The sequence below is a fragment of the Phodopus roborovskii genome, unplaced genomic scaffold (assembly GCF_943737965.1).
Source record: "Phodopus roborovskii unplaced genomic scaffold, PHOROB, whole genome shotgun sequence".
Taxonomy (NCBI): Eukaryota; Metazoa; Chordata; class Mammalia; order Rodentia; family Cricetidae; genus Phodopus; species Phodopus roborovskii.
In genome coordinates, this window is record NW_026126485.1 from 12195547 (window position 1) to 12267635 (window position 72089).

General features: G+C 40.2%; 1 pseudogene; it reads left to right on the forward strand.

Annotated features, from left to right (window-relative positions):
• Positions 1-1586: 1586 nt before the first annotated feature.
• LOC127229738 (ATP synthase subunit gamma, mitochondrial-like) lies at positions 1587-42055 on the forward strand (annotated as a pseudogene).
• Positions 42056-72089: the final 30034 nt, after the last annotated feature.

Sequence of the window (72089 nt, forward strand, 5' to 3'; positions counted from 1 at the left end):
ATCTAAACTACCTCTTGCTTTAGTTCCCAGAACTGAACACATGCTGTCCTTACTATCTGTGTTAGTTACTTGTTTGCTGTGATCAAGCAGCCGGTAAGAAGCAACTAAAGCAGGGGAGGGTTTCTTTCAGCTCCCATTCTGACTGGATACAATTCCTTGTTAGGGAAGGAATGCTGAGGGAGTGAGTGTGAGGCAGCTTGTCACAGTTCCTCTACGGTTTGGAAGCAAAGAGAGATGGATGATGGTGCTAACATTATTTTCTCCCTCTGTTATTCTATGCAAGCCCCCGTTCCATGGGCTGGTGCTCCTCACATCCAGGGTAGGCCTTCCATTCTTAGTGAAACATCTCTGGAAATGCTCTCACAGTTATGCCCAGAGGTGTGTCCTAGGTGAGTCTAAATCTAACCATGTTGAAAATGAAGATTAACTCATCACACCATTTTTTACTAAAAATGCAGTCATTAAGCTGGGCAGTGGTAGCTCACATCATTAATCTCAGCGTTTGGGAGGCAGAGGCAGGCAGATCTCTGGACTCAAGGCCAGCCTGGACTGTAGAGTGAGTTCCAAGAAAGCCAGGTCTACACAGTGAAACCCTGTCTTGAAAACCAGACAAATGAACAACCCCACCCCCCCAACTAAAATGCAGTCATGGGCTATGGTTGATAACCTAGTGATAGAGCCTAACATGATCTAGGTTCAATCTGTGGGTCACATAAATAAGATTTTCAAAATGTAGCCACTTATGAATAATTTATAGATGTGTTTTACCATTTACTTTAACAATTAATAATTATTTTTATGCCTCCCAAATACAGAGAAATCAGAACTGTAGGTACAATGTGCCCCTCTAGTGTGAGTCAGTCCAATTATTCACAGATGGCTTATGTTATCATAAGAAAACACTTTAGGCACCTAGCAAAAATCACTATTATGCATACCAGCATGTGAGACAGAAGTCAACCTCCGGGGCCTTTGATATGCCTTATCACTGGCACTTTCTCTAAAGGGGAGCCTAGGACCAGGGAGAATGATTTAACAGTTGCTTTCTGCATTTCATTGATGAGCAAATTGAAACATGAATAATGTTTTTCCTTAGTTATATCATTAATAGTAGAACTTGGATAGAACCTGGTCTTCTGGGCACAGAATCTGCATACTTTTCTGCAAGACTATTTTGTCCTGAGTTCTAGGTTCTAGATCAGAGTTTGATTAACAATAAGACTAATGGGCCAATGATGTTGTCCAGGGGATAAAGGTGCTTGCTGCCAAGCTAAATGAACAGAGTTCATTTCCTGGAACCCTCACACTGCAAGGAATGAACCAATTCCTGAAGCTGTTCTCTAACATTCACATGTGCAAGTGTGTAGACACATGGATATGCCAGTGTACACACACATAGATAAATACATGTGAAAACAACAACAACACAAGACTAATGAGGAATCGATCAGCTCAACTGTTCTTTCATTTTCTGGCTCTCCTAGCCAGCTGACAACGGTATGTCTGTGGAGCAAAAATGGCCCAGGTCCAGCTCAGGTGTTCACAATGGACACAGTGTGTCCTGGAGATCCACCTAGTATATCGACATGCAGAAACAGGCCCACACCTCCAAGGATGGAAGCACAGCTCACTGTGATGCTTTGCAATCAGAGGAGGCAGTAATACCAAGTGGTTCTAACCTGCATATAGTAGTGGAAATGAGGGTAAGTAAACATTCTGCCAAACTGGCAGCTCATGGTTAGCTTGGCCTTTCAGACAGTAAGCCCCCATGACACAGCCTCGAGAACTGTTAAGGAGTCTACAAAATTGGCCTCCTAATGAGTTGTAAGGCCTATGGTGGCAACAAAACAACAACAAAAAATCAAACACTGACTTTGTGATGTTAAACACATAGCACTTATCACATAGGAGAATACAAGGTTTCAGTAATCAATTGGCCAAGACCCCCATTCTTTTTTTAAAAAAACATATCTTTTTTTTTAAATTGTTAACATTTATTGTTTTCTTGTGGTTTTCACATTATTCATTCCGATCTCATCCATCTCCCCATTCCCCAACCCCCATCCACACTTGCAACATCCCTTCCAAAAACAAAACTGAACAAAGTAAAACAAAGAAGAACAAGAAAGGAGAAGGAGAAGGAGAAGAAAAATAAGGAAGAATCTTGTTGAGGAAGCTGTAGTGTGGTCCGGTGAGTCACACACCCACATTTTACCCTTTAGTCCTCTATCTGTCTTTGCAAATGCTAATTGCCACGAGTCATTGCTCTGATTTTGGTCTCATTTGAGGCCTCTGTCCCCTGTCATACTATCCACAACGGTCTTCCATGTGGCTCCCTCTTGACTTCTGTTGTTGTCTTGTGTCATGAATATCCTGCAGTTTTGGGCCTGTAGGCTCATCCCCTTCTCATGCTCTAGTTCATAGATGAGGTGGATGTTGGGGTGGGTCAACTCACAGCCCTGGTCGTGGGCCTGGGTGTCAGCTGGACTGATCACCCTGCCAGCTTTTCCCCATTGCAAGACCTTGTGGATGGCTGTGGGGTTTGTGAATGTGGTTGTCTGATATTAAGGCCAGCACCAGTGCTCCTAGCCAATGTTTCTCCTCACATTGATTTGTACACACTAGAATAAAACCTAAAGCTCTCAGAAGTGCTCAAACTCCCAGGAATAATTCTAGGCAACAGTGCCTGGGTTGAGTATGAAGGAGGTTCATTACATATGGACCTCAATCCTTTACCCTTACCTATCTACACCACGGGCCTAGTGACTTTATTGCTCCTCCTATGCCTGCTTGAGCTTGGCTGTGTGCTATTTTTTATGGCTTAGTGGATTCAGGTGGTCATCATGTTGTGCCGTATGTGTTTCCCTACACAGATTTGCACATCTGCCATTATAATCAGCAGAACTCACTCTGCCAGTTTGCTGGTCCTACGAAAAAGATGGATGTCACAGAGCACGACATGGAGCAGAGCCCCTTCCAACTGTGCTCAGCTGTGACCATCTGAGCCCAGCCAACTCACATATATATGATAGTAAATCATGTTTGATTCAAACCAGTGTGTTGGGGCACTCCTCCCGTGGTATCTTTGTAGCTAACAGATCCCCATAATGTTTTAGTGCTAAAGATTGAGGTCAAGTTGACTTCTGTGGCTTATTAGCATTTAGCCATGATGAAAACTGTCTTTGCCGTCTTCATTACGAAAGAAAATAAAAGTGCCTGCGCACAGAAGCATATGGGTTTTTGCGCACTGATGCAGGGGGATAGTGCTGACATGGTGCATAGTGCCACACCTGGCACAGATCAGATTCTCTTCCCTCTTGTGCTGGCAACTCCAAGCCCAGCTAAGGGCCCTGCAGATCCCTGTATCTATCAAGTTCTGCCTGCTTCAAGATAGATAGGAACACACTGATGGATTCTGCAGTTTTAGATTTTACAAGTTAAGTGATCTGTGTGTGCCCAAGTAGCAGAATGGATTTCCACATGTCCAGTGATTTTCATGTGATGATAGAATTATTCAGGTCATGGATGTATCTATACATGCACACCTGTATTTATGTTAACTAAATGTGAGCAAAAGCAAGAACTATTTCCCCTTTCCCAAAATTCTACATAGCACCTTCATCTATGGTCCCAATACTGCATTTTTGTTTCATTTTATTTTATTATTTTTTGGTCAATGACATTTGAAGGGAAGAAAACAGCCCCGGAAATGCTACTCTATTCCCTAGCCTTTATTTGAATATGATCCTTCTATGCTGGTGTGAAAGTGACCCTGAAGCTATCAAATGCATGGTAGCAATTGCTTTCCAGGTCATTTTAACTCATTTGGGCAGCGCCTTCAGCGATCCTCATCTAGCGGGCCACAGAACAGCTGCTTCTCATTGCGTAAGACCCCAGCATACAAACAGCACAGAGAATGGAGGCAGAGACCCCTGGCATTTACTGTGGCCCATAACCCTGCCAGCAGTGCAGCGCCGTACCTTGGCTGTGGTCCGCAGTCCTGGAGACAGCTCCTTTATCCAGCCTACATAAATAACCTCCTGTGGTCCCCGAGGCCTGGGTGGGAGAGGGGGGAGAGAGTCGCCAGCCCTGACTTCCAAACTACCTCAGTAAGGATCAGGTTAATGCTAATTTTCCTAAATGACATCTAAATCCTACTGCCCATGTCATGCATGTCATTGGTCCCTCCTGAGGGTTAGTCCATAGGCAGAAGTATTTTAAATTGGATTGTTTTTCCTCCTCACATTTTTAGCTCCAACACCACTGTTTTTAAATTATAATTTCTTTTTGTTTTTCCTCAGTCCCTCACCAAATCAGACATCTGGTTTTCAAGTCTAATAATCCTTTCATATCTTTAGTTATGCCTTAAAATGTTCCCACTTTCCCCTTCTTTTGTTTGAACCTAAGCTGTTTGTTTGAGGAAGAATTTGCTGAGGTAAAGCCAAACAGCAGGGCCTATGTGTCCCTCTGTCCCTCTGCCTTTGTACTGTGCTCATCTCCAGACCCAGGCTGGATGCAATAAGGGAAAGTTCCCTTTCATACTAGAATGGTGAGGTATGGGCAGGACCAAGGGAGGTTGTTGTCCTCTTAGATGAAGAAGAAAGAGCTTGATTAGTAACCAGTATGAGAGACATACAAATCAGATCCTGTTCTGGCTCCACTCTGCTATACTGTCTTGCAGAACTATGATAATCAATCCAAAGTTCTCATAGAGAAAACTACATATGCTATAGCATAAAAACCTAGGTCAATGTCAGCGGGTAATGTCAAAGGCTCAATCTATTTCCTCATTGTTGATGGAACACTGGCTGCATGAAAGATCCTGAATTCTGGTAGGACCAATTGTGCACTAACCTCGCCCCTTAAAAAGCACAGCTCAGTCTGATGAATGCAGCATGGAATGTGTAAGAAGTTTCTGTAGGAATATTGTTGACATTTGCTCCTAGAATTAATTCACACTAAGGCTCTGCTACTAATTTGGTCCAGCTTGTTTTAGCCACAGTGTTTTCTTCCATTGGTCTCCATCACTCACTTGGCATTCTGTCTTAAGTTAATCACGACCTTTGCCTGCATGAGATATGATTACTATTGTTTTCTTCTACTCTATCCAGACAATATTAGAACCAGTAATCCAGACAAGGGGAGAGTAAATGGGGATAGAGGTCAAACAAGATATCTGGGAGGACTAGCAAGAAAAAAACATACACATATAAAAAACTGTCTAGAAATCCCTCCATGTAAGTTATAAACAAATGCAAAGACAAATGTTTTTTGCCTTTGCCTGCCATCCTCACACTTGGGAGACCAGCCTTGGCAACATAGGGAGTTTGATGCTATCCTGGTTTACATAATACACTATCACAAAACAAAACAAAAACAAAAAAGCTAACCCAATCCAAAACAAAATAACAATTTAATATGAAAAGAATACAATCAATACAATAATCCTGGCTCTAAACAAGAATACTTCTTAAACATTCTAATGCCACAAATTCAAAACTAAAAACTCTCATAATTAGAAATTATTATTATCCCAAAGGTTTAAGTTCAGTGTCTATTTCCCTATTGTTTAATAAATGAAAATGATAAATAATGAAAAGAATTTCCTTTGCGATGTTTTCATTATAAATTCCCATGTCTAATGAAAATGTATTTTCAAGTCAGGGGGATAAGCACATCTCTGAATCATGAAGCTCAATTAGAAAAACATATTTCTTATTCTATTCCGAGGGTCAGCTGGCACCATTTAGTGAAGTCCATATCGTACTATATTTTCAAAGCAATATATTTTCCACATGGGAGATTTTCTACACATGAATTAGGCATCAGAATTCTGGTGAAGGCTGAGGGAGTTAGTTTCAACTCAGCTGGCAAGCAAGCATCCCAAGGAAACATGTCTTGGATAAAGCTCATAGCGTCACCTACCTTAGCCTTGCTTAGTGTAGTGTGAATATAATGTATTTTCAAGACAGCATGTTACTATAGGAAATTACCTTGTAATTGTGTTGATGATTGCTCAGAAAAAAGAAAACAAAGATTCCTGGAATTTGTTCAATTAAAAGTCCTATCCCTTGGGGCTGGAGAGATGGCTGGATTTGTAAAGTGCCATATGTGCCTGAGGGCCTGAATTAGATTCCTAGCAAGCATGTAAAAAGCTCACTGCAGTGGTTTACACTTGTAATTCTAGTGAGCACCCTTAAGCAAGCGTATGTACTCGTGTGCATGCACACACACACAGACACATAGACAGATACACACTGAGACACACACACACACACATACACATATAGACACATACACAGACACACAGACAGACAGACACACACACACATACACACGCACACACAGACACACATACACACGCACACACAGACACACACACAGACACACACCGAGACACACACACACACACACATACACATATAGACACACACAGACACACAGACAGACAGACACACACACACACATACACAGACACATGCACACACAGACACACACACAGACACACACCGAGACACACACACACACATACACATATAGACACACACAGACACACAGACAGACAGACAGACACACACACACACACAGACACAGAAACACACACACATACAGACACATACCGAGACACACACACACACACACACACACACACACACACACCAGACACACACAGACATACACATACACACACACACAGAGATACACACACAGAGACACACACACAGACACACATACACATAGAGACACACACATGCACACACAGACACACACATACACATACACACACAGAGATACACACACAGAGACACACACACAGACACACATACATACACACACATACACATAGAGACACACACATGCACACACAGACACACACAGACACACACCAAGACACACACACACACACACATGCACACACAGACATACACACACACACACACACACACACACACACTAGAAATAAATCCCTTCTTAAAGGCAGCAGTGTTCTGCTTCTTTAATGGAACACATTTTGAGCAAAATAATACTAACTCATTTCTGTTTTCCTTTCCAGATTTAAAAATATTTAAAATCACCTGTTCTGTGCTAAGCCAGAAAAAAACAAACATCTTGGCAAACAACTTTCCTGTTATATTTCCTATAATCCTAAAATCTTACAATTTTAGTAATATCTAAGTAGAGAGATAGGATCAGCGATACAAATTGGTACCAGGTAGTGGGGTGGAAAAAGCATTCAATGCTGATCACCCCGCACTCCACTTCATGTAATTTTCACATAGCTATTTACAGTTCACTTGACTTTTGCAAGTACCAAGTTCATGGTTACTGCGGAGTTCCAGGGCACTTACCCTTCCACACCCTGACAGTTTTATTTTATGAAGTCTGCAGCATGGAGAGAAAGCATCACATTCATGTAGGATTCTTTGCCTGGATTTCAGTATCATCAAAACATACTGCTTTTAATCTGCATTTCAAATTGCTTTGGAATTGGGCCATGTTTTCCAATTACATTGCTAAAAACTTCACAAGCTTTCTCTGCAGTTCCTAGTCTAAATATTTTCGTCACGGGATGGATCCTGCATGCAATACACTTGTTCCAGTTTTAAAATATGGTGCTTCACAGAGCACACATGGAAAAGCAGGCAGTGACCTCTCTGGTGTAAATCTTTTTCTATGTCAAAGACCAGAGACACTAACTGAAGGCCGTGTGCATTGAACACTGCTGGACAGCACCTAATTTAGGCACATGGAAGTCATTAGCCTGATGGAGCTGACATTCTCTGAGTGCCCCTGGTGTAATATTTTTCCATATATTTTGTTTAATTTGGTGTTCTCAATTCTAACAAAGTAGGCATTGTTATGTCTATTTAAAAAGCAAAGCCGCTGACCTGAAGTTAAGTGGCTTATTCAAGATCACACAGCTGAGAAGAGACGGATCTGGGCTCAAGCCCTGGTTCTGCAATATCAAACACATTTTATTATCAATGGCCACATTGAAATGACAGCCCAACAAGAAACCTTTCGGTAGAGATCTTGATCCTGGAATCAGGGATGAAACATCAGCAAGCCTTTCAGCAGAGCTGTCCTAGGTCCACCTTAGCTAATGTACACTTGTGTTTGCACTCATTTAGAATCAACAATTCCCATTTAAAATGTCTTTACTTGTTCATAGCATGTATCATTTATGTCATAATATATTATCAGGCCCATGTTTGCCTATCCAACATTATTATTATTATCATCATTATTGATTCTTATGTCTTTAGTTTCTTCATTCCTAGCCCATATTCTTCTGTAAACCAGTGTCTTTGGCTTTCTTCTTTCTGTTAGTGCTTACATTTTCCTGAGACTTTCTCCCTTCATTTCTTTTTTCCCCCTCCCCTTCCTTCTTTTTTCCCTTCAATACCACATAAACCTCATGGCTCTATACTGGTCCTGTGGAAGAAAGTAGAGCTTGCTTTGTTTAGTATTAAACAGTATGAAAACAGGCAAGCATGATTTTTTTTTCAACACCCAAACATTGGTCTTCTTATGGCCAATTGCTCTTCCTCATTCTGCTATAAAAAATTGTTAATGAATTTTTCACTTGGGTAGATGCTGAATTAATACAGTTTATGCTAAAATTATAGTGCTCAGGGCGGGAAGTAAGATACTGGAGAGACAAAAATCCCCTCTAGATTTTTAGAAAGCACAGGTACTGGCAGATAAAACAAGAATTAGGGCTTCTTTTCTGACTTACTGCCTCCACTCCCACCCTTTAAAGTTTGGTGTGTATGGATGTTCAACTATGTGAATATCTGTGTACCATGTGTGTACCTGTTGCCCTCAGAGGCCAAAATGGGAAATTGGATCCCTTGAGATTTAATTATAGATGGTTGTGAACCACCAATAGTTGCTGGAAATTGAACCTCTGGAAGAGCTGAGTCATTTCTCCAGGCCACACCCTTTGTGTTTTAATTCAGAAATGTATAGGGATACAGAGAAAAAGAAAAAGAGGAACTCATATGCAATTCCAAGGCTTGGGCATGATGCTGGTAGGAAAAGTTCTTAACCATGGGCTGAAGGATGGCTGCCACCTTTCACATATGCCCTAACAGACTGTATAGTGGGACCTTCTTGGGAAGTTCTGAGAGGGATACAGGTGGAAATTGTCATGCTCTAGAAATGTAGTTTAAACTTTATAACACTGTTAGTTAGGCATGTCTCCAAGGGACAAAGATTCCTGGTTCAGGTTTCACCATGAAGCTCAATTCTTTATATGCTTCTGCATACTGGAGTCTAATACCCAATCAAAATATGATGCTCATACTTGCAAACTCTTTTGAAAATCTACTAACCTGTGCATTAACACCCAACACAAAGCATTTACATGGTGAACATGACACAAAGTATAAACTAAAATTTTCAGAAACAGTCAGCACATCCTGCACGTTCTGAGGTCCACACTCTAGCCAGATCCTTATTTATTAGCTGCTGACTTCTGCATGTTTCTTATTTTCCAGTCTTTCCTTGTCTGTGCAAAGGGTATGAGAAGTGCAAAGGGTATGAGAATTGTTCCTCTAGATGGAGCTGTCCTTGTTATTAAATGTGAAACTCTACAGAGAGTATAAGGGGACACACACTAAACCATAAGGAATGCTCACTCCTGTTAGCAGGGAATCATCCGTGAGTTTTAATGCCTTGATCAATAAGCATTTGCTTCTTCGCCTCTTGCTTTTAGTCATTTGCCTTTTGCCCAGTGTAATCTATCACTAGTGCCCAAGAGGGAAGTGGCTTGGCTGATTAAGCTTCTCTCTGGATAAAACCTAGGGAGTGAAGATCAATAAAGAACAATTTTCAGATGGCAGTACATTTACTTCTGGTCTTGTGTTACTTTGTTCTGAGGTGGAGCTCATTTGGAATAAGATGCTATGGACTTCCAACTTCTGGAAAGGGGTGTAGGCATGAGGATAGAAGTTCAAAAGGAAGAACAAATCAGTGTTTTTTTCAGGATCAAATCCATGCCCACATCCATTTCATACTTCTGTATTCTCCATTGCTCCCCTCCTTTAGAGATATTAGAAGTAGACAAGGGCTGATGAGACCCTGTTTTTCCCTAAGGAGCTGTAGGCAGTTGTTTGTTGTTGAGGGAAAGAGAACTATTCTTGAGTGGTGTAGCCACTACTAATTTACTGTTACTCAAATAAATAACCAAATACCTATGTTCATGTAGGCAGTCTTAATTAAATGTGTACATGCATACGCGCATGCACACACACACAGAATGAAAGTAGGAGGGGGACTGGATTTCTTGTTGGAAAGAAGAGGTTTGGTGGGAGGAAGAGGAGAGAGGGGATAAGCAAGAGAGGACAATAAAGGGTGAATATTATCAAAGTACCTTTCATATATGAAATATATACATATAGTGTATTTATAACTTTTTCATTGCAGAGACAAAATATCATGACCCAAAGCAACTTATAGAAGACAGTTTATTTTGGCTTATGGTTGCAGACAGAGTCCATAATGGCTGGAAGGCATCAGGTAGCTGGAGTCAGAAGCTGTAATATCACATCTCTATGTATGTGCATGAAGCAGAGAGAGGGAACTTTAAGTGAGGCTAGGCTACAAACCTTCAAAGCCTTTCCCTTGTGACATACTCCTTTTAAGAAAGTTCCATGTCCAAGATGTCCCATGATGTCCTCAAACAGTGTCACCCACAGAGGACCAAGCATTAAAATACACAAACCTGTGAGAGTCATTTCTTATTCAAACCTGTGTGTGTGTGTGTGTGTGTGTGTACATGCGTGTGCATGCATGTGTAAAATTGTGTCAGAATAAATATATAAAATACTAGATGTGTTAGAAGCAAGTTATTCCTGGGGAAAGGGAAAGAAGTATGAGTTGGTTTTTTGTTTTTTTTTTTTTTTTATCACATGTCAGTTCTCTTCCCTTCCCTTCCCTATTTTCTTTCTCCCCTTCCCTTCTTTTCCCCTTCCCTTCCTCTCCTGTATCTTTTTAAAAAATCTTTTTATTATGATAAAATACACACTGACATGATTTTTAACTATTTGGAAAACTACATTTCAGTGACATTAAGAATATCCAGGAGAACAAGAAAAGAGATACTATAATAGAGGGAGTCATTATAGATTTAAGGAGAAATATGGCACCAGGGAAATGCCCAGAGATCTACAAGGATGAACCCAACTAACAAAGTAGAGGAGAGGCTACATAAATGCTCTTCCACAATAATGAGATTGATGACTACCTTATATGCCATCCAAGAGCCTTCATCTAGTAGCTGATGGAAGCAGAAGCAGACACCCAAAGCTAAATACTAGCGGAACTGCTGGAATCCAGTTACAGAGAGGGAGGAGTAATGAGCAAATGGGTCAAAAATAGGCTGGAGAAACCTACAGAATCAGCTGACCTGAACAAGGGGGAGCTTATGTATCCCAGTCTGATAGCTGGGAAACCAGCATAGAATCGACCTAGAACCCTTGAATGTGGGTGTTAGTCAGGAGGACTGGGCAGTCTATAGGGCCTCTAATAATGGATCAGTATTTATCCCTAGTATATGAATGGACTTTGCGAGCCCATCCCACATGGAGGGATACTCTCTCAGCTTAGACACATGGGGGAGGTACTAGGCCATGCCCCATATGATATGACAAACTTTGAAAACTCCTCATGGAAGGCTTTACCCTCCTTGGGACACAGAAAGGGGGTAGGCTAGGGTTTGGTGGGGGTGATAGGGGAGGATAGGAGGGTGAGGGAACTGGGATTGACATGTAAAGCAAGCTTGTTTCAAATTTAAATAAAAAGGGGGAAAACCAAATAATGCTGCTATGAAAAAATATAAAGTATTTTCATATTTCTGTGTGTCCATCACCATTACCCACTTCCATAACTCTTGCATCATCACAAACCGAAATTTTCCGTATCCCAAGCAGAAATTTCAAATATACCAAACAGTAGGTCCTCATCTCTCTTCTCCCAACTCAGGACAATCACAATTTTACTTAAGATATCTATGAATTTGATTATTCTACCTACTTCATGTAACAGGAATCATGTTTGCCCTTTGGTGATTAAGTTATTTATTACAGCCTAAAATACTAAAGTTGCATGGATGTTGTAATGGGTGCTGAGGATTCCTTATTTTTAAAAATTGGATAATGTGATGGTTTGAAAGAAGATGGCCCCCAAAGGGAGTATTAGGAGCTGTGGCTTTGTTGGAGTGTGAGGAAGTGTATCACTGTGGAGGTGGGATTTGAGGTCTCATATATGATCAAGCCTCACCCAGTATCTCAGACCACTTCCTGTTGTCTGTGAGTCAAGATGCAGAACTCTCAGCTCCTTCTTAGCACCATGTCTGCCTGCATGCTGTCTTGCTTCCTGCTATGATGAAAATGGACTAACCCACTGACCTGTACTCAAGCCATCACAATTTAATGTTTTATTTTATAAGTTGCCATGGTCATGGTGTCCCCTCACAGCAACAGACACCCTAACTAAGATGGCTCATATTCCATTGGTTCCTACATCATCCTCTTCTAACTCCTTACTCTATCTCTGTCCTCATACTCAGAATAGCCTGTGCAAATACTTCTTGTCCATTGAGTTGATGCTTCATCACCTTAGTGACATAGACCAGATTGAACTTGCTCTCCTTACTTGGGATCTGATCCATTTTTTCCCCACCAGTGGCTCTCCACCCTTCCAGACACTCATCTGTAAACACTGCTCCTCTATGTCTAGTGTTAGGGAGTAAGGTAATATAAGACACTAATTTCTTCAAGTTATAGTCCAGAGTGAGAGAAACAAACTTTAGAGTTATGGGGAAAGTGGTATACTTGTGTATACTCTTTCTGATTGCAAAAACAAATACATTTTAAAAATGGAAAAACAGAAAACCTGAACAGATTGCCTGGCTCATCAGTAAGAACACATCTTGCCGAAGCAAAAATGCCACAAAAACAGAATGAGTAAGGCTGAAGGTCCTGGCTGGCTCTGGGCAGCAAGCAGGCAATAGGAGGAGTCGTGAGCTTCCGTGAATTAATGGAATAAAATGAGCTGTGGATTAGGGCTAAGCTCCCTGCTTGCAGAAAGTGCACTCCCTCAACCTTTAACATCTGCTTAGTGAGTGCTGAAGGATGCCTTAGCGTCACTGCTAATGGACACAGCAGCCTCAGCAACAGAGCCACCTCCCCCAGCCACTTGGCTGCTTGTTTGGGGGATGAAAGGATGGGATGTAACAATCCTAGGCATCGTTTTCTTCTATCTGAGAACCTAGGCAGGGACCTCATTAGAGAAATGGAGGATGAAGGTTCCATCAAACATCCAAACTCAAAGATGTCCAGGTAGTGGGAGCAACTGGGGCAATGTTCGCTCTTCACTCTTCATTCACACTAAAACTACCCTTGATATGTGACTTCACCCTATACCCTGACAATCACTTACAGCTTGTCTACCTTAAAGAAAAGCTAATCAATGTTCAACAAAAGAACACAGAAAGAAAAGTTCCAGGGAAGAATTTCTCTACAAAGTATAACTTAAAATTGATTAAATATATCTTTAAGTAAATGTGGAGAAGCCTGGACAAAGCAGGTGAAGTGGACAAGTCCCCAAGAGAACCTCTTGTGTTCACCATCCATAGGGAAGCCATTTTCATCTTGCACCTTCAGCCCCTCTCTCTCTCTCTCTCTCTCTCTCTCTCTCTCTCTCTCTCTCTCTCTCACTCTCTCTCTCTCTCTCTCTCTCTCTCTCTCTCTGTGTGTGTGTGTGTAGAGGGAGAAGGAGGTTGAATGTGAATGTGTATTGTGTCTGATTATTGGGATTGTCTCTGTCAATTTAAGGAAATATTCACTGAGAATCAAGTGCCAGGGCCTAAGGAAACAGAACAAAGGGATTAATGGCAATGTCTACATTTCACTAATTGGCACACTTGGCCTCATCTCTACATTGCTTTCCTGGCCCGGCTCTCAATAGGAGGGCAGAATTTCACCCTCCTTTCACTAGCACAAACCTTCGTGAAAGCCCAATAAAAGAGCAGTAGGAAGGAAAGGCTGTTATTAAATTTTCTTGACAGTCACAAACTCATTTCTTGTAAGCTGGTTTCATATATTGAAAACCTTGCAGTGAGCTAAATGCAGGAGTCAAGGGTCATTTGACCTGGTGTCTAGGGATAGATTGTATCCTGGGGCTAGACCTTGCCTTCCCAAAGCTCCTTGCAAAGAGACATGCTTGTGTCCTTCCTAATATTTCAGTTCTTCATCCCCAGAACTTCACTCTCATCCTGAAAATTAAATCTCCCAAGTTTTAAAAACACTAGCCTCAGCAATAATCCCCTGTGCATTTGACCCACAGCCACAGCCTACTTTCTTGGGAGAGTTCTGGTTATAGACACACACACACACACACACACACACACACACACGCGACATTGTAGGGAAATCAGAGTGTGGTAAGCCAAAACGCTGGTTTTAGTCTTCACTTTGACACTTGCCAACAGAAAGTTCCCAGAAAAAAAAAAAAAATCTCACCGTCTTTCTGCTCTTAGTTTCTTTCACAATAAAATAGAGGATTTACACAGAATGCTCAAAGACACCATGTTTTATGTCATTTTTCTCCTTGCAGAATGTCTTTCAGTCATTAGGTAGCATAGCCATGTGTTTGCAGTATTATGGGAGAAATGAATGACTGAACAATGCTAGAGATAGTTGGCTTTCTCACAGCTGAGGTCTCAAGCTGGTAGCCACTGTATATACTATTGATAAGCCAAACATAAGACACAGTGGAAGGTGGCTTTACGCTATCAATGTGAGTGTAGGGCCCTGCATGGACCCCCCCCACACACACACACAGGCACCTTGAGCAAGTCTGAAGCTGTTGGCTGGAACTCCTTGTCCCAAGGCTGTTGTTATTACTCTTTCCATTTTGACATCACGCCTCATGACAACACACACCTCATAGGGAGGAGCTAAGCCTAAAATTCCTGTAATTTCCCACTGTGCTGTGAGTCAGTATTTAAGCCCATTCTTTCTTCTCAATAAATGGCATTTGGCATTTGGCGTTCCGACATTACCATTGAACAAATGACCCACTGTCTTCTCTTTATTTCAATCTCTAGGCCTTCACCTGATTCGTGAAACAGATCATAGCATGGCACTACATGTGGGGAGGTCTTTCTTTGGGCTAAAGGCATAGAATGGGCTGCCTCGAGGGGCTACACTGAGAGAAAGGGACTTTCTTTCCTTCTGTCTGTCGGTCTGTCTGTCTTTCTTCTGCCTTCCTTCCTTCCTTCTTTCTTTCCTTCCTTTCTTGGCATGGCCTCATGTAGTACAGCCTCAAACTTGCTGTGTAGCTGAGAATGACCACGATCTATTGCTCCCCATGTTTTCATATCCTGAGAACCAGGATCACAGATACATGTTACTGTGCCTGCTTTATTTTTTTGGGTGTGTGTGTGTGTGTGTGTGTGTGTGTGTGTGTGTGTGTGTGTGTAACCAAGGCTTCATGCATCTAAGCATGTTCTCTACTAACTGAGCTACATCCTCAGTGTAAAGACTGTGCACTTAATTCTACTTAGAAGCAGAGTTGTGCAAGCCAGGGAAGGACTGTTAATGACTCCACATCTGCCAACCCAGCTTCATACCACATGGCCTGGTCCCTTTTGTTCCCGAAGTGACGTTCCTAGGATGGATTTAAAAAAAAATATTTTAGAGAGTATGTAATTAATACATAAATTAATAATAACTTCCCTGCTCAGTCCTGTTCCCACGCTGGTGCAAATAAATGTGTGACATATTTAGCTAAAGACAACAGACTGTTTTCCTATTTTAGCTAATCTTGGAGAAAGGCATTTTAAGAATATGTGATGGATTTATAAAAGATGTATTTATTTAATGACACCGAGGAACTGATCCTGGAATTTCACAAATACTGAGAAAACACTCTACCATTACATTGCCTTTTTAACTTTTTATTTGGAGTCAGATTCTTACTAAATTTCTCAGGCTGGATTCAAACTCAGTTTCTAATCCAGACTGAACTTCAATTTGGGATCCTCTTGCCCCTACCACTGAGTAGCAGAGTTGCAAGCCAGTGTCATCAGGCTAGGCTACTGTAACTTTGTATTTATAAACAAAACTATTTTCCCTCCATCCTTCCTTTCCTCTCCTTCTTTCTTGTCTTTTCCCTTCTTCCTTCTCTCTCCCCCTTCCTTCCTCCCTCCATCCCTCTTTCCCTTCCATCCCCTTAGTTTCCTCTCTTTCCGTCACCCACTTTCTTCCTTTCCCTCTTCTTCATTTCTTTCCTCTTTCTCTACCCCCTTCCCTCTTTCTTTCTCCTTTTGCTCCCCTCCTTTCTTTTTTCCCTCCTGCCCTCCTCGTACTTCCTTCCTTCCCTTTAATTCTCCCCTCTTTCCCTCCCCACCTTTCCTTCCCTTTAATTCTTTCTCTCTTTGCTTCCTCTGTTCTAAAAATCATGTCGTCCCCGATAGCTTCCCAACGTCTTTGTCACTGTTACTCCGGCACTTGTCTGAACACATTTCTTTTAGGAAAATTGATAGGAAAGCAAGCCCTCCCTGACAGCTTGTCACATGGCAAAGCCAGGATCAGCCAGAGGAGAGGCTTTTAGCAGGCCAGGGTTGCTACCGGAGTGGAGTTGCTGTCCTCAGGAAGCTGGCTGCCTGTTTCCCTTATCCCATTTGCTCAGTGTTGTTAAGGTGACATGGTGCGAACCGCTTAGAGGAGGAGGCTTCTCGTTGGATGATCTCCTGAGAGGGAAATGTGGTATTGTTCTCCCAAACCCTTTCCCAGTGTGTCAGGTTTCTGTAGACCTTGTTCTTCCTTTCCACATAGGAACTGTCTAATCCACCAGGCTGGGGAAGAACTCATTTTCTGTAAGGAACCAATATACTCACGCTCACCCACGTGTACTATTGATTTACTCTGTTTTTCTGGAAAACTCTGCTAATACAGGAGCCTGGAAAGCAATAAGGCACACATGCGATGTGTTGCATTCTAATGCAGGACGCTGTGTCTGTATTTAAAGAAAAAGGATAACGGCTTCCGGAGATTGGGGATTTTTTTCTGACCGGCAGTATAGATGCTGGTAGGTCACCGAGGCTCCAGCAGATAAGCCTCCAGCCATGTTCATTCCTGCAGCTCTGATTAAACCTAGGAGGTCACAGGAAATAAAATAAATAAATAAAAATAAAAATGAAAGCAGGAGCCCTTAGGAAGAAGGGAGTCTGAGAGTGGGAGGGTAAGAAGAGAGAGGAACGGAAGAGAATGTGTTGAAAATGTATTATATACATGTATAAAGTCACCAAAAATAAGTAAAATATAAAAAGAAAGCGATATACATAGGCAAACTCAAAGATTCAAATGTATGTTTTCTGTCATATATGTAAGTCGGTTTTTTTTTTTTTTTTAAGACACAAAACCAAATGGGGACAATTTGGGGCTAAAGGGGCACAAGTGAAAGGAGACAGGGGACAAGAGAAGGTGATAGGGGTGAATATATGAAAAAGGTGCTATATATACATATATGTGTATATATATATATATATATATATATATATATATATATGTAAAAATATCACAGTAAACTCCATTGTTTTGTGTAGGTAATACATACAATAAAATGTGAGAGAATACTAATAAAAAGTGCCTATTAGAAGGAATAGGCTGTCATGGACATGGAGATCAATGATTTCCAAGGTCTGCAGTGGGTAATCTGGAGGCTAGTGTTCCTGGTAGGTAGTCTGTCCTCCTATCTACAGTCCAGAAAAATGAAGACATGAGAAGACCTTGAAAACGCGATTGTTCCAGACCATAAGTAGAGGCGGGGGGGGGGGGGGGGTCTTGGCCTTTTTTTCTTTTCCCAGACAGGGTTTCTCAGTGTAGCCTTGGCTGTCCTGGAATTCACTTTGTAGACCAGGCTGGCCTCAAATTCACAGAGATCCTACTACCTCTGCCTCTTGATTGCTGGGATTAAAGGCGTGTGTCACCACTCCCCAGTGAGGGGCAGTTCTTAGTATTTTAGGTCTGTTCAGCTCTTCAGGGGCTTGGATGTGGCTCTCTCACAGTAGGGAGGGAATCCATTTTGCTTTGTCAATTAAAGTGAATCTTAATTTCACTCCAAATATTCTCACAGACAAACCCAAAGTTGCACTGGGCCAAATATATGGCCCAAGTTGATACATTAATATTGATAAGAAGACAGGGCATCATATTTGCCCAAGTAGACCTGAAAAATCAGCAACCACAGAAACATGTCTAAGTGACAAATCATGGGCCCAGGCAAGGCATCTCGTATTTTTTTCCAGGACACTTGCCATTGGAGCATGTTTTAGTATAAAATCTAAGTGGAAGATTATAAAATTTTAAGTCAGAACCTTCATCAGATTTGATAGGGGCTGCTTAGAAAAAAAGTAGATGATTTGGGGTTACCTGGATGCAGAGGAAGAAGCCTATGCATTTTAGGGGTATTACTGAAAAAAAATCTCTTTGCTACTATGCTTACATAGTATGCTTACTGCATACTATGCTTACTGCACCCCTGCCCTTAGTGGGAGACAAAATCTTGTGCAGGACTCCATAGCAACTCATATACTCAATGGCTGGATAAAACACCCAGGAGTTAAATTCTCTCTCTCTCTCTCTCTCTCTCTCTCTCTCTCTCTCTCTCTCTCTCTCCTTCTCCCTCCCTCCCTTCCTTCTTTCTTTCCTTCCTTTCTTCTTTCTCTCCTATCTCTGTCTGTTGGTCTGTGTTATATATGGTGTATGTGAGTGCATATTTACATGTATGAACAGTATGCATTGAGGTGCAGTTCCAGGTCAGGTATCTCCTTCAAATGCTTCTCACCTTCTTTGAGACAGGGGTTCTCATTGAACCTGGGACTCACCAATTTGGCAAGATTGGCTGGCCAATGAACTCCAGGATTCTTCCTGTATTATGATCAGTTTCCCTCCAGCCTTGTCCCACAACTGTGTTAGCCCCCAAATAATACACAGAGACACTGTATTAGAAAAAAAGCTGTTGGCCTGTTACTAGCATTTCTTATTGGCTACCTCTGTCTTAACTATTAACCCATTTCTATCAATCTAAGTGTTTACACGTGGTCTTATCTTATCAGAGAGAGGGTCTGGACCTTCTTTAGAGAGAGGGCCCCGACCTTCTTCCCTAAAGTCTCTACATCTTGAATCTCCTTCTACTTCTCCCCAAACCCTCCTTATCTTGCCTATCTTGCCTTCCTATTTGCCAACAGAGCTTTATTCATTAACCACTAAGAGAAACATACTTACAGAATGATAGCTCCTATCACTCCTGTCACAGCATTGAGATTATAGATCTACTGAGTATATGAACCCAGGTCTTCATACTTGCAACACAAGTTCTTTACAAACTGATGTGTCTCCCCAGATCCTGTTTATGTTTCAGAGGAATAAACACATTTTAAAAATACTTCCTATTTGAGATTTTAAACAGAAGAGGCAAGATTTGATACTAAATTCCACTTCAAATAAGATCTGTACACACCAGAATCTTTGATAATGATAAATTCAAATAAGTGCAATTGTGTGTGTGTGTGTGTGTGAATGTAATTGTACTAACTCAAGTTTTTATTCGTTCATATTATATTTATATTTACATAAATTATTTTTCTCCCTTCAAACAAAATTTCCTACCACACAACAGGCAGCCTATAGGAATATAGACCATGTTGATAAATTCTTCCGCTCCTCATTCTGAATGTCTGTATTGGACCAAAGCAAAACATTGCCAGCAGACAGAAAGCAGTGCTAATTTGTGCCATGTCTGCCTTACCTAATTGATACCAAAACCGAAAATGTCTTTAAAAAATTATATTCCTTTATTTTTATTGTTATTACTATTAAATTTAAAAACATGCCAATAAAACAGTAAGCACTCAGAAGTGGATAAATTTAGTAGAATTTCTTTTCCAAAGAGGCACTCAGGACTTTATGTCTTCGCACTATACTATCGAAAGAAAGGAAGAAAAGAAAGAAAGAAAAGCCATGGAGATGACAGAAAATTTACCTGATGCCTACATCCCCTGGAGATAAAGACCCTGAATTATTTTTGAATTATTAGGGACAATTATGAGAAGCCATAAAAAGAAGAAGAAAAAGAAAAACTCAAACCCGTCTGTGATAAAATGGAAAGGACTGCCTCATTAGTCAGAAAAGCTCCAGGTTATGTTACTATGTAACCTTTTGCTCACACACAATTCTGAAATTTGCATAAGTAGTCAGCTGCACATATATCAGGGCTATTGAGATGCTATGACTCACCAATCTATGAAGTCTCATAAACAGTGTTTTTCTCCTTTTCTGGTGCCCTTATTTTGATAGAAACACAGCTGTATGGCACGGGCAGAGAAGTTGGAGGGAGAAGCAGTGGACAGAAACACGTCCACTTCCCCCCAAGAGCCCGTAGATTATTGGTACCCTTCCTGGGGCTGCTGGGAATGAACAGATGCAGGAGCTGCCTTATACCAAGTCTTTCACTTCTCAGACAGGAAGCAAAACTAGTATGGGATGGAGATAGTACATTTGGACTTAGAGGGTCCCTTGGAAACTGTAAGGTTGGTCTTTAATACAGCCTTGTATCAATGAACCTCTCTCTTAAATGGCCAGGGAGAGTAAGTGAGAAGGGGAGGTCCGGAAGCTCGCTCGGGCTTCAATGGGACTTACATCAGTTTCTTATGATTTCAGTATAAATTCACGAGAAACACATGGGATGTATTTTCAGTGTGGAAATAGAGATTCAGTGGGAAAGAGCATTTCTGGAGGGGCAGGGGTGTGGTGTGACAGGAGAAGAACATAATTTATAGAAGCCATTAAACCAATGGGTCCCAGAAAGAATTGTTTGGTTTTGCCACTGGCTCACAAACCTTCTGGGATTTTCATCTCTTCAGAAGTCCCAACTAAATCATTCATCTGTGAGTACTGTGGGTGATCGCCATGTATGTGCACCCTTCAAAGGGGTCATAGCCCCTATGAGGTTTCTGGAAGTTATAGTAGTAGGATCTGAGGGAAGATGGACCTCAGGTGGGCATCACAGAAATACCAGGGACACATTTTGCAATGTGAACTTTGTGCATAGAGATGGAAGTACATGGTGGGTGGCTGCTCATCTAAAGTGTCTGGGGAAAGAGGTCCAAACACAAACACCTTGAGTCTCATTATCCCCTTCAAGGAGCATTTCTGGAAGGGCAGGAGGACATAATTTATAGAAGCCATCAAACCAAAGGATCCCAGAAAAACATATATGGGGGAACCTCATTCTTTAGGTTCTGTTTCTCTAGAGAACCCTGACTAACACACTAAAGAATACAGGGTTTATGTAGAGAAACTGAACTACTGAACATGCTTTCTGGTAGGATGTATGATTTAGGAAAATTCTCCAAACTCTTCCATCAAAAAGGAAAATGGGCAATGAATATATTACCAAGAACAACAAGATTTAGAAGAGTGGTTTGGTTTAGGTCCAGAAGACTGGTCCAATTTGCATTAGGAAGAAAATTATATTTGAAAAGGAAATCTGAATTTGGCTAGAGTTGTAATGGAAAAGAATTCATATCCTCCATACATGTAGGCATTGCTCCAGGTTTGAAGGAGCTATTTTTAAGTGTGGTTTTTGCCATTGTCTGATTATCTGACCTTGAATATGTCACAGAAGCACTGTCTGGCATGAATTAAATTATGATTTAATTAACAGTAATATAATTCTCGTTAGATTGTAATGAAAGATCACATTTATTGAGTACTTTGCATTACTCTACATTTGCTTTACATTCATTTAATCCTCATAAAGATCTCAAAGTGGCCGTGGTGCTCTGCATTCCATAGGCAGGAGGTGGAGGGTTAGCAAATTTAAGAACTTGCCCAAAGTCACATAGATAGAAAGTGGCAGAGAGCTGAAATGCATATCCGCATCTTTTAGACACGGAAACACATGTTCTCCACCATCATGGGGGGTATTGTACTTCCTTCCCCATCATATGACTTATGAAATGAGCACAGTGGTCCCTAAGGCGCCTACATCCCATGTGTGATAATTAGTTTTGTCAATTTGACAAAATCTAAAATCACCTGAAAAGAGAATCTCATTGATGGTGAGCCCTTAGGTGAGTGAGAGATCATGTTGCAAAGGAGGAAGGTAGACACCCGAGGAGCTGTCCTAAGGTTGTCTCTGGCCTCTCCATGCACAAAGATGTATACTTGCCTCATGAGCTTGAGGACCTGAGTTCAAATCACCATCAATGACATAAAATACCAAATGAGGCAGTGTGTTCCTATAATCCTAGCACTGGGGAGGTAAAGACAGGTAGATCCCCAAGGCTCACTCCAGCCACTATAGCAAATTTGGTTTCTTCAAATTCAGTGACAGAGAAATTGAAGATGACAATTGACTTTTGACTTACACACACACACACACACACTCTCTCACACACACACATTTAGAGAGAGAGAGTAACTGGACCTAGCATGAGCTTTTGAACCCTCAGTTTTCCTCCAGTAACACACTTCCACTACAAGCCACATCTACTTTAACAAGGTTCAATACTCCTAATCCTTTTAATCTTTCTCAGATGCTCAGTCACCACTTCCTGGTGACTAAGTATTCAAACATGTTAACCTATGAGGGACCATTCTTATTCAAACTATTGCACTCCCAGGTCCCCAGAGGCTTGTAGCCAAATCATAATGCAAAATGCATGTAAGCCAACTTCAAAAGTTCCTATAGTCTTTCACAGTCTCAACACAGTTAGATGTTCAAAATTCAGTCTCTTCTGAGACTCAAGGCAATTTCTTAACTGTAAGTCCCTGTAAAGTCAAAATCAAAAAAGTAGATCACATACTTCCAACATACATTGGCACAGGACATACATTATTATTTCAAAAGGGATGAAAAGGAGCATAATGAGGAAATACTGGACCAAAGCAAACCAGAGGTCCAGGAGGGAAAATTCCAAACTCTTCATCCCTGTGTCTGATGTCAAAGCATTCATTCATCAGATCTCCATCAACTCTGTTGGGGGATATTCAATTATACTGTGAATGACCAAGTTTGCATTTGCATTAATTAAATACAATTAATTGCATTAATTAGATAAAATTAACCTTGGGTCAGGAGGCTGCTTAGCAACTAGTTGACAGAAAGTAATCATAGAGCTTTGGAGGGCACCTGGGAGAGATAGAGAGACCAGGAAGTAGTAAGGTAGACTTTAGAGTGGTACAGGTTTTCCAGGTTTGAGAAAGCAGGAGCATGGATCTTCTGTGAACTCCCACAAGGACAAGGGGTTAGCAAGTTGCTATTCAGTCTCTCTGAACTCATAGGTTTTCACCCCAGGCTTTGAATCACAAGCCTTTTTTTTAAATTTAAATATATTTTAATATTCTTACATATTAATCCCAGTTCCCTCTTCCTCCCTCCCTTCCATTCCCCTGACCCCCCCTCCCATCCCATTCCCCACCCACTCCATAGGGAGGGTGAGGCCTTCTAGGAGAGATCACCAAAATCTGTCATTTGGAATAGGTTCTAGACCCTCTCTCCTGTCTCTAGGCTAAGGGAGTGTCCAAAGTCCTATCGTGCACCAGGGACACATACTGGTTCCACTGTCAGAGGTCCCAGGCCTTCCAGCGTTCAGGGGATCTGAGTCGGTAAAATGCTGGTTTCCCAGCTACTAGTCTGGGGGCCCATGAGCTCCCCCTTGTTCAGGTCAGCTCTCTTTGTGGATTTCTGTAGCTTGGTCTTGACCTCAGTGTTTAGCTCTGGGTGTTTGCTTCTGTTTCCAACAGCTGCTACATGAAGGTTCTATGAAGGGGAAAGGGACAGGATCTCCTGAGCATATTGGGAGGGGGGCAGTGAGTGGAGAGGGAGTTAGGAAAAAGAGAAGGGAAGGAGAGGAGAACATGTGGGACCAGGAAGATTGAGTCGAGGGATGAATAGACGAGAACAAAAAAAGAGATTCCATAATGGAGGGAGACATTATAGGTTTGAAGAGAAAACTGACTCTAGAGAAATGTCCAGAGACCTACAAGGATGACTCCTGCTGACAATCTGAGCAAAAGTGGAGAGGCTACCTTAAATGTCCTTCCCTGATAATGAGATTGATAACTAACTTATATGCCATCTTAGAACCTTTATAAGAATCACAAGTCTTACTCACAATTAGAATGATATTCAGTTAAAGACACCTTTAGTGAAAGCGACAGGGCTGATGCCTTCAGGAGCAGAATTCTTGCCAGGCTGCAGTCTGCAGACTGGTAACTGTGAAGTTGCAAATGTTGGCTAAGATAGCAGTGGATAGCCACTGTTCAGAAGTCAAACAACACAACTCCTTTCAGTTTTATTGACTACAGCACACTTTTCTCTCTTGGACTGGTTCCTACCCCATTAGCAGATAGATACTTCATGACTGCGACCTCTCCAATATCTTAGAGTCTCCCTTGCAAAACAAGCTTCACCTTCACAGCTTCCTGCAATGGCTTCTCTGGGCCTCCATGCAGGGACTGTCCTGTCACATGCTTGATCCTTGCGGCTTTCCTTAACCATGGAGAAAGATTCCATAACCCCTTCCCTTCTTGAATTCAAAGCCAGAACCATTTGGCCAAAGCTATGAAGTTGCTGCCTGCTTGGGCTGAAAACAGTGCCCCTCTTTGAATTGCATTTCATAAGCTTTCAGTCATTGCAGGCTTCCTTTGCTGCTTCAGCTTTCCTTTAGTTCCTCTTCACAAGTCGAAGCTCTGCTAGGTAGGTTCTTGCCCTGAGCACAACACTCCTTTATTCCATTTTGAATCAGTCCACTCATTAATTTATTGTTTTAGTCACAGTTCTGTTGCTGTGAAGAGACACCATGAGCATGGCGACTCATAAAAGAAAGCATGTAATTGGGTTTCAGAGGGTTAGTCTATTATCTTCACGGCAGGGCATGGAGGGAGGATGCAGGCATTTTTAGCACTGTGCCTTAGCTAAGAGCTACATACTGATCACCAGGCAGAGAGGGAGAGGGAGGGATGAAAGGAGGGAAGGGAGAAGGAGAGGGAGGGATGAAGGGAGGGAAGGGAGAGGGAGAGAGACAGAGGGAGAAGGAGGGAGGGAGGGAGAGAGAGGTTGGACTTGACATGGGCTTTTGAAACCTCGTCTATCTCCAATGACATACTTCCCCCAAGAAAGCCATAACTCCAATCCTTCTAATCCTTTTCAAACAGTTCTACTCCGTGGTGACTATGCAATCAAACATACGGGCCTGCAAGGGTCATTCTTATTTAAACCAACACACTCTCTACATTACAGAATTGCAGATTTTATCAGGGAATTATTTGGAGATGTTATCTTGTCAAATTACTTTCAGGAATATCAGCCTTCATGAGAGAGTGTTTACTCTTCTGGTTGGCTAGCCCCACTTTTTGCCAAATCATCAAAGTGACACCTTTACCAGTTGTGTGCATGCGTACGTGTTCATGTATATGTATATACAAAGAGGTCAAATGGAAATTTGGGATGTTGCTCCTTAGGTGCTGTTCACCTTGCTTTTGGAGACAAGGCTTTTACTGGCATAGAGACTGACTCAATTTGTCCAGACTTGATGGCCAGTGAATCCTAGGAATCCTCCTGTCTCTGCCTCCCCATCTCTTGAACTATAAATGTGAACCACCATGCTTGACTTTCTACATGGGCTCTGAGATTTGAACAAGATCCTTGTGTTTTAATGGTAAACACTTTTCCAACTGAGCTGTCTTCCATAGCTCTTCACCAGTTTTCATTGGCTAAAAACCAGCAGAAATCTTGGAACCCAATTCTTTAAACGCATACCCTGGACTTGGATGTAAGCTCCTGAGCCTCCATGATGCTCAGAGAATTGTGAATTTGCCTGTGTGGATTTGCCTAGAGACACTTTGTGGACAAAATCCAGCCTCAGCCATTCCAGTGGCCCTAAGGGATTCTCTCCAGCCTCGGGCATTACAGAGCAGTGTTCTCAGATAGACTTCATATTTATCTTCTCATTGTGTCTTCCACTTAAGGTAAGACATGGTAATAAAGAGTGCCAAGTCCAGGGGAAAGGCACTTGGGTAGGAGCATGTTCCAGAGAATGCTGTCACTGCAGCAGTGTAGGGAGAACCTTTGTGAGCACGTGTCTTGCTCATGCGTCTTCGAAATCTCAGAATTGTTGGTGCCTTTCAGCCTTGGAAGTTCACTTCTAGGTACACATTGGGATTGAAATGTAAAACAAGCTTGTTTCAAATTTAGATAAAAAATACTATCATTAAAAAAAATAATCAGAGCTTATGCTTTCTTTCTCAGTATGGACCAAAGGGGTCTAGTTGGATTTAACTAATTTAACCATAACTTGGTTGAACTGGTTTTGGTAGCTTGCTATGTAAACACAAAGAGGAAAAGGTGGGTCATATGATGGTGTAATGCCAGGACTGTGCTGAGAAATAATAGACACATACTTAAAGCAAAGCACTGATGGTTTTCTCTGAGTGGAGGAGCTAACTAAGCCTTCTCGTTTCTTCTCTGCATTATTTTGTATTTCTTAAGTATTTTAAACTACAAATGGATGGTTATTTTTAAATCCAAAACAGATGTTATCATAAGGAAGATGAATGTTTGTTAGACTCAAAGGTTTCTGCCCTAAGCATCAGCTCCAGGTATGTGATATTGAGTGGGAGGACCAGATGTCTCTCTCCTTCTAAGTTGCCACACATGTAAAATAGGAACAGGGTATGGGCTGCCAATATAATGCTATTGTTACCCTTTAAGGAGAAAGTAGAGGTAAAACATATATAAATTTCGGAATACATAAAACATATCATATACACTATATATATGTATACTTAAAATTATACTTCTATTATGAGATGCAAAGTCACTTAAATAGCACTTAATGAACCAAAAATATTCTGCTAACCATACATTATATAGTGAGGATTCCTGTAGAGGTTTGTGTTTTTTTGTTTTGTTTTTAATTGCTAGACAAAAACAATGTCCTCATTCCTCTGAGTGAGGTGAGCGTGTCCCTTCCAACATAAGCAGTCTCCCTCCAGCAAGTAGCTGTAGTCTCAAAGAGAACTGAGCCCAGAGAAAGCCTGCCATTTCTCTTTCTCTTCAGTGGAATATCCAGCCAATAGAATAAAGGGACTCATCTGAAATGCAAGTTCCCTTTCTGGACTTGCTCCTGTTCCATGGCTAATTTGGATCTGGTCTTGGAGCAGAAGGAAGTATAAATTATAGCTAAATGGGACCATGGGAAACAATGGAAGAAGCTGCTGTCGGGAGGGGGGCGGAGGTGGAGCCTGAGCAGGAGAACATTTGGGGGATGGAAATGAGACAGGTTCTGAAACATTTTCAAACCCTTTCACTGCCATCTGTTCGAAGTCTACGTTGCTAGGGATTTATCATTTCCCATCAATGAATCCTCTGGCTATGGAAAACATTTGGTAAAAGATGATTAGGCTTCCTTCACGGTAAAGAAGGAAAGCAGGGGCATGGGGCTGGGGTGGAGCCAGAATCCCGGGCAAGCGCTTCCCAGGAGCTACTGGCTGCATGTTAAAAAGTCTGAGCAGGATTTTCTTTTTTCTGGTCTAAAACCTGTTCTGCTACCATGCAGCACACCTATGGTCAGCACTGCCGTAGATGACCCAGCTGTTTAGAAGATCAGACTATGAAACAGATCTACTATGAAGCCGTTCACAAGGCCATTTGTAAGGTCTGTCATTTCTTGAAATAACCATAAGATTTCTGTTTGTGGGGCCAGTATAGCACTTGGATCAGTTTCTCAGATTGCTGAGTTAAAAAAAAATACCTAGGGGCTAGTTGGCTCAGTGGGTAGAAACACTTGCTGTGCCAGCATGAGGACCTGAGGTTAGATCTCAGTGCCCACTTAAAAAGCCAAGTGCGGCCAGGTAAGCAGGCTACTCATAACCTCAGTAGATGGAGACAGGACGATCACTTAGCATTCTGAGTGCCAGTATAGCTTCAGACTAGGTGAGAGACCCTTTCTCAAAAGTATAGGTCAGAGAGTAGGAGGAGTTACGATGTGTGAATATGATCAAAACACACTGTATAACACGATTAAAGAATTAAACTAAAAGGCAGAGTAATTGAGCAGGAGATGATTTCTCCCACTGGCCTCTACACATATGTAGACACAAGCACATGTACTCACCTACATATGGGCTCATAAACCACACACACACAGACACATACACGGGGAGAGAGAGAGAGAGAGAGAGAGAGAGAGAGAGAGAGAGAGAGAGAGAGAGAGAGACCTATAAACAGAACAAATCCAACTGTTTTGTAAAATGGAAATCAAGCAGAAAATGAGGACAGTTTTTCAGTTAAATGATTTTAGTTTTAGTCCTAAAGATTAATGAGCTAATCTATAAAACAAACAACTCCAACTATAAAAGTGCTTTATCATCCCTTTGTTAGCTATTTTTTTTCTTTGCTATGACAAAATACCCTACAAAAGCAACTTAACTAAGGTCAGGATTGCTTCGGAGCAGTTTGAATGCACAGTTATCTTGGTGGTGGGTGGCTTGGTAGCAAGGCCATGAGAAGGCTGCTTGTAGGATATTTGTACACTGTATGAAAGTGTATTGTTGCGATTGGTGTAATAAAGCTGACAAGCAATAGCTAGAAAGAGGTTAGGTGGGGTTTCCAGGGACAGAGGACTGGGGAAGAAGAAGGGCAGAGTCACTAGGCAGGAGAGGAAACAGGAAGTATGAATGAAAGAGAGCTAACCCCAAGTAACAGAATGTAGATTAATATACATGGGTTACTTTAAGTTATAAGAGCTAGTAGAGACAAGCTTTCATAATTAATAAAAACTCTCCATGCCATTATTTTGGAGCAAAGGGAAGAATTGTCATGCTCAGATTACATTGTCCTTTTTATTCAGCCAGGACTAAGGAAAAGTGACACCCACGTTTAGAGTGAGTCTTCCTACCTCCACTGATGCTATCTAGAAAAGCCCCTACAGACATGCTCATAGGCTTCTGTTGGTGATTCAAGATTACATCAAGTTGAAAAATCAATAGTAATCATCACATTCTCTAAAGACAGGTGCCTGGAAAAGGGAATGTTCACATCTATCGTGCTCTGCATCCATTGTTCTCCACAATCCATAGCTGCTTCATCCCATCCAGATTAGGCTGAGAAGTGTCTCCAAGTCTACTCTTTTAAGACACAGGAGCACAATCTGTTTTAGCATTCCTGCCTGATTTGCTTGATTGCCTTTCCTTCCTTCCTCCCTCCCTTCATCCCTCCCTCCCTGTCTCCTTCCCTTCCTCCCTCCCTTTATCCCTCCTTCCCTCCTTTCTTCTCTCTTTCTTTCAGAAGATTGTTTATTTACATATTTTATGTATATTGGTGTTTCATCTGCATGTATGCCTGCATATAAGAGAAGGTCATCAGATCTCATGGGACTACAGTTACATCCCTTTATAAGCTGCCATGGGGATGCTGAGAAACAAACCCAGGACCTCTGGAAGAGCAGTCAGGGCTTATAAACACTAAGTTGTCTTTCTAGCTCCACAAGCTGTTTCTTAAAGAGACCAACCCATTGTTCTTAACTTGGCTGTTTTCCTGCCTATTGCTTGAGGGCACTTCATTACCCCCCTTTCCTAAAACTGGCAACTGTATGTAATAATAAAGAAGGCTATAGAAAACATTGGCAAATGGGTTGGAAGCAAAGCAGAAATCCACAAGTTGAAAAACTACTTTGTGTGTGTGTGTGTATGTGTGTTAATACACGTTAACACATATGTGTGCTGGTGCACATGTGTGAGCATGAGTGTGAATATGTATGCATGTGTGAGTATATGTGGAGACTAGAGATCAGCCTCATATGTAGTTCCTTAAGATGCCTTCCATGTTGGTTTTTGAGCTAAAGTTTCTTTCTGCCCTGAAACTCACCAACTAAGCTGGCTGGTCAATAACACCAAGGTTCAGCCTGTCTCTGTCTTCTCAGAGCTGGCATTACAAGGTGGTGTCACCACACCTGGCTTTTTAGCATGGACTCTGGGGCTCAAATCCATTTCTCCATGCTTGTATGGCAGGTACTTCACCAGCTGAGTTCTCTTCCAGCTTGTTACAGGCCTAAATCAGCTTACTTTACAATTAATCTTGTGTTCGGTATTGGCAGAGATACGTACACTTATGCATTTTAACTATATTGAATACTTTATTTAGAAATTCACTTTTCTCTTAAGAAGATGCAGTCATAGCACAGTTTCAAAGCATTGCCACAGTGAATATCAACTTCTAATCAGCTGTGTTTTCTTCATTTAAAGAGAACATCATTCTTGCATTTTGTGGGCTTTCCCTACCCCTGTGAATTTAAAAAAGAAAATGAGAAGACAGAAACAAGGAAGCATGATATACTTTAAAAAGTTTGTGTTCAAAATTGTTCTGTTTTCCCAAGTGTTTATAGTTTTACTGACAATCACACTCAGTGTAAGGGTGGGAGGGTGGGGGTGGACCTCAGTGTGTTAGTAAAGTTCAAGTTTTCAGGTTTTCAAGTTAATGACAGTTGAGAAACCTTTATATGTTTCAGGGTTTTAACAACTGTGAAATACAGCCAACCATAAGATGAAACCACTATTGTATCAAGAGAAACAGGAAATAGATATGATCCAGAGTATGATGGTCTGCAGGTGCTGGTGTCTGAAGCCTGAGAACCTCAGAGCATCTCTAGAATATATTCGGTTTCTGGTGGAATAATACAATTAATGTGCATTTGCCATTTCTGCTTTTTGCTTCCTCAAACATTCTTCATTAGAAAGATACCATCAACAGAAGAAAAAGAAACCGAATTCATTTGACTGTATCCATGAATGTTTCTGCAAACGGAACATAATTTTGTGATTATGTTAATCAGATAAATGTGTTTTGTTTGCTTCAGAAAGATTGAAGAATTTTTGACCCAATTATGAAATTTACATTTAAAATATGAAACATATGGGTGTATACTCACAGATTACATAACATCCGCAAGTGTGTAAAAAGGAACAGTTTGACAGATGTTCACAGAGGACTGGACCTAGAAGACATATCAGGTGTGAATTAATGATGGCAGCAGCTAGAATTTGATTTTTTTGCCAAAGAAGGCAGACGGGAACTCAGCTTCTGCATAGCCTCCCGAGATCACTGTATCCCCAGTTGTAGCTTTTTCCAAAGATGTATTCTTCCTGCCAAGCCTGGCCATATGAGTCTTTGGAATAGATTGGTTTCAGTGCTCAATGTGTTTTTCAGGGATGATGGTGTAGCCTTCATGGCAGTAAAACAAACAAACACTCCACTTCAATCCTCAGAGCCTTTCATAGTGTCTTCAGTTCTTGTCATATAGAAACATCCCTCAAACTGTGGTTCTTCAACATCTGCTCTGACTTTTTAAACTTAGAATAACTGAACAAGCACAGTGATCAAACCATTACTGTATGAAAGAATATGGCTTTGGGAATATTTATTACATTTGTAGGTCACAGAAAACAACAAAGATGACTAAGGCTTATCTAAATATTTGGAAAGGGGACATCAGTTAAATAAATCAGACTACTTCAATACAAGGACATGATGAACAACCATTGGAAAATGAGGAAGAACTTTTTTTTTTTTTTTACAAGAAAATACAAGTTATGAAACAATGTAAAATAGGATGCTATTCCAATTACCATTGCCAAAACAAGCCAAATGGGACACATACCAATAGGCAGATAGGAGTCACCCAGCTAGATGATGGATATGCAAACTATTTTAATAACAGTCTTTTTGTTCTCACATTTATGTATGTATATACATTCAATCAATTTATTACTGAAATCATGTTTTCTTAGGCGTATACAAGAGAGAAGTGGTCTAAATGCAATGAAAGCATGTGCTCTTAAGTAGGGAGAGGGTGAAGCAAAGATGGGGAGGTGATATTGGGTACTGCAAATACTGGAACAAGTTTCTCTTACTCTTTGGGCCACCTTGTCTTGGCACTTAGGAGCTGTGGGAAAATATTGTACTTGCTAAGAGGAGCACTGACCATCTGTGGATATTTCCCCATGGCATAGAACATTTTTCAGAGTTAAGTTTACGAAGATATTTAGAGCCGTTGAAAATGTATAAATAATAACAAGTCTCCTTGCTGCAGGAAAATATATTCCCCTATAATATGTATATATTTCTATCTCTCTGCATCTCTGTCATGTTATTACTTCCATCATTCAAATACAGTAAAAACTCATTTTAAATGAAATAAAAAATGGAAAACAATTACATATATGTTGGCTTTAATACAGCCTTCAAGCTTTAAATAATTTTAAGATGAAGGCTATCTAATTTACAAGTCAAAAGAAGTTTCATCATTTTTGATATTTCCTCCAAATCTCTCTCTCTTCCTTATAAAATGTTAATTTAATTCAACTGACAGTAATGAGAATTGCAATTGAACAGATAACATATATACAGCTTCTCTACTTCAAACTATGACACCATCTTGGAAAATGTACCCTTTATTTTAAAATGAATTCAAACATTCTTGACCAAAGTCAATGTTTTTATTCTGAAAGTGAATTCTAGAAAAAGCTACTCCCTGTAAGGGAGTTTTAAAGGACTGTTTCAAAGGGTCATTTATTATGGTTCATAACTTAACTTTGCTTTCTCTCTCAGCCTGGAATGATTGGGGCTTGGTGTGTGGTAAAATGTGTTTTGTGTCTTATTTTGCTTTGTTACCAAATTCTTACTGAAATTGATCATAGAAAGCTGAATAGTTATTTTCTATAATACAGGAGGAAAATAATGTCTACTACCTAAAGGGAAAAAAATGGAAGTTGTAAAATAGGACTAGGGAGAGAAACCCAAAATATCAGGAAGTTTTGGGACATTCAGAAGATCTTGGAGAAGCTCTTGAGAGGAGAGTTCATTTGGCTTTTGCTGAAGCACACACTTGTACAGAATAAAACTTGTCCGTTTGGTATGTACTTTGAGAATGCAATGAGACTTTCTAGAAAATACTTTCTTTTTTTTTTTTTTTTTTTTTTATGCATATAGAGTATTTTTTATTTAATTTTATATAACAAAGTCCAATTAAATGAAAACAAACATTTATACACAATATTTGGGAATTTGGGCGTCGTTCTTTCCAAACTACTTCCTGCTGGTAAGGGGCGCTGTCTTGGGGGATTTGAAGAAGATTCAGATATCCTAGCTGTAGTCTGTAGGGCTGTTTTGTCCAGTTGTTTGGAATGTAGGATCAGCTTGTACTCTGTTTCAGGCGGTCTGGTGTGATCAAACCACATTAGTCTGGAAGGAATCCACATCTTTTCATTTTCTGTGGAAACAAAAATAGAAATACTTTTCCCCAGTAACTTGTTCTTCAACTTAAATTTTGGAGTCAAAGCGTTTTTTTTTTTTTTTTTTTTTTTATTATTTTACATGTCGATCCCAGTTCCCTCTCCCTCCCTCCCTCCCACCCCCAAGCCCCTCCCTCCCTCCTTCCCTCCCTTTTGCCCTCTCTACCCTCTCCCATGCACTCTAAACACCCTCCCTTCCCAACCCCCCCACCACAATACAATATGTAGGGGAATGCCATCCAGTTGGGGTCATGTAGATCTGACAGGTCCTGTGAAGTAGGGACTAGGGCTTCTCTCCTATCTCTAGAATAAGGCAGTTATCCCTCCATGGGGGATATGTTTGCAAAGTCCTTTTGTGCACCAGGGATACATCCTGGCTCCACTGTCTGAGGTCTCTTAGGCTGCTCAGACCTTCTGGCTGAGACCCATATTCAGGGGGGTCCGAGTCAGACCCCTGTTGGCCTCCCAGCTATCAGTCTAGTGGCCCTTAGCTCCTCCTTGTTCAGGTAAGCTGTCTCTATGTACTTCTACCGCATGGTCTTGTCCTCTCCATCTGCTTCTGGGTTCTAGTTTGACTCAGTGTTTATGTATGGGTGTTTGCTCCTGTTTTCAACAGGCATTAGTTGAGGACTCCATGGAGAAGTTAGTTGTTGATCTCACTCTCCGGGAAGGGCATTTATGATAGCCTTTCCACGGAAGCTGAGATTGTTAGTTGGGAGCAGTCTTGTAGTTCCCTCGACCTTTCTTTGTGTTCAACTTTATCTTCAAACCAATATTGGCTCCCTCTTTTATGTTCTCTCTCTCTGTCTCTGTCTCTCTCTCTCTTTCCTATTTTCCATTGCTAACCAGGCTCAATCCTCCTGGTCGCACATGCCTTCCTCTCCTCCCTCTCATTTTCTCCTACTTCTCTCTCCATTAGCTGTCCTCCCCCACTATACCTGAGGTCTGGGGGACTTGTCCCTTCCCAGTTCTGTGAGGGACTTTATATGAATCTCTTAGAATACAACTTGTATCCTAATTCCTCTGGTGATGTGAATTATAGGCTGGTGATCATTTGATCTAGGTCTAAAATCCATATATGAGTGAGTACATACTGTGTTCCTCTTTTTGTGACTGGGTTACCTCATTCAGGATGGTTTCTTCAAGTGCCATCCACTTGCCTGTGAATTTCAAGATACCATTATTTTTTTCTGCAGAGTAGTATTCCATTGTGTAGATGTGCCACATCTTCATTAACCATTCTTCAATTGAGGGGCATCTAGGTTGCTTCCAGGTTCTTGCTATTACAAATAGTGCTGCTATGAACATAGTTGAACAGATGTCTTTGTTGCATTGATATGAATCCTTTGGGTATATGCCTAAGAGGGGGATTGCCGGGTCCTGTGGTAAACTAATTCCCATTTTCCTGAGGAACCGCCATACTGATTTCCAAAGTGGCTGTATGAGTTTGCACTCCCACCAGCAGTGGAGGAGTGTTCCACTTTCTCCACATCCTCTCCAACATAAGTCATCACTGGTGTTTCTAATTTTAGCCATTCTGGCAGGGGTAAGATGGTATCTCAAAGTTGTTTTGATTTGCATTTCCCTGATAGCTAAGGATGTGGAGCATTTTCTTAAGTGTCTTTCAGCCTTTTTGATTTCCTCCATTGAGAATTCTTTCTTAAGTTCTGTACCCCATTTTTTAATAGGGTTATTTGGTGTTTTGTTGACTAGTTTCTTGAGTTCTTTGTATATTTTGGAGATCAGCCCTTTGTCGGATATAGGATTAGTGAAAATCTTTTCCCAGTCAGTGGGCTGCCGTTTGGTCTTGTCAACTGTGTCCTTTGCCTTACAGAAGCTTCTAAGTTTGAAGAGGTCCCATTTATTAATTGTTTCTTTCAGTGTCTGTGCCCCTGGAGTTATGTTCAAGAAGCGGTCTCCTATACCAATTTGTTCAAGGGAACCTCCTACTTTCTCTTCTAAGAGGTTCAATGTGGCTGGATTGATGTTAAGGTCTTTGATCCATTTGGACTTGAGTTTTGTGCATGGCGACAGACATGGGTCTATCTGCAGTCTTCTACACACCCTCATCCAATTGTGCCAGCACCATTTGTTGAAGATGCTGTCTTTGCCCCATTGTATAATTTTAGCTGTTTTGTCGAAAATCAGGTGTTCATAGGTGCGTGGATTAATATCAGGATTTTCAATTCGATTCCATTGGTCTACCTGTCTATTTTTATGCCAATACCAGGCTGTTTTCAGAACTATAGCTCTGAAGTAGAGCTTAAAGTCAGGAATGGTGATGCCTCCTGATGTTCTTTTATTGTATAGGGTTGTTTTGACTATCCTGGGTCTTTTTGTTTTTCCATATAAAGTTGATTATTATCCTTTCAAGGTCGGTGAAGAATTGTGGTGGGATTTTAATGGGGATTGCATTGAATCTGTAGATTGCTTTTGGTAAGATTGCCATTTTTACTATGTTTATCCTACCTATCCAAGAGCATGGGAGGTCTTTCCATTTTCTGGTATCTTCTTTAATTTCTTTCTTTAGAGTCACAAAGTTCTTATTATATAGATCTTTTACTTGTTTGGTAAGCGTTACACCAAGATACTTTATGTTGCTTGTGGCTATTGTAAAGGGTGATGTTTCTCTGATTTCTTTCTCTGCCTCTTTGTCGTCTGAAAAAAATAGGGCTACTGATTTTTTTGAGTTTATCTTGTATCCTGCTAGTTTGCTGAAGGTGTTTATCAGCTGTAGGAGTTCCCTGGTAGAGTTTATTGGGTCGCTTATGTAAACTATCATATCATCTGCAAATAGAGACAGTTTGACTTCTTCCTTTCCAATTTGGATGCCCTTGATCTCCTTTTGTTGTCTTATAGCATTAGCTAGAACTTCTAGTACGATATTGAAGAGATATGGAGAGGGCAGCCTTGTCTTGTTCTTGATTTTAGAGGAATTGGCTTAAGTTTCTCTCCATTCAGTTTGATGTTGGCAGTTGGTTTGCTGTATATTGCTCTTATTATGTTTAGGTATGTTCCTGTTATCCCTGACCTCTCTAATACCTTTATCATGAAAGGGTGTTGAATTTTATCGAAGGCTTTTTTTGCATCTAGGGAGATAATCATATGGTTTTTCTTTTTCCGTTTGTTTATATGGTGGATCACGTTGATAGATTTTCGTATGTTAAACCATCCCTGCAATCCAGGTATGAAGCCTACTTGATCATGGTGGATGATTTCTCTGATGTATTTTTGAATTCGGTTTGCCATTATTTTATTGAGTATTTTTGCATCGATGTTCATCAGGGATATTGGTCTGTAGTTTTCTTTCTTAGTTGTGTCTTTGTGAGGTTTGGGTACCAAAGTTATTGTGGCCTCATAAAAAGAGATTGGCAATAAACCTTCTGTTTCTATCTTGTGGAACAGTTTGAGGAGTAGTGGTATTAGTTCTTCCTTGAATGTCTGGTAGAATTCTGCACTGAATCCATCTGGCCCTGGACTTTTTTTCGTTGGAAGGCTTTCGATGACTGCTTCTATTTCATTTCGGGTTATAGGTCTATTTAAGTTGTTTGTCTGTTCTTGATTTAATTTTGGTAAGTGATAGTTATCCAGAAACTTGTCCATTTCCTTTGAATTTTCAATTTTTGTGGAATACAGATTTTCGAAGTATGACCTGAAAATTGTCTGGATTTCCTCTGTGTCTGTTGTTATGTTCCCCATTTCGTTTCTGATTTTGTCAATTTGCATGTTCTGTCTCTGCTTTTTCGTTAATTTGGATAAAGGTTTATCAATCTTGTTGATTTTCTCAAAAAACCAACTCTTTGTTGCATTGATTTTTTGTATTGTTTTCCTGGTTTCTATTTTGTTGATTTCAGCCCTCAAGTTGATTATTTCCTGGCGTCTGCTCCTGCGGGGTGAATTTGCTTCTCTCTGTTCTAAGGTTTTCAGTTGCGCTGTTAATTCATTTATGTGACTATCCTCTTTTTTCTTCATATGGGCACTTAGTGCAATGAACTTCCCTCGTAGCACTGCTTTCAAGGTGTCCCATAAGTTCGGGTATGTTGTATCCTCATTCTCGTTGAATATTAGAAAGTCTTTAATTTCTTTCTTTATTTCTTCTTTGACCCAGGAGTGGTGCAATTGCACATTGTTAAGTTTCCATGAGTTTGCAGGTTTTCTGCTATTTGTATTGTTGTTGAATTCCAATTTTAAAGCATGGTGGTCCGATAAGATACAGGGGACTATGTCTATTCTCTTGTATCTGTTGAGGTTTGTTATGTCTCCTAGTATGTGGTCGATTTTAGAGAAGGTTCCATGTGGAGCAGAGAAGAAGGTATATTCTTTTGTCTTTGGATGGAATGTTCTATAGATGTCTGTTAGCCCCAGTTGAGACATAACTTCTGTTAATTCTTTTGTTTCTTTGTTGAGTTTCTGATTTGTGGTCCTGTCTAGTGTTGAGAGTGGTGTATTGAAGTCTCCCACTATAAGTGTGTGAGGTTTTATATGAGCTTTGAGTTTTAGTAGTGTTTCTTTTACGAATGTGGGTGGCTTTGTATTAGGGGTATAGATGTTCAGAATTGAGACTTTGTGTTGATGGATTTCTCCTGAGATGAATATGAAATGACCGTCTTCATCTCTTTTGACTAGTTTTGGTTTGAAGTCTAGCTTGTTAGATATTAGGATAGCTACGCCTGCTTGCTTCTTATTTCCATTTGATTGGAAAATCTTTTCCCAACCCTTTACCCTGAGGTAATGTCTATCTTTGGAGCTAAGATGTGTTTCTTGTATGCAGCAGAAGGATGGATTCTGTCTTCGTATCCATTCTGTTAATCTGTGTCTTTTTATAGGTGAGTTAAGACCATTAATGTTGAGGGTGAGTAAGGACCATTGATTGTTGATGGTTGTTTGATTTAGGTTTGTTGTTGGCAGTGGTATTGTGAATATATTTGTTCTGCTTCACCCTAGGTTTCTGGTGTAGTTGGATTATCTGTTGCCTGCATTTTTGTGGGCGTAGTTACCTTCCTTGGGTTGGAATTTTCCTTCCAATACTTTCTGTAGGGCTGGATTTGTAGATACATATTAGGAAAATCTGGTTTTGTCATTGAATATCTTGTTCTCTCCATCTATATTGACTGAGAGTTTTGCTGGATATAGTAGCCTAGGCTGGCATCCGTGTTCTCTTAATACTTTTAGAACATCTATCCAGGACCTTCTGGCCTTGAGGGTTTCCATGGAGAAGTCAGGTGTAATTTTGATAGGTCTGCCTTTATATGTTACCTGTCCTTTTTCCTTCGCTGCTCTTAATATTCTTTCTTTATTCTGTATGCTAGGTGTTTTGATTATTATATGTCGAGGGGTCTTTTTTCTTTGGTCCAGCCTATTTGGGGTTCGGTATGCTTCTTGTACTTTCATGGGCATGTCCTTCTTCAGATTTGGAAAGTTTTCCTCGATGATTTTGTTGAATATGTTTTCATCACCTTTGAGCTGGGCTTCCTCACCTTCCTCTATGCCTATTATTCTTAGGTTTGGCCTTTTCATGGTGTCCCACATTTCCTGGATATTGTGTGTTAAGGATTTGTTGGATTTATGGTTTTCTTTGGTCGATGAATCTATTTCTTCTAGTTTATCTTCTGCGCCTGAGATTCTCTCTTCCATCTCTTGAATTCTATTGGTTATGCTTGTGTCTGTGGTTTCCGATTTTTTGCCCAGCTTTTCAATTTCCAGCTTTCCTTCCATTTGTGTTGCCTTTATTTCCTCAATTTCGGTTTTCAAATCTTGAACCGTTTCCTTCACCTGGTTAATTGTTTTTTCTTGGCTTTCTGTACTTTCCTTAAGGAATTTGTTCATTTCTTCCACTTTTTTGTTTGTTTTTTCCTCTATTTCTTTAAGGGATTTTCTCATATCTTCTTTGAGGGCCTCTATCATTTTTATGATGGTGATTTTTAAGTCGTACCCTTCTGCTTCCTCTGCTTTGTTGTTGTGTCCCATTCTAGTTGGTGTAGATTCCCTAGATTCTGGTGGTGTCATGTTTGTCTTTCTGTTGTTAGGTGTTCTCTTGTATTGCCTTCTTCCCATAGTTTCTTCCTGTAGGTGTTGGTGGTGTCTCTTCCCTCTCTCTATGGTCCTTCCCAGATGGGCTTATGTGGATCAAAGATTCAATGTCTGTATCTCTGTGTGGTCCAAGCTCTCTAGGAGGCTTCTCTCTGGCCAATAGCCGGCAGAAGAGGACGAGGGCTGGACTGGAACTTGAGAAGGTTTTGCAGGGTAGTGGGATCTCACTGGAAACTGGCGCTCTCCAGCTGAGACCTCGTTCTTTGGCAGGGGCCCGGATTTGTGGGTCAAGGATCTTGCCTGCAGGAACTCCAAGTGGACCCGCAGAGATAGTCGGATCTCTGGGAGGGGCCTGGGACTCCAGCAGAGGACTGGAGGCGGGGTCAGGGACCAAGCCGGTGGAAATTACAGGTGGTCCCACGTGGATAGTCAGGTCTCCTTTGTTTGGAGTTGCTCCGAGAGGTCTCCGAAGTAGGGTGGACTGTTGGCTCCACCCTCTGTCCCAGTGCTCAACCAGAGCGGCAGGACCGTAGGTGGGGTAGGGCACAGGGTAGGGGGGGTAGGCTGGAGGTTGGGATGGGTGGGGGTGTATCAGAGCTCCAAGGGTGCTCTCAAAGGGGACCGGAGACAGGAGCAGCAGGATCAGGGGCCAATCCAGGGAGTTCAGGCGGGGGACTAGAAAATACTTTCTTATTAATTTGAAGAGGCGAATATGATTTTACTATTTGATTCTTCTACCAACTCCTGATTCTGCTTACTGGCTCAGATACTATATTTGAAAAAAAAAAAAAAAAACCCTATTCAAGTGCTGTGGGAACATTAATTCAGAATGAAGAATAACTGATTGACATCATCCTAGACAAGTGAAACAATCTTAATATTCTCCTCTGTCATCCACTGAGGCCAAAATGAGTGAGAAAAGGTTATCATTTAGATAAACAAATCGGGTTTTTGATGCTGTTGCTACTCATCCCTTTGAGGACAGAGTCCAGTCTCAGCCTCAATGATACATTTGTAACCTACACATGTTGTAGAAGTGACTTTGTCTGGTATCCAAGATGGATTATGGGGAATTGTGTAGCTTTTAGAACATTTACTCTCCAAGCTGTTAGCCATGATTTTCTTCCCTATTACAAATACACAAGAAAAACACTTTAAAGTAGAGAAGACTTATCTGGGCTCATGGTTTCTGAGGCCTAAATCTGTGTTCACAAGCTCCATTGTGAATTCTATATAGCAAAGCAGAAACATCGCGGAAGAAGGGCATGAAAGATTTCATGGCAGCCACAAGGCAAAGAGGAATAATGGGATGGGGCAAGGGCCAGATGGACCCCCACAGGCCCATCCTAGAAGCCCAATCAATGTTTTCATAAAACTTTCAATCCATCAATGGATGGAGTCTTGGTTAAGGCAGGGTCCTCATCGTTTAGTCATCTTAGAAAATAAATGTCCTCATAGAAATATCCAGAAGTACTATTTTCAAATCTCTTAGACATTTCTAAACACAATCAAGCAAAAGGAAAAAAAGAGAATAAAAATGAATGACAAAGGGCTATGGGACAACATGCAAGAAATTCACCTGTCCATAGTCTAAGGCCACTATGTCATGAGGAAGTCCAAGTTACATACAAAAACCATAGTTAAGTGGTCTCATCCATTGACCCAGCTCACACCAGCCTGGAGCCTCCCCAGATAAGGGGACAGACACGACAGTGAAGAAATCTTTGCCTCCCAATGGTACTGGTGCCAGATGACTAATTCCAACATTTGCATTGTCCTAGTTGAACCCTGCCTGTCCTTCAAGATTCTACCACTTTCTTGTAGTGAGTGTTGCCTGGCTGTGAGTCTACACTGTACAGCCACAATGAATCCAAGTTCAAAATATGCTAATTTTGAGACATTTCCAGGAGACCGTGGCCAACCAAAACCACCTGGAAATTGCCAAGTCTAGAAGATAGTGACAGCTGTAAAGTATGCCCAGTCTGAGTGGGAACAAGCTTCTTGACTTTATGTAAGAAGGTTGATGTGAAGGAACCTGAGGACAAGAAGAAACATACCTTTATTGGTGTGTCCTCAGATGGTGGGCTTTGTGATACTATTCATTCCTCGGTAGATAAACAGATGAAAAATGAAGTGGAAACCCTTACAGCATATGGAAAAGAAGTTAAACTAGTTGGAATTGGTGAAAAAATAGGTCCATATTTTGTAGGACTCACTATGCCAAGTTTTTGGTGTCATTCGAAGACATGGGAAGAAAGCCCCCCCCCCCACTTTTTGAGATGTGACAGTTATTGCTCTTAAATTGTTAAATTCTGGATATGAGTTTGGTGAAGGCGCTACCATTTTTAATCACTTTAAGTCCATTATCTCCTGTAAGACAGAAGAGAAGCCCATCTTCTCTCTCAGTACCATTGCAACTGCTAAGAGCATGAATATTTATGATGACATTGATGCTGATGTGCTGCAGAATTACCAGGAGTACAGTCTGGCCAATAACATCTACTACTCCCTGAAGGAGTCCACCACCAGTGAGCAGAGCCAGGATGATGACTTCTGATATGACTGACAAATTGATTCTGATGTTCGAGTGTACCCATCAGGCGATCACCATGAAGCAGGTGACTGAAGTAGTCTCTGCGGACAGGGCTCTAGACTAATGAAAATCAAGTTGCAGCCTCAGACAAGAGGTAAAGAAGGAAAACAACAAGCTGATTTCAAATGACTGCTATCCTTGGTGGGAGACATTTGGTCCAATGAGTTACAAAGACAGCAAGATGTTTGTAAATTATCTTACGATAAACAACTTACAATGAAAAACATTAGCAGAAAAACCCATCCCTTCTGTGCCATTTAAAAACATCCTTATCCAGTAATACAATCCTATTTTTATAAGCTTGTTTTCTTGTTGTTGTTGTTGTTTATTTGTTAATTTTTATGTATGATATATTGTGTGACATAGGCTTAAGAAAAAATATAAATAAATAGTTGAGATTAATAGTCAATAGACTACTTTGAAAACTTCACTTCTGAGATAAAGGAAACTGGGTTACATTTTCTTTGTAGTTCTGATGAAGTAGAAAGTTATTAGGTGTTTTTAGCTTTCAGTATAACAGAATCATGTGGTGTTTCCATATCAGGTCTTTAAATACTTGTAGCTGAACAGACAAATTGCTTTTGCATTCTCCTAAGGAAGATTAGATACTGCTTTCCACTGTACTCTAGTTTCAGTCTCCAGGCTTTCCATTTTGAGTCATTAATAAATGCCATCTCATGTTCTGGCTCTAATGCAATGACATATGTTAATTCCAATGCAGACCACTCACACAGTCTTACTAGTTTCAGTTTTGCCAGGGTCTCTTTGAGGCTGTAGAGAGGCCTCAGTCATTCAAAGTTTTATGGGTTACATTTCCTGCAAAGGTTGAATTCCAACTTTGGATGAAATGGGCATAGTTTTTTAACACTGGAAAAATTAGAAAATTAATGTGATAAATAAGTTTAGGTTTAAGGAGCTTCTACTTAGATGATTCTTTGTATTGCAATAACAATTAAAAGAAATTATGTATATATATACATATATATTATATATATATAATATATATGTATATATATATAATTTTTTTTACTTAGTTATGTTTGGGAGGGGAATGCCAATGCCATTCTATTCATAAGAACACTTGAGTGCATTGTTTGGCTCTTTTATTCTTTTCTTATTCAGAAATTATAAGATGTTTCTCTTCCCTTTATAAATATAGAATCATAGGTGTCATATGGGAACCCAAAACAATTAGGCTATAGGTGTTAGTATTCAGTCATCTGTACTGGCCTGTCCTTGGGGTTCTGACAGGATACACCCTCAGCTGTACCCACTAAGAGAACCACCTGTGCATAATCACTATGTTCCCTTTTAAAAAGGCCCTGCTCAGCTTCCATCTTCCTCTCTTTCTTTCTCTCCCTCTCTCTGTCTGTTCCTCCTTCTCTTCTCTCTTCCCTCCCATTTCCATGTTTTAATGATCCCTCTTCCTAATAAAATTCCCTCTGCTTGAACACTGCCTCATGACTTCTTTCACTCTGTTTTTCTTAAATTATAACAATAGTTTGCACTCACAAACAGATAGTAAAACCCTATTGCTAACATTACCCATACAACTTTGCGAACATAGGGAAATTGAGCTGATGTCTACATAGAACCTTCATACCTGTGTTCTAATGTCTTTGGTACAAGAAGGTACTCTGCACACAATGGAAGAAGAAATATAAACACTAACCCAGTCACAATCTTTTTGATCTACAATGCTGTCCTGTCTGGAAGATATGTTAGTGTAATGGTGGCACAAAGCTTGTAAGAGTAACCAGTCAATTTCTAATTTGACTTAAGACCCGTTGCAAATTGAATCCATGCCCTACAAAGCTTGGGTGAAAAGAACCGAAGACTGCACAGTCTATGGACCTAGGGTAAAATCAAATATTACTGTTCTTTAAAAAAAGTAGAAGTAAAGTAACTCTTAATGACATTCTACTCCATTCATACACTAGTGCCTTGCTCAGATATCATCAGAGAAGCCTCCTCCTGCAGCAGATAAGAACAAACACAGAGGCCCACAGTCAGACATTATACAGAGATGAGAGACCTTGTAGCACTAAGCCCTGAATGGGACATCTCCATCAAATCCCTCCCTTCAGGGCTCAGGGAGTTCTGTGGAAGAGGAGGCAGAAACTGGGCCCTTTGCATATAGATCATGACCTCAGTTTAGTGTTTTTATGAATTTGTGAGTGTGCAAGTGAGTGGATCTCTGTGTTAGTATCTGTTTTGTTTGCCTGTTCTTGGGCCCCTTTCTGTTTTATCCTATTCCAATGATTTAATTTTCATTTTGTCTTACTACATTTCATTTCATTTAAAAGAAGAAAAAATGTAGCAGTACTTCTAATTGGTCTTAATAATAAAAACCTGAAGTTAGGAATCTGGATAAATGCTGAAGGGTCAGAGAAGTAAAGGAGTGAGCTATAAGAGAGACCTCTTACCTCTACTGAATCCTCAGACCAAAGGGGACAATTCTGTCCCTAAGAATTCCCAGACTGAATGCTATCTCTATGAAACCTCAGACTGAATTCAGTGAGCTCTTGTCTCTTCCCTTATATGTTTCTCTCCACCCAGAATTGTCACTCCTGTCTCCACCTCCTTAGTGCTGGAATTAAAGGTGTCAGCCACCTAGATAATCTCATGTAGCCCAGGGTGGCTTTGAACTCACAGTGATCTTCCTAACTCTGCCTCCCTCTTGTTGGGATTAGAGGTATGTGCCACCACTGCTTGTCATCTATGGCTAACTGGTGTGGCTATCTATGCACTCTGATCTTCAGGCAAGCTTTATTTGTTAGACCACAAACAAAATATCACCACAATAAAATTTCATGAGCAGAATAGGACATCCTGATGCATGGCATCTGTTGTACAGAAGCTTACACATGCTCAATATAGAACACTGCATTTCATCATATGGGGAAATGAGTATGCTTGTGTGACTCAATATTTTCTTATCATGGTGGAAGAATTAGTGAATACATTATTTTCAGTTTATCTTGATCCAGAGGAAGAGGAAGTAAAGAAAATCCCATGTAGAATCCTCTCCCATTTTTTCTGAAGAAAATGCAAAGATACAAAAGGGTAAAAATAAACTCAAATATTTCACATATGCCTGAAAGACTCCATCAGTGGCAAATATCTGTGCTCTGTCTTTCTTATAAACATGAAAACTGTGATTCTATGGATTAAAATGGAAATCCCACCAAAACTGCACAATGCATGCAAATTCAGAATTCACCACAAAATAACCATATCTAAGGTATTTTCTCCTATTATTGTAGACTACATCACCCTCAAAATCCTTAAGTTAAACCCTGCCTTTAGAATGCTCTATAAATGTGGGCATTGGAAATATAGGCACCATAGGTACACTTAGCGAAGATGATCCTTCTGGAATGAACTAGACCTCATGTTCAGTATGGCCAGCCCTCAATACAGTGGGCCATAATCTTGTAAAAGAGTGACTGACTGAATGAATGCTTAGTGTGATTGATAATCTTGACTGTCAACCTAATAGAGCTTAGAATCACTATAGATACAAACCTTTGAGCATGACTATGGGGAATTATCTAAGGTAGGTTAACTGGTGTAGCAAGACCCACCTTAAATGTGAACAGTACAATTCTAATGACTGGGTTTCAGACTGAATTAGAAGAAGAATGTAAGCTAAACACCATTATTCATCTCTCTTTGCTTCTTAGGAATGGGTACACGATGACAGATGCCTCATGCTCCTGCTGCTGTGCCTTCCAGGTCATGATGAAATACATTCTCTGGAACTGTGAGCAAAAACCAACCCTTAGTTTTTTTGTTTATTTGTTTGTTATTTTACATTGATTCTTATCAGGTATTTTGTTGTGGCAGTGAGGCAAGAAACTAATAAAATGTATGATTATAAACCACTATCAGTAAAAATCAAAGAAACTATTCAACAAGAATTAGGATTGCCCCATGTTCACCTTTGTATTTCCAACACTTACTATCATGCAGATTCAAAATATGTTCATTGAATGAACAGTTACTCACTGAATAAACCCAGCATGCACATATCACAAAGAAAGATTTGCCTCACCCCACCCCCACCCCCAAGGTACTTGACTCCCTATGAATTACTACTCTTTGTGGAGGTCTCTCAGTGGGGATTTAGCATAGTATATGGATGCAGAGTCCTACATTGTATTTATTTGGGGGTAGAATTTCCATTTGTACGTCATTGATTTGTCTACTCTCCTCTTTGATTGGTGACAAAAGTTATACTAAGTCAACAGAGTACAGGTTTGGTTCACACTTGAATCTAAAAGGGCTTTTATTTTAAAGTACCCATAATGCCCCCCCAAGGTCCACAGTAGTCTATGGATGGAAAGGGTAAAGCACCATCTTGTTGCCATTGTGAGTTTTTAAACATTATTCCTTAGTGGGGAACCTCACTTGTGGGAAATGATAGGTGCTATAAATAGAATTCTCAGTGTCTGAAGAGATGCTCAGGAGTTAAGAGCTCTTGTTGCTCTTGTAAAGGATCCACGGTCAGTTCCTAGAACCTACTTGGTGGCTAAAACTCATCTACAATTCCAGTTTCAACACCATTTTCTGGCCTCCACTAGCACTAATGGGAATAGTGTCAGGCACACATGCATGCAAAGTACACACATACATAAAAGTAGAATTTCCATATCTTGCTATATAGCCAGGAGTAGCTTCAACTCTCAACCTTTCTGCCTCAGATTTACCAGTGTCGGGATTACAACCATGATTGAGAAACTAGCATAACTTTGAGATGGTAGAAGGATATTTTTTCTTATCTTTGAAATTTTTATCCTATTAAAACTCAGAAGTATTTATTCAGGCTTAAATGAATGATCAAGGTTTTTTATTAATCAGTTATTTTTCTACAACAATTACAGAACATAAAGAATCCTTAGGTTGACAGCATCTAAAGCTCTTGTTTTTCTTTGCTGGGCCTTCTAAAACCTATCATGTCTGAAATTTATTCTGAGACACACTCATATATCAGGTGTGCCTTGGGACTAAACCACAGATGTGTATGAAGGAAAGTCTGATTTAGTTTATGTTTGGATCATTATTTGATGGTCTGAAAATCCAAGTAAGGTGTGACCATAGTTTCTCTAAATAGTCCCCACAAGCCATCCCCTCCTTTGTAGCATGCTCCTGGCTAATAAAAAGATTAAGATAGAAAGGATAATTAAGTAATGCCATAGTAATTTCCTTTCCCAGACTAGTTATCCATTATACACAGAAAAGACAATAAAAAAGAGAGGAGAGAGAAGTAACCACAATATTCTCACAGTGTAAGTCACTTCTTAGAGTAAGGAGTAAGAAGTTAAAGTATACTATAAGGTTGGGGAGGTGGCTCTGTGTTACAGTAACTGTTATGCATGAGGACCTGAGTTTTATTCTCAGAACCCATGTAAATCTGGGAGTGATGGTGCACACCTGTAATCCCAGTGCTCCTACCATGAGATGGGAGGTAGATGTGGAAATGATTGCAAAAAATGGCAAACAACAAAATATTTTGTTTTGCACAAGATGGAAAGGAAAGACTGACACCTGAGTGTGTCCTCTTGTCCCCTGAGCTTTACGTGTGCATCACACACACACACACACACACACACACACACACACACACACACACACACACCTTGTAAAAACAAAGAGAAGTTAAAGGATACATAGTGATACTTTTGCTTTTAATTACATAATTATCAGCCCTGCCTTTTGATAAACTTTGGATCATTTAGGAAACCAGAACCATCCAAACAAATCCAAACAAATCTGTGATTCTGTTGTTTAAAAATATATATGAGCACAAGAAATAAACTGGGAGCATAAGCTGGGACTGTCAGTTTATTTAGGCTTATCTTGTTTGTAGCAGATAATGAATATCTTATGTTTTAAGCAAACAATAAGAACAATTAATGATTCAGTAACTTAAAATACAAGAAACTTTAATGTGCCACATTCGGTGTCACCATGCCACAGCAAATCCAGAGGCCTAACCATAAGACAAACACTTGCTGTCCTTGCTATACTTGAATTTGATGTCAGGATGCAGAGCACCAAGGCCTTAAAGACTTGAAAAAAACCTTTGATAGAAGAAAGTATATGGGCAACTACAGATCCATACCACCTGTTGCCTTCAACACACATGAATATGGACTTTTAAAAGAGAATTACATCCATATTTGTGTGTGTGTGTGTGTATGCATTCATGTATGTTCTGTGTGTGGGAATACATGTATTCATGATATATATGTGGAGGTCAGAGGAAAATCTCAAGTATTGTTCCTTAGGTCCCTCCCACCTTTTGTTTGAAGCAGGGTCTCTCATTGATCTGGAACTTCTCTACATAGTCCAGGGAAGCTGGCCTCTGCCTGTCTCTGCCATCCATTTTCCAACTGTGGGATTGCATGCATGTGTTTGCCACACCTGATGTTTTATATGGGTTCTGGGGATCTGAACTAGGGTCCTCTGGCTTTCAAAGCAAGTACTTTGCCATTGGCCTGACTTGCCAGCTCAGTTTCCTTCTTTCTAATCCTTCTGTTCACTGTAGTTATCACTTCAAATACTGGGCCATAAGCAGAGTTTTAAGCTGTGTTTCTGACCTGTTGCTGCTGACACATCTCTCTTGAGTTCACCGGAGGGAAGCAAACACCAAGCTCATGGACATTGGGTGGACTGGAATCCCACTCTGATAATAATAAAAAAATAACTGAACAGCTGTGTTTGAACCAGTCATGTGATATGGAGCTGACTTGAGAATAACCTGATACACTATAATAATCATTCTGGAACCTTATTTAGGATCATGTCTAAAGAGAAATGAGTTTCATATGTGTCTTTTTCTTTTGGAAGAAAAATTCTTAAAAATATATTCTTTCTAAGAAGGAAAGAGTTATGACTGTAATTTTAGACTTTTTGAGAATAATTAGGCTTTGACGAACTGTTACTAAACATTTAATATCCTTTCTTTCCTGTTTTCTTTCTTCTAGGCAAGTGCTTTGTCAGTTACAGTCTTAGCCCATTAATTAGTTTTTATTTTGAACAGGTTTTCACTGTGATCTCATTCTGTAGTCCAGGCAGGCCTTGAATTTATGCCATCCTGCCTTAGCCTTCTAAGTAGCTGAGATTACTAAATTGCACCATCATATGCAGTTTGCATACTTTGATTACATGAAAATACACACATTAAGAATGATGTAATTAATCATTAGTATTGGTATAATATACATTATCAATATACATACCCAGATCAACTGAGGCACAATTATGAAAGGGGCAATGGTACAAAAATAAGGAAAGAAACAGGACCATTTTATGGAGATCAGAAAAGAACAAAACATTCTGTGAGTGAATGACCCTTTCTTTCTGGTAAGGGTTACTCAGCAACCAGAGGTGGTAGCTTATAAAACAACTAGCCACTTATTCTTGTTTAAATCCATGTAATTCTGTTTTTGTCATTTCTCTTGGACACATATATAGCTGTGTGAAGTGTGTGCAGAATACTATGCACAGGCATGTCACGTATATTCACATACATGTATATACCCCACATACACATGTACTATGCATCCATAAAAAATAAATAAATAAACGTAGCACACATAGGTGCATACATACACAAATATATGTATATACAGCATAATAATACACAACACACAGAAACACACATGTATACTTAGGCACACTCTTGTAATTTTTAAAAAGCAGCATGAGAAAAATGCCATGCGACAGAATTCAAGTGGAGGGATTTTTATTAAGGGAAAAAGATCACAAAAAGGGGAAAGGGATCATAAAAAAAGGAAAGGGGAAGGGAAGACCAGCCTCTGGGGACAGGAGCAGTGGGAGAGAGAAAAGAGAGGTAGAGAAAGAAAGAAAGAAAGAGAGAGAGAGAGAGAGAGAGAGAGAGAGAGAGAGAGGGAGGAGGTGGTCAAGGCCCTTTTAAAAGGGACACAACATAGTGAATAGGCACAGGCAGTGCTCTTGGTGGCAGCTGCTGAGGGCATATCCTGTCAGAACCCCAAAGGCAGGTCAGCACAAACAACTAAACATGAACACACACCGCATATATAAACATATATACACTCACACAGTACAGACACACACGAGAAACAGTTCACAATAACACAAATACATACACATGCTACACGGCATCTAAAGTGCAGAATCTCTCTTCTGTGCTCTGACAGTGAACCTATCAGGGATAAACCTCTAAACTTCTATCTACATCCCACTGAAAGCACATCATCAGAATGGTGACTTTATAGAAGTTCCAAACATAGTCTACCCAAATTGTGCAAAGGGACATATTTAACCACATTTATGGCAAAGAAAATTTGAGCAGATCCATGGCTTAAACATGCAGGAAAGATACAGAATAAAAATTCAGAGTCAATATATTCCTTAACTAAATATATAAGACCCGGAAGCACTATTGGAGAATTTTATCAGTTTTGTGTCTCCAAGGCCTTTGTTTCTTATTTCTATTAAATTAACTATTCCATGTTAATAGCTATGACTGCTTAAAATCACTTGTAAAATACAAACATATTGCATGCATCAAGAGGAGTTATAAATAAATATGGGAAATAGTATTACCTAATAAACATATGAGACTAACTGGAAAGTAATAAACATGGATGTTAAAAGAGGGCTTCCCAAACTAGTCATGTGATAGCTCTATGTGAGACACTGTATTTGGGCATGTGGAAAGCAGCTCAGTAAAGAAATGGACAGTGTTTGAAGGAGTTGGATTCATTTTCAATCTTTTACTCTCAAGGGCTTATTTTATTTATGTGTGTGTGTGTGTGTGTGTGTGTGTGTGTGTGTGTGTGCACGCACATGTGTGCATGCTTATACGCTTGTGTATGTAGGTGCTGGCAGCAGCCGGAAGAGGGAGGGTATTGGAAACTCTGGAGCGCAGTCATGGGTGCTTGTGAGTCTTCCATCTGAGTGCTGGGAACTGAACTCATGCCTTCTGCAAGAAAATTCCAAGCTCTTCACCACTGGGCCATCTCTCTAGACACAGCTCTTTCATTCTTTAGAAAAGATAAATACAGAACAGAAAATGCCAAAAACTTAGAGAGAAAAAGTTATTTACTTTGCTAGTTATTCTATGTGACCATTGTCAGAGCTGGAGAGTAAAAGAACCCAATAGCCATTCACAATAAAAGGAATAAACAAATAAACAGTATAGCCACATGAAATACTAGCCTCTTCCAAAAAAAAAAATTGAATTGCTGGCCCATGAAACAATAGGGATTCATTTAAAATACATTAACTAAGAAACAAGACCCCAAATATGACATCTCTGTGAAGTTCAAGATCAGGATAAAGTAATCTATGAGAAAGGAGCCAAAAACACAAGTTGGCACTGAGAGAAGACCAGTAACTGGGGACTTCCTAGCGTTAGTTGTCTATAACTTCATTGAGATATTTAGCACATTAATATATACAGTTGTCAACACTCATTCAACTGTGCACTTACTAGATGGGCATTTTACTACATGTATTTGTATGACCCCCAAATATTTCATCATACTTATTCACTACTCTATTCCCAAGTGGTTTTTGTATTCTTGGATATAAATTTATTTTCCAAACTATAATGCACATTGATAATTACAACTGGCACAGTGGAGCTGGGAAAGCCTAAGACAAGTGCAAGGCTGATTCTTATATTCAAGGTCACAGAGTCAAGATCAGTCCTATATGATTTGCTAGGAGCTATCACATAGAGGCAGTGGTGTGAGGAATTAGCCATGGAAAGATTCAAATTTGTGTGAGTACACATAGCCCCTGATTCAGCATGTGAGACCAGATAAGGGAAAGGTAGTCAATAATCCAATAAATTTACTTCATCTTCAATAAACAGAGGCTGCTTTCAATGCCTTCAACTCTTTCCTCCTTTACCTAGGAAGTGCAAGCAGTGTACTCTCAAATAAATAAAGCTGTACTGTGGAAATTGATGAATATTGCTTAATACTTACCCAATGATTCTCTGACCAAGTGATACATATATATTAAAAACTTCATTTTCCAGCACTCTGTGAGGGAGACGATATCATGACCCTGTATTACTGCTCAGTCCATCATCTGAAGTTAACCTCAGTATACATAGCCATACATAAGAACACCCACTCACAGGGAAAGAGGGAGATGATATAGATAGATAGATATGTAAATATGTACATAAATATATATATATAGAGATAGGTAGATAGATAGACTAAGACTATGTGTGTTACCACATAGGTACTGGGAATTGAACCAGAGTCCTCTGAAAGAGCAGCCAGTACTCCTAACTTCTGAGCCATCTCTCTAGCCCACTATGGTGGTAACTTAAAGGGACATTGGTCATCATCATGCTGACACTCATTTACAGATAATGAATCTGAGGCTCATAAAGGTTAAATGACTTCCTAAGTCATTCATCTAATTAGGTGCAGAGTTGGAACAAGAAGCCATATTTTAAAAATCCAAGCCCAGAGCTTTTCTACCACATCAAAAAATTGAATTTTTTTCCACGTAATGCCCAATTTGAAATCTATGCCACAGGGAATTGTTGGTTAGATAGTTATTGTGTTATGAAATTCAAGTCTTGGAACTGCCCTGGAGAAATCCTGTAGTCCTTGCTCCCAAATTCACACAGCATCAGCCTCACACCATGCCATCCAGATGAGAATCTTTCCCAGTTCTTAAAGCCTTCCAGATGCATCTCAACTGGATTTCTTAATTTATTTTCCAGAGCAAAAGAGCAGGACTTGGAAAATAGCCTAATATGCATAACCCATTAATAGCATCCCAGGAGACAGATGAATCCAAGCCCTGAATGTCCAAAGCACTTTAATTCAGGATGTATTGCACTGAAGCCCTAGGGATTATTTTCATCGGCATCGACTGTGAATATGAATTGTCTTTCTTGCCTGCCTATTTTGGCTGAAAAGGGTATCTCACACACAGGATTTAACATAGGACCAAGTGTCAGAATGTAGGTGATTAATAGAAAAGAAAACTGGAATGAAGGTGAAGAAGTATTTCTTCCTTGTACTCCAAACTTTTAATAGGTATTTTATGGTTTTTCTCTTTTCTTTTTATTTCCTTTCTCTTTTGTCACTCCTAAAAATGTGTACAGTTCACTACTTGTTTGCTTTTGATTGCTCCTCTACTTTGATTCTCAGCTCTGAGTCTGCAGTTGGTCCCTTTTCCAACAGTCTATTTACAGAGATGGGAAGGTGTAGCTAAAGAGAAGATGCCCAAAGGGCAACCTGGTGAAGGAGTACTTGTATCTTATCCAGAAAGTATCATTGGCACCTTCTCTACCTTGAAGGGTGCCACGTAGCCCTGAATGTGGCGTGGTTGAATTAACATGTTCTAAGATAAGCATGCTACCTACCACCTATGTTCCAAAAGGTTCCCTACAAGCTATAGAGGGTCCTGTTGTTGGAACAGGGAAGACAAGAGGAGACTGACCCAAACTGAAAGCTAGAGGTTTAATAGTGTAAACTTCCCCCTTGAAAGTTAAAAGAAATAAAGACACCTGCTCTTTATCTCTTGTCCAACACTGTGTTGAAAATCCAGGCTAAGACACAAAAAACAGACTCATTTGAAAGAAAGAATAGAAGTGCCATTGTGTGTGAATGAATTGGCTCTATATTGGGGGGGGGATCAAAAGTCTCTACAAACAACTTAAATTTAACAAATCTATTTAACAGCCTGGAGAGCAGCAGTATAAAAAGAGTCAACTCTGTATGTATAGTCCTGTAACAAAATGAAAATGAAATCTCACAGCTGTTGTGACTTAGCTAGCATCAAGGATCATTAAATACCAGAAAATAAACCTTTAAATGCATGTGAATAGTCAGGAAGAATTTTCTCAAATATTAAAACAAGTTGTAAAGTATGATTGCTCAGATGACACAGAATAGTATGCTGTTCGTTTAAACAAATATAGGTCAATGATATAAAATAGAGCACAATTTAAGGTGGGCATGAAATTAGCATATGAAAAGCTTGCAGGTAAAAGGGTTTGCTGTACAAGCCTGGATACCTGAGTTCAATCTTTACAACTTACATAAAGGTTGAAGGAGAGAGCTAACTACACAAAGTTGTCCTCTGAGCTCTCCACATCAGCATCATTGTCATCATCATCATCATGAACACACACACACACACACACACACACACACACACAAAATTTTAAAAATTTTAAATGGAAAGCCTTTGTCCCAAATACAAGTTGTTTCTCCACTATTCTCTGTTCTCTTCTTTGTTTTTACAGTTTGAGTTAAAATTCACTAATACTTTCTTATTTATTTAGTATTCATCTTCACTATCAGACAATTAACTCATGTAAAAAGTGATAGTCTATTGCTTTTAGTAACTGGATATAGCCTAGCACAATGCTTTATATGTGGTAGGCATTTAACAAACATTTGTAAAACAGCTAAATTGGTGGATGTGTCAATAAGTGTACTCAATAAAATTATTTTTAAAATACTGTTTCTTAGTATCCATCTTGTAGAATATGTTGAGATAACTTCCAGTTGTGTTTAAATGTATTAAAAAGCAGACAAAATATTTTAAAATGAAATAATACAAATATTAAAGTATGGGTAAAATTATTATAAATACAAGATTTGTAGTAGCAAAGATCAAGGGAAATAAAAGCATTGAGTTTGGTATGCAAAAATGACCTCATGAAAGGAACTTGAAGCTGAAACAGCTAATTTGGAGGAATATTTGTAATAAATGCCAAGCAAAAAAAATTAATGTCTTTAATATACTAAAATTTCCTTCAAATCAGCAAGCAAATAAGTGCAGCATGGCACATGAATATATAATTCGTAGTGTAAATACCAGTGCCTTAAAATTATATAATACCAAGTGATTTGGACATTAAGAACTTATAGAAGATATGCCACCGGTTATGAGAAAAAAGAAAAAGTAGAGCATGAAATTCATGAAAGAGACAGAGGGTGGGTCCGGTACACCCACATGCCACTGGGGGAGGAGGACTAAGGAATATATAAAAGGTGGCCAGGGTAGACATTTGAGAAACGGAGGTTGAACTGAAGGGTTTGGGCCAGCTTAGAACATAGAACCACACAGAACCACAAACACTCCCCATTGCCAATCCAAGTATTGTGCCCTCTCTATGCATCCTCACCTGAATACTCAATGATAGTTTATTCTTTGGCTATTAAGTAAGGTACTAGTCTAATCCATATGGCTCCTGGACACAATAACTGAGAGTACACATTGACAAATGGGTAAAGAACACCTGAGGCGTTGCAAATAGATGTCTAAATTTGAGAATCATTTCTTTAAAACCTAGGACTTCTAAAGGAAAACAATCAAATGAAACAACGGATCCCCTGGATGAAGCTAAGCTTTGGAGACTGCGCCAGGGAAATTCCTCAGAGCACTCCTTCTAGCTCACTGGAAAATCATGGACTTAAAAAAAAAAAACTGTGGGTGTGCAAGCATGCGTGGATAATTGTGGAATGTGCCATGGTTCATATGTGGAGGTCAGAGGGTAACCTACAGGTCCTCACTTGCCCTGTATTTGAGACAGAACCATGTTGTTCATCTCTGAGTACACTAGGATAACTGGCCCATGGTATTCTGCAATTTCCCTCTGTCTACCTCCCATCTCAGCACTGAAATGCACTGGGAACACTGGGATGTGTGCTACCATTTTTCACTTTATTGGGTTCTGGGGATGCAGAACAAGGTCTTTATGGTCACATGGCAAGTACTTTATCTATTGATCTAACTTTCTAACCCCTCCAAAGGATGACTCAAATTTTCTGTCTCTATTTCCCCTTTCATAGAGAAATGTTAGCTCCCCACATGCAATTTTCACACTTATTAAAAATGCTGAAAATTTGTATGATAGTATATTGACTAGAACTCTATGATTTAAATTATGCTTAGCTTTTAGTCACATAATAAAGAATTTGCCTTCAGTATAAGAATTCTTTCCATTGTAATTTGATGGAAATTCCCTCAGATATCAATACATGAAAGAAAGTCTTGATGGTTTAGCCTCTCTAATTATTTTTAAAAAATGTCCAGCTTTTCAAAGATTGACGAAGAATTCCCAGAACAGAATTAAAGATGTGCAAAAATGGTCTTAATAAAATAAATCCCTGCTAATGGAGGTTCATTTTATATGCTCCTAGAATCCTAAATCAAGTTAAATTCTTTGGAAAATACCTTTAAGACTTAAATGGTTGTATTCCCACACAAAGTGGAGGAGTTGGATATTTAATCAATGCGGCTATACAAATTGAGTAATTTAGGTACAAAGTGGATGAGAATAGAAGTCTGGTGGAGGAGGTTTAATTATCTGATTTAGCAGAGTGGGTTGATTAAATCTACTAAATCATAGTCTGTTCTTTCTTTGCATCCGAATTCAAAGAAACCAGACAGGGGTTTTTTCCCGATATGAGAACTTTATCAGTTCCTTCTGAGAGACAAAGATAGTATCAAGAAACTGGTGAGCACCACTTTGTCATTACCCATCACACAGATTGTTTTAATAATTCTGAAAACTAGTTGTCCTTATTGTTCCAAACATGATTTTAGTAACATACATTCCACATCTTTACATACAGCCATGCTCACTCCAGGATCTCTGAAATCTTTGTGTTGAATCTCTCTGACTGGGTATTACTCTGTAGAAAGGAGAGCAGCATTCTTAATTATTTCTCATAATAGGGCTATCATCCTTCCAATCATCCAAGCTATAAAGCCAAGTGTCATCCTTCTTCAACAACTCAGCACTTTTAACAGTCAGTGACTCACTATGCCCTATAAATAGGCATTGAGCTCATTTTTTTCTCTACTACTGTCAATTTATACTATTAGTTCTTATATGAGCGAAACTTATAGCAGGGATCATGGGATGGTTAGTGGCAACTGTCACCTTGACAGAATGTAGAATCAGTTGGGGGATGGACCTCTGGGTATGCTTGTGGTAGATTATCTTGGTTATGCTCACTGATGCTGAAAGACCCATCTTAACTGTGGATGGGACCAATTCATAGGTTGTGTCCTGGACTCAATGAAAATGAGAGATAGGAATGATCAGCAGCATTCATTGTTCTTTTCTGGTTGTAGACATGAGGAAGCTCCTGCTTCTGTGACTTTTCTACCATGATAGACTATAAACCTGGAATTATGAGTTAAATGAAGCTTCCTTGTGAGCTTTCTGCCTTCTACCTCCTGAGGCTTTCAACTTAAACATCATCTCTGGAGATTCCTTTACCCATCTATTTCTTCCTTCCTTCTTTCCCTTGATCCCTCCCTCCATTTCCTCTTCCTCTTCCACCTTCTTCTTCTCCCCCAACTTCTCTTCTGTAGTCAGGCTTCAACTTCAGTGTAGCTGAGACTGATCTTGTATTCATGAAGTTCCTGTTGCTGCCTCCCAAGTGCTGTGATTACATGTATAAGCCAGAATTCCTTTTGTTCCTTTAAAAAAAAATTCCAAATACAGCTTACTCTTCAAAAATCACCATGTTACAAGACAATGGTTCCACATTACTTAATCAAGGTCAGATTTCTTTTAGAATTTTTCCCATTTCCTGTTTGGTCCCTATCTTAGGGTTTCTATTGCTGTGAAGAGACACCATGACCATGGCAACTCTTAAAAGAAAAACATTATTTGGAACTAGCTTACAGTTTCAGAGGTTTCATTCATTATGCTCATGGCAGACATGGTGCTGGAGAAGGAGCTGAGAGTTCTATACCTTAATCCTCGGGCAGCAGAAACAGTCTGTGTTCCACTGGCCAGGCTTGAGCTTATAAGACCTCAAAGCCCACTGCCACAGTGACACACTTCCCCCAACATAGCCACACTTATTACAACAAGGCCATACCTCACCCTATCACCAAGCATTCAAACATACGATAAATGGGGGCCATACCTATTCAAACTACCACAGTCCCTATGCTTCTGGAACTTTTTTCACTCAATCATCTTTATCAGAAATACTGAACTCTGCTCTCTAACTGTGTGATGGTTTGAATGTAATCAGTCTCCTTAGGCTCATAGGGAGTGGCACTATTAGTCAGTGTGGCCTTGTTGGAGAAGGTGTAACATTGTTGAAGGAAGTGTGTTTCAGTTCACTTCCTGTTGCCTGTGGATCAAGATGAAGAATTCCCAGCTACCTCTCCAGCACAACATCTGCCTCATGTTGCTGTGCTTCCTACTATAATAATGATGGACCAAACCTCTGAAACTGTAAGCCAGTCCCTATTAAATGTATTCCTTTATAACATGGTGTCTCTTCACAGCAATAGAAATCCTAAGACAGAAGTTGGTACCAGGGACTGGGGTATTGCTGTGATAGGCCTGACCATGTTTTTTGTTTAGAGGAAATTGGGCTTTGGTACTTTGGGTTAGAAAAGTATGGAAATTCTTAAAGTTCAGCTAATGAGTCACACTAGTAAGAACATGGACAACAGTGATACTGAGGGCGATTTGAACTATGGGGGCCTGTCTCAAGAGGTTTCAGAGGGGAATAATTTTAGTGTGTTGCCAAATATTGACTCTGTTGTGTGATTATCAGTGATAACTCTTACACAAATCAGTAATGAGAAGAAGTAAGCTGAGCAAGGGAAAATACAAAATGTACAGTTCAAGGAAAAAAGGGGGCACCAGGAAGTGGGAGCTAAATATTGTTCTCAAGGAGATAAACTTGTTCAATGGAAAAAAGGGAGTGGTTTCCTCAGAGCAGTATCTTACCCAGCTAAGTTTCCAACTGGTGAAAAGGAATTAAAGAAAAGCTTACAGCTGGGTGTGGCGGTGCACACCTTTAATCCCAGCACTCCAAAGGCAGAGAAAAGCAGATCTCTGAGTTTGAGACCAGCCTGGTTTACAGAGCAAATTCAAGGACAGCAAAGCTTAGGCAATGAAGGAAACCATCAAAAGCAGAAAGCTGTTGAAGATATAATTGAAGGGGATCGTGTTCCAGCCCAGCAAGCAGCAGAACTTGGCAGCCTTGGCCAAGTTCTGGCTTTAGAGTCAAGGACAGAAGAAATGGGTTATGAAATTTCCTCCCCCAACTTCATCTTCACCCATTGCTTTTTAATTTTTTTTTTCAAGAGCACCACACATCAATCTATCAAAAACCATTGCTTTTGATTACAAGATATGTCAGATTCCAGAAGCTAGGGGAAATGCCAGAATTTAAGACCTGAAAGGAATAAGAATAAGCCCAATAGAAGGAAAACTAAACCATAAGAAAAGGGAGGGGGTGGGCTGGAGAGATGGCTCACCAAGTAAAAGAATGCAGTGTTCCTGTAGAAAGACCTGAGTTTGGCTCCCAGCACCCATGCTGGTCAGCTCACAGCTGCCTGTAACTTCAGCTCCCAGGGACCCAACACCCTCTTCAGGTCTCCTCAGGCACCCACTTTCACATTCATATGCACACTCCACCCTGCCATCCAAGTGACAAAAAACAGTAAAATAAATCTTTCTTTTTAAAAAAGAATTGAACAAGTAAAATCCTTGTATTCACTAAAATTAAGAAAGAGTAAAATCCAAATTCTGTTTTTTTGAGGTCACAACCAAACATTGTCCAGATGGAGAGAAGAGCCATGACTAAGTAATGAGATGATGAGCTTCCAAGATGGCTGCCTTCCCCCCTACACCTCCCCCCACCACTCCCACCCCCATCCGATCCTCACCCCCACCCCAACCAACCAGAGACAAAATCATGCCAACTTAAAACAAAGGCCCTGTGGGCTTTTTCTCCTGATGGACTGGTTAGTTCAATGCTGGATCAGGACATGTTTGCACACCAGTGTGGCTAATCTGCTGTCCTGGCCTTCTTCAAACTGACCAACCCTAAATTAGGGGAAGAAGACCATTCAAGGACTTTAAAAGTCCCAACATCCAGGGAGAAACTGGGCTTGCTTCCCCTCTACTTTTCGAAGGGTCTCTTTCTCTGCATGCTTGCTGTGTGTGTGTGTTTCCTAGACCCTTTTATTAGTGAAGCCCATCTTTACTGGTGTGGTGAAAGAAGAGATGAAATAAAGGGATAAAGGAGATATGGAAGGAAGAAAATACACCATTAATATTATAACACTGCAGAGAGACTTATTGCTTATGCCAAACTCATTAACATTCTGTACAGAACCCTACAAAAGCACTTTGTATGTGTTAATTTAGTAATTGCTGTAGTCTGGGAAGAACTGTTCTGCATAATTTACAGGATGGGGAACTAAAGCACTGGAGAACTTCAATAACTCAATCCCAATCACAGGATAACGTTGCAGTTCTTCCCAGGTCTAAATCAAGTACGTTTTTTTAGCCTTACTATAGACAATTTCAAAGTCTTCCCTCAAAGCCTTAGGGGCGAGAGAGAGAGAGAGAGAGAGAGAGAGAGAGAGAGAGAGAGAGAGAGAGAGAGAGAGAGAGAGAGAGAGAGAGAGAGTTGCTATCCACACCATCCACACCAGACTTGGCACATGAGGTGTGTGTGGTAGTCCCTGCAATCAGTTGCTGATGAAGACTCTGGTCTTCCTGAGTGACCATATACTTACACAGTTTTGTATTCCTGACCCAGTGCCCAGTGTTCTCATCCCTAGATCTCCCTCCTGGATTTACAGTCAAGGCCTTTGTAGTCCCCCTGTCTAGTTCTCTTCTGAAAATTACCTGTAGTGGGGAACATAGACACTCCTCTCCCACCGCCCCACCACTCAGTTTGAGCCAGTGCTCATTACTTTTCCCTAGTAGCCCTCCTGTTCACACCCCCACCCCACTCGTAGCCTCAGGGTCTATTAAAACACTCCCCACCCCTACCCCCACCCCCTACCCCCACCCCCTACCCCCACCCCCATTTTGAGACTCTCACGACAATGATATTACTGCCACTTTGGCTCTGATCCACCTGACTGCAACATGGCATGCCCTTTCACAAGACAGCAGAATCCAAACCCTTGCTTGGACTGTCCCAGTAAGTGGTTAAAGACTCAGCTCTTTGATTTTTCAGCTAGGTGTAATGAACTCCTTCGCATTTGGCAGCTAGCTCTCTCTGCAGCTCAGCCCAGCTCCTGACAGAGGTCTGTTTCATTTTGTTTTCTTGTTGCCGGCATTTAATGAATGTCACACTAGATGAAACAAATGCACGCTGAATGCCAAGGGGAAGATGCTGGTGAGCTGGCTCTCTTTTCTGTATCAGCTCCATTCCTGGCTCAGGATGGTGTTGTTTGTCATAAGATGTTCTAGAAATCATGCAGGAAATGAGTACAAGAATTCCCAGACCAGATGCTGAAGGTCTCATAACTAATTTGTTTGCAAGATACCTGCCATTGGCAGGTGATGCTGCCTTTCTCCAGCCTCTGTGAACATGTGTGATGAAATTTAATAAGAGCATCATTTTTGTAACCTGAGTGAGTACCTCTCACTGGCCTCTGTCATTAAGGAGGATGCTAGCTCCAGCCTCAAGCTGGGGGCTTGTCATTTATGAATATGACCTTAGGTAGGCTGCAATTTCTTCTTCTCATGTTTTGCGTTTCATGGAAGACAAATGGACCCAACTTGAATTTTTTCAAAAGAAGTTCAACATGCTTTTAAAGATATAATTCTCAAAGATAATTTTTGATTCTCATAAGAACCAAGCTGGTATTTCATCCAGAGGAAGAATGGTAGACACAGGCTCAGCATATCTACCAGGAAAAGCAATGGTGTATCATATCAAGACCAGTTTTCACTACAGGTTCTCCCACCTTTGCTGGGGGTTGCAATATCATTAATTAGGGAAGGGAGCCCCTATTAACACAATTTTGGAAATGAGATGAATATGGCCTCCAAGGGAGACAATAATAATTTATATTATGTCCCATAGCTTATAAATAGAGGCAGTATTTAATCCACAAGAATCTAGCTCCAAAGTTCACCATCATTTCACACACATATGTCTTACTCATTCCTTTAATACAATAGAATTGCAAAGAGAAATGAGTGAAAGCTTATGAGTTAAATGTTCACGGAACTGTAGCACCCTCTGCTCTTACCCTGAAATATTAGGAAATGGAACAGCTATGAGTTCAAACCACTGGCTGTTCCTTGGAGAAAAAGACTTTGTCAGGAGCATAAACAATCAAATAATTTATTGACTATGGAGATGTTCCAGTCACTAAAGCGCTTGTTGCACAAACATGAGGGACTGGGTTTTCTCACCAGAACCCATGTAAAAAGCTACGCAGCAGAACATCCCAAATTGGAGAGGTGGAGACAAGAGTATCCGTGGATCTGGCTGAATTGCTCCAGTGAGAGATCCTGACTCAAAACAAGGTAGCTACCTGGAGAGATGGCTCAGTGATTAACAGTACTGGTTCCTCTTCCAGGGGACTCAGGTTCAATTACCAGCACTGACCAAGTAGCTCAAAATTGTCAACTCAAGCTCCAGGGGATCTGAAACCCTTACACAGACATGCATGTAAGCAAAACACATAAAAACAAAATCAAATCATTTTAAAAAGTAAAATGTGTCCATTAAAAAAAAGTGGCAAGTTTTGAGGAAGCTGCCTGATGCTAAATCCTGATCTCTATGTGTGCATACATGAAACACATATACACACACATACATGAACATACACACATACACATGCACACATATATGGGGGGTAGATAAAAAGAGAATTGTAACTCCCATGACTTCCAATAAAGCCCCAGGAAAGGAACTGAAGAGATGACTCTGATTAAAAGTAATACTCTTGCAGAGGACTCAAGTTCAGTTTTCGGTAGCCATGTTGGGCTGTGCATAACCACCTGTGTAACTCTAGATCCAGGCTGATCTGATCACTAGAGCTCTGCTAGCCCCTTCACTCACCTGGACATTTCCACACAAAGACACAAACATATATACATAATTAAAGACAATAGAAGTGAGTATTTTTAAAAGACCTCCAAGAAGTGATGAGTCAAACTTGATTTTATTTCAAAGTATATCATGAGAAACCATCATTATGAAAAGTTTCAAATACATTCAGGCTCTGAGAGTTTAGTCTTGTGAATAATGGAGAATGTTTAAATGCAAAACCTGTCAAATGCTTGTCTATACTTACAACAACCACAAACCCACAAATGTTGAACTATTCATTTGTACACTCTTATGGTAGAATATCAGCAAATGCCAATAAAATTCCACCAAAACGCAGAAAATATCCATAATAGGGTACAAAAAGTATAACAATTTATTTCTTGGCTGAACTTAAAATGTGAAATTATCTTCCTACCACCAACCACCTGGAAGAGAAATCAGTATAATTTGCGTCGATAATCCTCGAATGATGGTCAGAATGCAGGTTCCTTTTTCTTCCTTGTATTACTGTGTTCACATTCTTTTTCATGTTATTGCATGCACATTGTATTTAAGCACAGGGAATAATTAAAACATCAATTAGCAACTGCACACTGGCCACCTCCATGGGTCCTCTTCAGAGAGGGACAGCTGTGCCCACCTGGGAAATGGTTTAAGAGGGCAGATTCCATCGAAGTTTGGAGAACATGAGTATCTGCACTCCAAGCAGGCTGCAGGGTTGTGCCCCTAAGGCTGGCTGGGGAGCTTCTGGGAAGTAGTGTTTTCTCTACAATGAGCAAATGGGAATCACTGTGGGGTCCACTGAGTCTCGGAGTTGGCATCTGGAAACTTCTCTGTTATTTCTTCCAATAAAAACCCAAATCAGCAAGTTTTGATGACTAGCTGCCCAGACATCTCCCATCTGGGTTGTGCCTTCCTTTCCCAGATCCTCTTCTCTCCTGTGCAGTTCTGAACTCTAGTCTGGCCTGGGAGGTTTTCTTCTCCTGGGTAACCTTCTTTTGCCCCTGTTTTGAAATTAAATTCCATTTGTTCTGCTCATGTTGGCACAAAAATTGTCTCAAGTTAGTCTAATAAAACCATCACTAAAACAATTTTCTTGAGTAGTGTAATTATAGAGTTGGTAATTAGACTCTGCTAAATGAATAGTGCCGTTAGATTACATTCAGACAAGCACCACACACCCCATTCCATTTTAATCACCCCTTAAATGCAATCCTGTTTTCGGAAAAAGGCATTTTGGATGGTAATTGCAAGGCCATCATACACCCTTGCATAAGATTGTGTCACCTCTAAAGCCAGGACAAATGGAAGATGCCATGATATCTATTACATCACTTGTGACAGAAGCCAAGCATGTGGAATATGACTCCTCTGAAGTGTGCAATCTGGGTCTCTCGTATGACACCTGTCAGATGACAGGATCTCCACTGAAGCTATCAACTGAAGCTATTCACACCCTCTCTTGCCCAAAGAGGTCTTTGACTCAGCAACTCGTGAGAGAGCCTTTGACTATCTGTTCACTTTAGTAATCACTTCTTTACACCGTTTGTGATCTGGTAACCTTCTCTGTGTCACAAAGGCAGCTGTAACTCTTTAGAAGCAGATACTATACACTCCAGGGAACAGAACTGTATGTCCTCTGCTCTCTGGATCATCCATTATCAAAATACAGTCAACAAGGGGAACTTCAGATTACATAGTTGCACTTTATATCCAAGCACCAGCTAATGGCCCATGGAAATTATAAGACTTTGACCCATCTCAATGGACTGAGCACATCTAACGCCTGATGATCAGTCATTGGCTATTTAACACTGCCACTAGCTTTAGCTGTATTTATTCTATGTAATTGTCCCTGTAATCTCTATTTCATAGGTGTAAAACTAGCACTCAGGGAGGTTATATGCACTGCCATGTTCCACCAACTAAGAAAGGCCATTAGCACTTGAGCTTTCCTGATTCCTGAGCCCACACTAATGCTGAGCCAACAGAGCTGGTTGCAGTCTCAGGTCTTCATTCAGTCCATTGTTAATGTTAAAGAGCAAGTCTCCATGACTCTCCTTCAGCTTTCCCTACAAGTTAACAATTCCCTGATAGGTCATGCTGTAAGAAATTAGATGCCTGTACTAAGATTTGCACAACTTCTGTTAAAAACAAGAGTTTGAACAAACTAAGGATCAGGGTGGATAGAATTCACGTCCCAAAGAGAGAGCTGTGCGCCCTGTCAAAGTCAAAGAATCAACAGTTGTTTCTAGTCTCATGTCAGTTGCCTGGGAAGCTACATGTAATATTAAAAGCAGCACTCACCTGGGGTTTTCTTTCTCCACATGAAGTTGAGTATTGTTCTTTCGAGGTCTATAAAGAATTGTGTTGGGATATTGATGGAGGTTGCATTGAATCTGTAGATTGTTTTTGGTAAGATTCCTATTTTTACTCTGTTGATCCTACCTTTCCAAGAGCATGGGAGATCTTTCCATTTTCTGGTAGCTCCTTCAATTTCTTTCTTCAGAGACTTAAAAGTTTTGTTATACAGGTCTTTCACTTGTTTGGTTAGAGTTACCCCAAGATATTTTATATTTTTTGTGGTTATTGTAAAGGGTGATGTTTCTCTGATTTCTTGCTCAGCCTGTTTATCATTTTTATAAAGAAGGGCTGCTTTTTTTTAAATTTAATCTTGTATCCTGACACTTTGCTGAAGTTGTCTATCAACTGGTAGAATTTTAGGGGTCACATATGTATACTATTATATTATCTGCAAATAGCAAAAGTTTGACTTCTTCCTTTGCGATTTGTATCCCCTTGATCTTCTTTTGTTGTCTTATTGCTCTATCTAGAACTTTGAATACTATATTGAATAGATATGGAGATAGTAGAAAGTGGGAATAGATAAGATCCCCTGGGTAAACTGGGTAAGGATGGGGGATGAGAACATGAGGGAATGGAATGGTTAGGTTGGGGGAGGGAATGAAAGGGAGATCTAAGAAAGAGATATCTTGATAGAGGGAGCCATTATGGGGTTAGGGGAGAAATCCAGTATTAGGGAAATTCCCAGGAATTCACAAAGATGACCCCAGATAAGACTCCTAGCAATCATGGAAAGAATGCCTGAACTGACCTTTTCCTGTACTCAGATTGGTGACTACCCTAACTGTCATCATAGAATATTCATCCAGTAACTGATGGTGGCAGATGCAGAGATCCATAATCAAGCACTGGGCCAAGCTCCAGGAGTCCAGCTGAAGAGAGGGAAGAGGGATTACATGAGCAAGGGGGGTCACGATCATGATGGAGAAACCCACAGAGACAGCTAATCTGAGCTAGTGGAAGTTCATGTACTCTGGGGAGCCTGCATGGAACTGAACTAGGCTCTCTGAATGCGGGTGGCATTTGTATGGCTTTCCTATTTGTGGGACCCCTAGATCAGCCTTGATTCAAGGGGGAGAAACTTAGTCCTGACTCAATTCAATATGCCAGGCTTAGTTGACTCCCCATGGGAGGACTCTGAGGAGTACATGGGGGGGGGGCGGCGGTGAAGGTGAAGTGAAAAGGAGCTGGGGGAGAGGAAGGAGGGGGAACTGTGGTTGGCATGTAACAGAGATAAAAGGTAAATAAAGAGATAGGAATTAAAAAAAAAAAAAAAAAGCAGCACTAAGTTTCCACAAATGTTTATCGCTGCCCCCTACTGGGAACATCTGCCTCTTCATCTTTGTTCTTTGTGTGTGTGTGTGTGTGTGTGTGTATGTGTGTGTGTGTGTGTGTGTGTGTGTGTGTGTGTGTGTTGTTAGGTCCACATATGTGGAAAGAAGAGGACAACCTTAGATGTCAGTGGCCAGGCTGTTCCTCAATAAGACTCTCCCTTTCCACTCTCTCTCTCTCTCTCTCTCTCTCTCCTTCTTCTTTCCTTTCTTTCTTTCTTTCTTTTTTGAGACAAAGTCACTTACTAGCATCTATCTCCCCAAGAAGGCTAGGCTGACTCGACAGTGATCCTCAGAACCCACCCACCCATCTCTGCCTCCCCAGCACTGGGATTACATGCTTGCACAATGATACCAGGCTTCTATAAGTGGGTTTGGGGGGATAGAATTCAGATCTTCATGTTTGCAAGGCAAGTATTGTAGTGACTGTGCTTTTTCCCATGCCTATCTAGTTAATCTACAAAATGAGATTAATTATGTGCATGTTCTAATGTTTTAGGGGAGTGTGTGTGTGTGTGTGTACATATAAAATATGATAAAGTAAATAAAAGTATCTTGTAAAATAGAAAGCATTATAATATGTCAATTATTATCATCATGACTTAATCAGATCCAGAATATTCAATGAATTGAGATTGTGTCTGGAGATGTTTTGATGCCTTATGTCACATCAAGGTAAAATAGGATTTTCTTACATGAAGTATTATCTATGTTTATGCATTGAACTCATTAAAATATCACAGTCCTACAAAGTAGGAAGCTCACATGGATGCTGTGAGCCTTCTTTGACATTTGCTTTTTCATCCTGGTTTCAATTTGCAGGCTTTCACTTTCCTCTTCAGTAATAGGAATTGCTCTGTTCTTGGTTTATTGATTCTAGGAATTTGCTGAATACAGCCAAACTATGACATATTTGCATTTTTAAGGCTCGAAACATTCGTTCAATTTTTAAAATGAGTTTATTTTGAGGAAATGTATGACTTCTTGAACTAATGGCAAATGAAGTTAATAAAACTCATACCTGCTGTGGGCCATGATGATTAGAGATCAAAGGGGAAATAAATCAAAGGCTAAATTCCACACTCTCTAATTGCCCACATTCCCCACTCATTTCAGTAGGAATACTTCTGCTTGGGATTATAACGCAGAGGCAGAGAACAAATGGTTTTCCCTTTTAAGTTGTTTCCAGTCTTCTCTTTCAAAAGCATGAGCAATTTGCATTGTCTCTGTCCTCCTCTATGGCCACACAGTCCTCAGTGTCTGCTTGGCAAAAGTGTCAGTAAGCATTGTATATGCACAAAATTACAATTTTCATCTTCCTTGGGAAACATGTCTGGCTGTTTTTCATTTTGTTTGATGATGACTTGTTAACAACAATTACATTGTTAAACGAACTTGAAAAAAAAAGCTGTCATAAATGAAGCTCAAGGCTAAAATTCAGGCATAGTTCCTACCCAGCCTTTTTATTTCCAGCTCTAGTACTAGCTAACTAGAGGAAAAAAAATCCCTTGCCCAATGACCCTGCAACTTACAACGTATCAGTGATTACTTTTAAACAAAGCAAACTCGGGATCTGGAAAAATGGCAAGTATAAGGGCTTGTTATGCAAAGCTGAATACCAGAGTTCAGCTGGGAACCCATAGTAAAAAGACAGAACTGACTTCACAAATTGTCCTCTGACTTCCATGTATGTATACACTCCCACTCATCCCTCCACACAATAATAATAACAATAAAACAATAATAATAACAATAATAACTGAAGTAAGTTAAACTCTACTGACAGACTCATAGAAATGATAAGCTTTTTGATGATATTATTGAACTTTTTGATGATATTATTGAACTTAGAAATATTTGACTTTGTCTAAGGACACATTTTCTATAAATGGGCTAATAAGACATCAAAGATGGACTAAAAGATATTTATACAAAACTAATGTGTATCTCAGATATGTTTTTCTTTGGGGCTCAGACTGAAATCCCTTGTGTTTTGTGCCATTTCTATTATAAATTAGCCCAAAGGAGGCAGAACTCTGATTATGTAAATAAACCTGTCTCTAATGCAGTGCCCTAGATGTTGCTTAGGATCTGCAGCGAGTGATAATAGCTTTCTAGCTGTGATTTAAACCATATATTATGTTGAGGCTTTCTTAGCTGACACTTTCAAAAGAATGCAACATTGATGAATGGCTGAGCATAAAGTAATTAAGTACCAAAACCCAGCCCACTTAGGAAAAATGAATGCCAAAGAGTAAGTGTACTCAGAGATGCCAAGAAAACTAAAAAACACAAAAAGATGTCTGACCAATCCAATAAAGAGGTATGAATATTTAGCAGAAATATTTCTGGTGATGATGATAAGTGGAGATCACGGCTAGTTTAGAAAGCTCATCATCAAAAGCGGATACTTCCCATAATTACAACTGACTTTGCAAGCACTCTGCTCAAATGCATTGTGGCAGAGACTCTATATTCAAGATGTCACCCCCGATTCAAAGAATTGATAACTAGGATAGGAAATTAGAGGTAAGAGTAATTAGAATACATGTATGAAAATGTCAAAGAACAATTTTAATTAATAAAATAATATGCTTACAAAATTCACAGATGAATGCAAACAACATATAAGAAGAAAACTGAAGAAGATGATCAAATATGAAGTTAATGCTTGGGTTTAGATTCCATCAAGTCAACTATATTCTTGTTTCTGGAGGGATATAAGCGGGGGATAAAACCTCTTAGACAAATGGATCATTAAGGAGCTTGTATATAAGTTCTTTTCCATGCTTAATCTCACTCACTCTCTGGGAATAAATTTATAGGAAGGTACTGAGTAACTCAGCAACTAGACAGATGAACATGTAGCAGGCACCACAGGAGCTCAGCAGTGTGCCACCATGGAGAAAGGCGAGCAGACCCCTTCTGTCTGAGGGTCTCTATTGCTGTGAACTGAAACACAGTTCCTCCAACCCTCCAACAAAACTACACCTACTCCAAGGTCACACCTCCTTCTAGTGCCACTCCCTATGAAATTATGGGCATCAATTACATTCAAAATACCACACTCCACTGCCTGACTCCAAAGGCTTGCAACTATATCATAACACAAGTGCATTTAGTCCAATTTCAAAAGTTCACATAGTCTATAAAAGTCCAAAGACTCTTCTGAACTTAGGGCAATCCCTTAACCGTAATTCACTATAAAATTAAAATAAAAAAAAACAGATTATATACTTCCAAAATATAATGGCAGAGGATATACATTATCATTCCAAAATGGAGGAAAGAAAAACATAGTAAGGAAATACTGGACCTAAATAAGACTGAAAATCAGCAGGGCAAACTCAAAATTCTGCATCTCTTCTTTCACCACACCAGTAAAGATGGGCTTCCACTAACAAAAGGGTCTAGGAAACGCACACACAGCAAGCATGCAGAGAAAGAGACCCTTCGAAAAGTAGAGGGGAAGCAAGCCCAGTTTCTCCCTGGATGTTGGGACTTTTAAAGTCCTTGAATGGTCTTCTTCCCCTAATTTAGGGTTGATCAGTTTGAAGAAGGCCAGGACAGCTGATTAGCCACACTGGTGTGCAAACATATCCTGATCCAGCATTGAACTAACCAGTCCATCAGGAGAAAAAGCCCACAACAAAGGGCCTTTGTTTTAAATTGGCATGCTTTTGTCTCTGGTTGGTTGGGGTGGGGGTGGGGGTGAGGATCGGATGGGGGTGGGAGTGGTGGGGGGAGATGTGGGGGGGAAAGGCAACCATCTTGGAAGCTCATCATCTCATTACTTAGTCATGGCTCTTCTCTCCATCTGGACAATGTTTGGTTGTGACCTCAAAAAAACAGAATTTGGATTTTACTCTTTCTTAATTTTAGTGAATACAAGGATTTTACTTGTTCAATTCTTTTTAAAAAGAAAGATTTATTTTACTGTTTTTTGTCACTTGGATGGCAGGGTGGAGTGTGCATATGAATGTGAAAGTGGGTGCCTGAGGAGACCTGAAGAGGGTGTTGGGTCCCTGGGAGCTGAAGTTACAGGCAGCTGTGAGCTGACCAACATGGGTGCTGGGAGCCAAACTCAGGTCTTTCTACAGGAACACTGCATTCTTTTACTTGGTGAGCCATCTCTCCAGCCCACCCCTCCCTTTTCTTATGGTTTAGTTTTTCTTCTATTGGGCTTATTCTTATTCCTTTCAGGTCTTAAATTCTGGCATTTCCCTTAGCTTCTGGAATCTGACATATCTTGTAATCAAAAGCAATGGTTTTTGATAGATTGATGTGTGGTGCTCTTGAAAAAAAAATTAAAAAGCTATGGGTTTGTTCTTTGGCTTGTCTAAAGCCAAAACAATTATGACCAAGAAATAAGACTACACTAATTACTATTTCATTACTTATTTATTCTATAGCATTTAAAGAGGCCATGGCATCATTTCTTGAGCAATGATATTATTGAACAAAGGAAAATGGAGATTTTATTCAGAGAATTCATGCATATTAATATAGGAAAGCATTTTAAGGGTGACCACAATCCTGATCGTACTCAGTTACTCAAGTATGTTACTGGGCTTGCTCCATTTAAGGTCATAACTAAAGAAGAAAAGATGTAAGATATATTCCTAGATATTTTTGGTTCAAGGTCATGGAGCACATGCTCAAGAATGGGTTAAAATGATGGGCCTGAACTGGGCATATTTAACTTGCATTGGAAAGATGCCAGACATGTCTATTTCTAAGTATGCTCAGTCTCAAGATTTGAGTTGCAACCTTCTGAAGTTTGTTATTGTGGGAGTTTGTCCCCATGGTGTCTGTCTCATGTAACTACTAACAATCCAACTGACAGTGTCCATCCATCCCTGTGGAAAGGCTTATTGACAGTCTATTAAATACCCCATGTTCAAATGTGCTAGGTCTTTGGATACTCCTTGATTTGATGAAGGCATCTAAGATGGTTCTTCTGTGTTTCTGGATGCATATCTGGAACCAAACACTATATTTTAGTTGTTATGTTTTCTGGGTGAAAATATGGAATTTCCCTGTCTTTCTTTTACAGAAGACTTCTGATAAAGTTTTGAAGCATATATGGGAGATTCTTAGTCTGACACAAACCCTCAGTCATACTTCCCCTTGGCTATCTTGGGGAACTAATGCTTTCAAAATCATTTGATTTTTGAGTACTGTGGTTCTTCACTTTGATTATGTCTTTTGAACCTTATTTTCCTTAGGTGACCATTGCCAAGGGCATTTGGTGAGTTCAAGTACTGAGAAAGGAAGAGACTTGGTGTGGCTGTCAAGTTGTTCCCAGCACTCTCACATGAGCTACTCAGTTTTCACACGTATCTATAATTACAAACAGCTGTGTTAAGTTGGCTCAGAGCTCTCACATGGGCTACTTGGTTTTCATAGGAACAGCTGTGCAAGTTGTCTCAGAGCTCTGAAACTAGCCACTCTGTTTTCACATGTCTAGAGTCACAACCAGCTATGTAAATTGCAGACTTTAGTGCACTATGAGAACATTTTGCTTTTCTAAAACAAGGAAGAGCTTCCAGATGACAACAGCAAA